Genomic DNA, 72089 nt, shown 5'->3' on the forward strand with positions numbered 1-72089 from the left:
GCATCCAGCTCAACCCAAGGACGAGGGAGCGCATCGGGTTCATTGGGGCGACTAAAGAATTACTCCGAGGATCATGTCAGCCAAGCTAACTTTTATGCTCTCGTCCAAGTTCCCCTTTATTTGGTTCCGGCCCGGACAGAGTTCCCAATGGGTGTAATGCACACAGCGGGCCTTGCTCCTTCTTGGAGGTTAGCGCCCCGATCAAGCCGTGTGGTGGGCTAATAAATCCAGAGTGTCTCTCGTGGTGCTTTCCGATTGGTCCTCCATGGTGGGACGATGGGGTGGGGTGGGGGTCAGTTGCTGGGGCTTGTGGGGTTCAGTGATTGGCTGGGTGATATATCTCTGCCTTTCATGGTTTCTGGCCAGGCTTGTGACCCACTTCCTTATCGGCTTTGGGCCTTCTGCCGAGGCATCTCTTTGAGCCTCATCTTTTCTGAGTCAGACTTTTGGGTCTGCCCGGAGGACTAGGGCGTTGCCCTAGCACAACGCTACCCCCTACGTAGACTGTGAGCCTCGCGTGGGGCAAGGATTGTGTTCAACCTGATCAACTTGTGTCTGCTTCAGTGCTCAGAACAGTGCCTGGTGCTTAGTAAGCATTTAAGTACCATAATTATTCTTGTTTGAGCTCCAGCCTCCCCCCCCCCCCGCAGGCTTTTTAATGTTAACTGTTTTCAAACAATCAATCGATCGTATTGATTGAGTACTTACTGTGCACTGAGCACTATTTTACAGAGCAAATACTGCTGCCCTCATTCAGAGCCATTAACTGCCCCACCCCTCCCTTTCTGGCTACAGCTGTCCCTTCCCTGGAATCAGTGAGCACTTGGAGCAACTGGAATGACAAAGCAAGATCGCTGCTAGATAAGGCCAATGGTCTTCCTATCTTGATGTTCTCTTCTAAAAGCGGTCGCCAGTTGGCTCCCAAAGCTGTTAGGGAGTAAAGCGGCCACCTCAGAGCACAATCAATCAATAAATGTTATGTTGCCGACTTGTACTTCCCAAGCGCTCAGTACAGTGCTCTGCACACAGTGAACACTCAATAAATACGATTGAATGAATGAATGAATAAATCAATTGTAGTTATTGAGCGCTTATGGCACTTATGAGCCTATCTCTAATTTATGCCCTAATTTATATTGATGTCTGTCTTCCAGCTCTAGACGGTAAGCTCCTTGATGGCAGCGAATGTGTCTAACCACTCTGTTGCACCGTACTCTCTGAAGGGCTTAGTATGGTGTTCTGCATGCAGAAAGCCCTCCATAAGTGCCATTGATTGTTGGAACAGACACATCACGAGTGTTGAAGCATGAAAACACAACACCAACAAATACACAAATCAAGGTCAAAGTATCAGCAGGGATGGGAGAATCCAAGATTGTGCAGTAGCATTCTGGGAGGGACGGTGCTTTCCTTGGTGGTGATTGACAAATCCAAGAGCAACCATCAATCATATTTATTGAGCAGTTAATGTGTGCGGAGCACTGTACTGGCGCTTGGGAGAGTACACTATAACAGAGTTGGTAGACCCATTCCCTGCCCACAACCCTTTACATACTTTCATATAAATAAATAAAGACATAAACATATTATGGATACGGAAATTAATGCTGGGGAGCTGAGGGGGGTGAATACAAGGGTCAAACCAGGGTGACACGGAAGGGAGTGCAAGAAGAGGAAAGGAGGGCTTAATATTAATAATTATGGTATTTGTTAAGCACTTAAGCACTGGGTTAGTTAGTTACAAGGTAATCAGATTGTCCTACGTGGGGCTCACAGTCTTACTCCTCATTCATTCATTCATTCATTCATATTTATTGAGCGCTTACTGTGTGCAGAGCACTGTACTCAGCGCTTGGAAAGTACCATTTGGCAAGAGATAGAGACAATCACTACCCAACAATGGGCTCACAGTTTAGAAGGGAAAATTTAGGTCCCACCGAAAATTGAACTCAGATCGCTGGATTCAGCGTCCAGAGTGCTAACCATTATACCATGGGGTCACTACTGCCTACTACCCATTTTACAGAAGAGGGAACTGAGGCACAGAGAAGGGAAATGGCTTGCTTGAGGTCACAGAGCAGATAAGTTGTGGAGCTAGGATTAGACCCCACACCCTCTGACTCCCAAGCCATGCTGCTTCTCAGGAAATGCAGGCTTAGTCAGGGAAGGCCATGAAGTGGGGAGAGTCATAATCTGTAGTATACGAAGAGAGAGGGCGTTCAAAGCCAGAGGCAGGATGTGAGTGATTGGTTGGCAGCGAGAATGATGGGATGGAGGTACAGCGAGAAGGTTGGCATTCGAGGAGTGAGGTGTGCAGGCTGGGTTGGAATAGGAGAGTAGCAAGGTGAAGTGGGAAGTGGGGGCAAGGGGATTGAGGGCTTTAAAGCTGATGGTGAGGAGTCTCTGTTTGTTGTGGAGGTGAGCATCACGTCTGAAGCTGCTACTGGGAACAAGTTCCTTAGAGGAACACTCACAGATTTCCCTCTGAGTAATCAGAGCAGATTAATTTTCAGCGATACTCTCATTTTTGAGCTTGTTGATTGCCGCCAAGGGAGAGTGGAGAAGAGGTTCCAGGCTGATCAAATGCTGGTTCAGTCCCCTTCACCAGTCCCGAAATTCTCACCCAACCGGAAGGTGCGATGATGTCAGGTGAGCAGGACAGAACCACCTCTCGCTTGGCCGTAGAGTTTCAGAGGATTCAGTGGGAGATAGGAGCCCGGGGTAGCGGCGGCGAGATCAACGGCAGTTGGGGTTTTACCGACGTTTAGATACGGACAATAGATGGGTGAAACGTATCGGAGCCTTTCGGTTGTGAGGTGTTAGGGCGATGGTAGATTTGGGGTAGGAACGCCCAAAGGTTCTGGGGCGGAGGGGAGGGGTCTAGGAGCCGTAGGGCCTTGTGGCTAGAGACCGAGCCTGGGAGTCAGAAGGACCTGGGTTCTAATGCCAGCTCCACCACTTCCCTGCTGTGTGACTTTGGGCATGTCGCTTCACTTCTCTGTCCTCAGTTCCCTCGTCTGTGGGATGAGGATTAAGGCTGTGAGCCCCATGTGGGGCATGGACTGTGTCCACTCTGACTAGGCTGTATCTGCTCCAGAGCTTAGTTCAGGGCCTGACACGTGGTAAGCGCTTAACAACTACCATGAAAAAGGTTGCCTCTCTGTGCCTGGGTTTTCACTAACTGGAAAAGCAGATGGTGTGAGAGGGAGAGAGTGCTGGTGAGGCTCTGCAGTCCTGGGGCTCTGCTAGCTTGGGCAGGAAGGGGCCTCTGTCCTTCCAGAAGGGGACAGGGCTCAGAGGCTTCCTACCCGAAAGCCTCCTCACTCTTATTCCCAACAACTCCCAAGTGCTTAGTACAGTGCTCTGCACACAGTAAGCGCTCAATAAATACCATCAACTCCCCAGCTCCCCCAGCCTCCCCCAGTACCTCCCATCCACTGACTCCAACACGGAAATATGCATTCCTGAGGGCACAGCCAGGCCACAGGGGCCAACCTGTCCTTTTAAGCGTGAGGGCAGTTGGGGCGGAAGCAGCGTGGCTTAGTGACCAGAGCACAGACCTGGGAGTCAGAAGGCTCTGGGTTCTATTCCCGGCACTGTCACTCTGCTCTGCTCTGCACACAGTAAGCGCTCAATAAATACGATTGAATGAATGAGTGAATCCTGCCTTGACTACTCTACTGTTTAAGTCTCCCTGCCTGTCTTCTCTCCAGGCTATATCTTTGCTCTGCTACTCAGATTGTCTCACTAAAATATTCTGTGTGCATCTCCTCACACCTCAAAAACCTCCCATTTTCATCTTCACAACCAACAGAATCTTCTGAACATTGGCTTTAAGGGTCTCCATCATCTCTCTCTCTCTCTCTCTCTCTCTCTCTCTCTCTCTCTCTCTCTCTTTCTCTCTGTCTTTCTGTCTTTCACAGTGATATCCCAGGATGTAGAACAGTGCTCGACACGTAATAAGTGCCCAACAGATGCCATAATTGTTCATTATTAATGTAGCTTTCTGGACTTGTGAGCTCATTTTGGACAGAGAATGTGTCTGATGTAATACTGTACTCTCATAAGTGCTTAGTACAGTGCTTTGCACACAGAAAGCACTCAATAATTATGATTATTCATGATAATAATATTAATGATATGCATCAAATACTGTCCTAAATACTGGCGTAGATGACATTTAATCAGGATGAACACGGTCCCTTTCTGACATGGGGTTCACGGCCTTAATCCCCATTTTACAGATGAGGTAACTTAGGCACTGAGAAGTGATGTGACTTGCCCAAAGTCATACAGTAGAGAAGCAGCAGAGCTAGGATTAGAACCCAGGTCATTCTGACTCCCAGGCCTAGGATCTCTCTCCGCTAGGTCATGCTGCTTCCTCACATCTTCCCTCTGGCCTGGAACTCCATCCCTTTTCATATCTGACAGACCACCACTCTCACCATCTTCAGTGCTCTTTAAAAATAATCTCTTTTCCTAGAACACTTTCCTTATTCATCTCTCATTTTCCCACCCTTTGTGCCCTCCCTTTTACATTGCCTAAGCTCTTGGGCTTGTGCCCCTAAATCCCTTTTATAGTCAACCCAGTCCCCACCCACTTATGTACATAATGATGGCATTTATTAAGCACTCACTATGTGCAAAGCACTGTTGCGCTGGGGAGGTTACAAGGTGATCAGGTTGTCCCACGGGGGGCTCACAGTCTTAATCCCCATTTTATAGATGAGCGAACTGAGGCACAGAGAAGTTAAGTGACTTGCCCAAAGCCACACAGCTGACTGATATATATCAGTACCTATCCTGATATCCTGCTACTTCTCTTATTCATAATTTAGTTTCATGTCTGTCTCCCCAACGTGATTGCAACCTCCTTTTTTCTTTTCTTATGGCATTTGTTAAGAGCTTATTATGTGTCAAGCACTGGGTTAAATAGAATGTAATAACTTGGGCACAGTCCCTGTCCCACATAGTGCTCACAGTCGAAGTCAGAGGGAGGAAGATTCAATTCCCATTTCACAGATGAGGTAACTGAGGCAGAGAGAATGTAAGTGACTTGCCCAAGGTCACACAGCTGACAGGTGGCAGATCTGGGATTAGAACCCATGTCCTCTGACTCCTAGGCCTGCGCTCTTTCCACTAGGCTATGCCGCTTCTCCAAGCCTCTTAATGGCAGGCATCTTGTTTACAAGGTCTGCTGTACCTGTTTACATTAAGGTCTACAGAAACTACTCACCAACAGTTTCAAAGCACTCCAACACCTTGAGCCCTCCTACCTCACCCCGCTACTCTCCCACTACAACCCAATCCAAAGACTTCATTCTTCTAATCCTGACCTTCTCACTGGTTCTCGATCTTGTCTACCTCATCGCTGACCACTGGCCTGGAATACCCTCCCTCCTCATCTCAGACAATTTCTCTCTCGCGCCTTTAAAGCCTTATTGAAAGCACACCTTCTCCAAGAAGCCTTCCCCAACTAAGACCGCCTCTTTTCTTTCCTCACTCCACTGTGCGTCGCCCTGACTTGTTCCCTTCATTCATCCCCCCTCCCACTCCCATGGCACACATGTATTTAGCTGTAATTCATTTATTTGTATTAATGCCTGTCTCCCCCTCTAGATTGTGAGCTCTTTATGGGAAGGGAAGTTGTCTGTTTATTATTATATTGTCCTCTCCCAAGTGTTTAGTAGAGTCTTCAATAAATAAGATTGAATGAACGATTTCTGTACTTCTCCAAGTACTTAGTCGAGCACAGGACTCAAAGAAGGTGTTCAATCTTATTGATTGATCGATGTTGACTTGGCCCCCTAACTACCTATTACATTATGGCTTCATGTTCTGCAGTACCACAAGAACACAAGCCCGAGGAGAAAAGGGTTCTGGGAGAGAGACCCTCATAGCCAAAAGCTTCTTACAATGGTCAGTAAATAGGATGTATTGATTTATTTTTTTTCATAGCTCTTTTTTTCTCTGTTTTGTTTTTACGGTATTTCTTAAGCGCTTACTATGTGTCTGGCACTATTTTAAGCGCTGGGGTAGGTACAAGTTAATTAGGTCAAACACAGTGCCTGTCTCTCATGGGGCTCACAGTTGAAGCAGGAAATGGTTTTTTTTTCAGGGCATTTGTTAAGCACTTGCTATATACTAGACATTGTAATATGTGCTGAGTAGATACAAGCTAAGCACGTTGGACACAGTCCACATCCCACATGGGGCTCATAGTCTTGATTCCCATTTTACAGATGAGGGAACTGAGGCCCAGAGAAGTGAAATGATTTGCCCAAGGACACACAGCAGACCAGTGGCTGAGCTGGGATTAGAACCCAAGTCCTTCTGACTCCCAAGCCCTTGCTATAGCCACTAAGCCATGCTTCTTCCTCCTTGTCGCACAGCAGACCAGTGGCTGAGCTGGCATTAGAACTCAGGTCCTTCTGACTCCAAAGACCTTGCTGTAGCCACTAGCTGTAGCTCTTTCCTCCTTTAGTGCTCCACCCCCATTTATCATCTCTGGCAGGCTCTTCCAGTACCTGAAGAGAATGAACATAGATGAGGTCTCCTTCACCATCCTGCTGATGGTGCAGGTAATCCTAGGGGCTTCTGGGAACACCGTCCTCCTGATATTTTCCATCCATTCCATCCTGAAGCCCATCGACCAGATCTTTGTTCACCTGGGCCTGGCCAAAACCGTGGTGCTGCTTAGCAAGGGAGTCCCAAAGACCATGGAGGCTGGGAAGATGGAAAATTTCCTGGAAACCTTTAGCTACAAAATCCTCCTTTACTGTTACTGTATGGCCCGGGGCCTTTCCATCTGCACCACGTGCGTCCTGAGCATGTTTCAGGCCGTCACCCTCAGACCCCGGACCCGGCGGTGAGCCCCGATCAAATACAGAGCCCCCAGATCAGTCGGCCTCTCATGCCTCTTCTTCTGGATCCTCAGTTTGCTCCGTGACGTTGCTGTGCTGAAGTCTGTGACCGGCCCTCAGATCCAGACCAGGATCCGGAGTGTATTTCATTTAAACTACTGTTCGTCAGCCAGTGTCAGCGCGGGTGTCACCCTGGTGAATTCCGTCGTTATCACCTTCCGCGATCTGCTCTTCATAGGGCTCATGAGCGGGGTCAGCGCCTAAATGAAGTTGTTACTGCACAAGCACCACAACGTAGTCTGGCACCTGCACGGACACCGACACCCCTCCAGGCCGACACGCGAGCTTCGAGCGTTTGAGCGGCCACATGTGTCATTTTCCTGGTCACTCTCTATGACCTCCTGTATGTAAGAAATTCGGTCTCCTTGATCATGTTGTTGAACACCCATTACGAGTTTTCCCTCGTACTGAACATCCACACGGTTCTGTCGTTCATTTTCTCCACCGCTGATCTGCTCCTGATTAGAAACAGTAACAGGGGACCTTCCCTGTGCAGACTTTTTGAGGAAAGAGAAAGCCCAGCTTTCTGCATCAACCTATTTAAGGAGGCAGCAGAACCCCCAAGTAGGCAGGAGAGAAGGAGGTGGGAAAGACTGTAAGCCCGTTACGGCCAAAGAACCTGTGTGCTAATTCTGTTGCATCATACTCTCCCAAGCACTCAGTGCTGTGGACCTAGTTGACAATCAATAAATACCATTTATAATTGATTGATCGAAAGACCTAGTGAAACAGTCTCTTCAACAGTGAAGTTCCCTACAGTACTTAGGTACATATCAATGACCTATATTTTATACATTCTTTATTTCAACTCATGTCTGTCTCCCCTTCTAGCCTATAAAAATATTGTGGGCAGGGAACGTATCTGCCAGCTCTGCTGTATAGGACTCTCTCTAGGTTAGCATTAGAGGAGCGTAATGTGTGGGCTAGGTTGCAATCGATGAGTTGAGGTAGGAGGGGACAAGGTGATTGAGTGCTTTACAGTTAACGGTGAGGAGTTTCTGTTTGATGCAGAGGTGGATGGGCAGCCAATGGAGTTTCTTGAGGTGTGCAGAAACATGGCCTGAAGGGTTAGGTAGAAAAATGATCCAGGTTGCAGAGAATGGACTGGAGTGGGGAGAGACAGGAGGCTGAGAGGTCAGCATGGAGGCTGTTAGAATACTCAAGGGAGGGTTAGGGGAATTGATTGGATTAATATGATAGCAGTTTGGGTGGAGAAGAAAGGGAGGATTTTAGCGACGTTGTGAAAAAGGTCGAACCGACAGGATTGAGTGATGGATTGGATATGTGGGATGAGTGAGAGGAGTCAAGGAGAAGGCCAAGGTTATGGTCTTGTGAGGCAGGAAGGATGGTGATGCCCTCTACAGTAATGGGAAATTCAGCGGAAGGACAGGGCTTCTGTTGAAAGACAAGATGTTCCATTTTAGACACGCTAAATTGGAGGCGAGGGGAGGTTATCCAAGTAGAGCTGTCTTGAAGGCAGGCAGAAATGCGAGACTGCTTAGAAGGCAAGAGATCAGGTCCAGACAGGGAGATTTGGGTATCATTTTCATAGAGGTGGTAGTTGAAGCCATGGGAACTAAAGAGTTCTCCAGGGCAGTGGGTGTAGATGGAGAATAGATGGGGACCCAGAACTGAGCTTTGAGGGGACACGCCCCCCCTCCCCCAGCAGAGTTAGAGGGTGGGAGGCAGAGAGGGAGTCCTTGAAAGAGCCCGAGAATGAGCGGCCAGAGAAATAGGAGGAGAACGAGGAGGGGGCAACATCAGTGACGCTGAGGTTGGCTAGCGTTTGCAGGAGAAGGAGGTAGTCAGCCATGTCAGAGGCAGCAGAAAGGTAGCGGAGGATTAGGTTGGAGTAGAGGCCTCTGGATTTGGTAAAAAGGAGATCATTGTTAATCTTTGAGAGGGCAGTTTCTGTGGAGTGAAGGGGATGGAACCAGATTGTGGGGGGGGGGGGCGGTCAAGGAGCGAATTGGAGAAGACGAACTGGAGACAGTGGGTGGGTGTAGAAAACTAGCTGGAGAAGTTTGGAAGAATAAAGGTAGGAGGGAGATGGGATGATAGCCGGAGGGGGCCGTGTGGTCAGGGGAGGTATTTTTAAACTAGCGGAAGCATGGGCGTTTGTGAAAGCAGTGGGGAAGAAGTCACTGTAGAGGTAACAGTTCATGATGGTGGTCAGGGAGGGAGGAAAGGAGGAGGCAAGTGTTTGGATGAGGTGCGAAGAAATGGGGTCGAAAGCGCAGGTGGTAGGGGGTGAATTTTGAGAGAAGGCAGGACATCTCCTCTAGAGATACTGCTGAGAAAGATGGGAGAGTTAAAGAAGGGTCAGGAGGTGGGGAGAGACTTGAGATGGGCAGATTTTAGGCAGATCACACCTGATAGTGTTAATTTTCTCAGTGAAGTATGGGGCCAGCTCATTAGGGGCAAGGCATAGCGGAGGCTGGGGCCGGGGGCTTGAGAAGGGAGTTAAATATCTGGAACAACTGGCGAGGGCAATGGGCATGGATGTCAAGAAGAATGGAGGAATACCTTAAATGACTAAAATGAATAGTTAATACTGAATAATAATTCATGATTAATATACAGCTAATGAAATCATTATTCCAGAAAAAAAGCAGTTTTCTGCTGTGTGACCTAGGGCATGTCACTTAACCTCTCTATTCCCCAGTTACTCAGTACACGTAGTAACCACTTAACAACTAATAATAATAATAATAATAATAATATTAATAATAACAATAAATAGATAGAGCCCGGGTCTGGGAGCCAGGGGACCGATGTTCTAATACCAGCTCTGCCGATTGTCTACATTTTGATCTTGTGTCAGACACTTCACTTCTCTGTGCCTCAGTTACCTCATCTAGGAAATGAGAAGTCAATACCTGTGCTCCCTCCCCTTCAGACTGTGAACTCCCTGTGGGATAAGGGCATATCCACCCTGATAAACTTGTATCTGCCTCAGCGTTTAGTGAAGTGCCTGGCACATAGGAAGCACTTAACAAATACCAACTGAAAAAAAATCACGGGGAATGCAAAACTCCCGGACGAACCGGGAGTGGTGAGATGGGATTGGAACCAAAAAGATGGACTCATAATAAATGAGGCGTGCTGAGGAAAGTTGAAGAGAGCAATGAAAATAGGAAACAGGCTCCTCCTCAGTCCTGTCTCAGGGTGTTGATACTGCAGGCCAAAAGGAACAAAGCAATGTGTCCTAGTGGGCAGAGCACAGGCCTGGGAGTCAGAGGACTTGCATTCTAATCCCCTCTCTGCCACATGTCTGCTGTGTGACCTAGGGAAAGTCACTTCACTTTCCATGCCACAGTTTTCTCATCTGTGAAATGGAGATTCAAAGAATGTTCTCTCTCCTAGGTAGACTGTAATCTCCATTTGGGACAGAGACTAGGTCTGACCTGTTTTACTTTCATCTACTTCATGCTTCGAACAGTCCTTGACACGTAGTAAGCACTGAACAAACTCTAACCGCAATCATAATAATAAAGTAGTATTGCCCAGCAGATGGAACACAGGCTTGGAAGCCCAAAGGACCTGGGTTCTAATCCCAGCTCTGCTGCTTATCTGCTGTGTGACTTTAGGAAGGCACTTAACTTCTCTGTGGCTCAATAATCTCATCTGGCAAATGGAGATTAAGACTACGAGTTTTATGCCAGACAAGAATTGTGTCCAACCCTTATTATCGTGTATCTACCCCAGCACTTCATACAGTGCCTTGCATAAAGTAAGCTTGAAACAAATACCATAAATTAAAAATAATGATGATGCGTTGCTCCCCGTGGTTTCGGGGGCAACGCTCGGGTTCTTACCCTCTCCGGGTCTTCGGACGTCTCCGGACGCGGCCCGCACGTTCATACCAGGAAGAGTCAGCCAGAGGTTCAAAGCTTGGTTGCCGTTTATTTGCTATCAGCGGTTACATGGTTGAAAGAGAGAGAGAGAGCGAGATAGAGAGAGGGAGAGAGCGCGCACATGCGTGTGTGTGTGAGCTTGCACCCCCCTTGTCTTGTTCGTCTCTTATACCCCCCGGTGCCCGGGGGCAGGATTTTCTCAGGCCATGTAGCACACTCACTCGCCACCCTCCAGCCACTAGCCTAGCAACAGCTCTGTCCATCACGAAGCGTTTGCTCTGGCTGGCCCCCAGCCACCCGTTGCCAACCATTGCTGGCTGTGGATATGGCCTTGAGGTTGCCTCCGAGCTTTGCAGGTGCAAGGTTGTTTTTCTTGCCCTGGTCCCTTTATCTCCTGTTGTTGAGTCTGTTTGGCTTTGAGCCGTTGGGTACGGTTTGTGTGCACATACTCCCTATCTTTCCCACGGTCCCCACGATGATGATGATGATAATAAGAATAATTACAATAATAATAATAGTAAAAATTATGGAGTAAAACCCTTATCTCTGTCCGGGACAGTTCATTCCTAAAGGGGTTCCCATTCAGTGGAATCACTACCTCTGTTCATCTGGAATGGGCATAGCCAACGTAACAACTATGTCCATCTAGGCTGGGGAAATCAAGAGGCTGGGGAAAAGAGCTCTGAGAAAAAGTCCTAAAATGGACACAGGATAATCAGGATAGTCCCTCTCCCACATGGAGCTCCCGATCTGAGGGAGAAGGAGAAAAGATATTTCAACCCCATTTTACAGAGGGGAAAACTGAGGCCCACAGAAGCGCAGCAATGTGCCCAAGGTCATACAACTGGCAAGCACCAGGGTCGATGTTGGAAGACGATGAGAAGCAGCATGGCCTAAAGTAAAGACCTGGGTTCTTATCCCAGCTCCACCACCAACCCCCTGGGTGACCTTGGACAAATCCCTTCACTTCTCTGTGCCTCAGTTTCCTCATCGGAATTGAATCCCCTATTCTGCCTCTTAAACTGTGAAACCCGTGAGGGACGGGGACTGTTTCCAACCTGATGATCTTGTATCTACCCCAGAGCTTGGCCCATAGTAAGTGCTGAGCCAATACCGCAATTATTATTCTTAGGTTCTCTGACTCGAAAGCTCGTGCTCTTTCCACGAGGCCAAACTGCTTATTCTGGAACACTGGAGATTCTCCAGAGACCACAAGGGCTTGTTGGAAAAGGGACACACAGCCCGAGGACACATTAGTGTTTTATGTTTGAAAAAGAATCAAATCTTTTTTGGAGACCTGATTCCACTGAGGTGCCGGTTTATTAGGCTCCCTCTGGACGTTCTACATATCATTCAGTCAACGGTATCTATCGAGCACTTACTGTGTGCAGAGCACTGTACTACGCTGTTGGGAGAGTCCAATCAAGCGCTTATTCCAGTGCTCTGCACACAGTAAGCGCTCAATAAATATGATTGAATGAATGAATGAATGAATGAATACAACAGTTCTCTGCCCACAATCACTCCATGGTATTGAACGAGCCCTTTTTGTGGGCAGAGCACTCTACTAAGCACTTGGGAAAGTACAATACAAGAACGTTGGCAGACATGTTTCCAACAGTATTTTGTCCAGGAATCATCGATACGCAGGTAGTGCTTATGAGGCGATTTTCCTCAGCGACTGTGATCTCAGCCTCTCTGGGGGTGGGGTCGGGGCCAGGAAAGAGAGGAGGAAAAGGAGTCTCAGGTTACTTATGCCACCAAAAGCAAAGATCATCAGGTGGAACCAGTAACTCTTGCACCAGGGTAAAGCATCCTTATAAATATGCTCCCTCATCCATTCCCTCTGCCGTCTTGGAGTGAGGACCATCTCCATCCGGGTGCTGCACCAGTGTATGGGATGAATCCTCGGGGGACCCGGAAATGCTGAACAGCTCTCTCACCTCAGCTGCTCAGCCTCTGGATCAGCCTGTCACTCCAGTGAGTACTTTTCTCTTTGTGTTTTAGGATTATGGCCATGAGGTTTAGTCTTCTTTGGACCATCCTATTCTCCAAGCTCCATGCTGTCCATTGCCTGATGCTCAACGGTACGATAAGAGAGTACACTATAACAATAAACATACACATTCCCTGCTCACGACGAGCTTGCAGTTTAGACGGGGAGACAGACATTAATATAAATATATAAATTGCCTCACTGATCTCCTACTACAGGCCAGAGCATACACTCCACTCCTCAAGTGTCAGCTTCTTCACCCAGCCTCCATCTCATCGAACTCACCACCCAATCCACTCCCATATCCTCCCTCTGGCCTTGACCTCTCTCCCTTTCCATATACACCAGACAACTATTTCCGCAACTTCAAAATCTTATAAAGGTAACTTTTCCTTCAAGAGGCTTTCCCCAATTAAGCCTTTCTTTCCCAGCACCTTCTTCTTTCTGCATTGTCTATGTGCTTGGATCTGTGCCCCGAGGACATTTAATATTCATCCCAAAGCACTTATGTACATAGCCACGCATTCTCTATGAAAAATTGATTTTTATATTAGTGCCTATCTCGCCCTCTAGACCATAAGATCACTGTGCACAGGGAATGTGTCCACCAACTCTGTTGCATTGTACTCTCCCAAGTACGTTGTGGGCAGGGAATGTGTCTATTTATTGTTATAAAGAACTCTCACATGCACATAAGATTGTGCTCTGCTCATAGTCAGTGCTCAATAAATTCATTCATTCATTCATTACTGTGTGCAGAGTATTGTACTAAGCGCTTGGAAAGTACAATACAGCTATAGAGACAATCCCTGCCCACAACAAGTTTACAGTCTAGAGAGGGGGAGACAAATATCAAAACAAGTTAAACAGGCATCAGTAGAAATAAATACAATTATAGATATAATTCTATAATTCATATAAACAAGTGACGTGGTGCAAAGAGAGGGGGAGAAGAGAAAAGGGAGTGAGTCAAGGTGACACGGAAGTAGGGGGGATGAGGAAAACGGGGCTTAGTCTCAGAAGGTCTCTTGGAGGAGGTGCACTTCAGTAGGGCTTTGAAGGGCTTTGAAGGGGAGAAGAGTGATTGTTTAGTGGATTTGAGAAGGAAGGGCGTTCCAGGCCAGAATAAGGACGTGGGCCTGGGGTCGGCAGCGAGACAGGCGAGATGGAGGCCCAGTGAAATAGCCCCAGAGGAGCTGAGCATGAGGGCTGGGGTATAGAGGGAGAGAAGGGAACTGAAGTAAGAAGGGAAAAGGTGATGGAGAGCTTTGAGCCAACAGTGAGGAATTTTTGTTTGATACAGAGATTGATAGGCAACCACTGGAAACTTTTGAGGAGGGGGGTGACATACCCCAAACGATTTTGTAGAAAGATAATCTGAGCAGCAGAGTGAAGTATTGACTGAAGTGGGGAGAGGCAGGAGGTTGGGAGGACAGAATGGAGACCGATGCAGTAATCCAATCTGGATAGCATGAGAGTTTGGATGGAGAGGAAAGGGCAGAACTTGGCGATGTTGTGAAGGTGAGACTGAAATGATTTGGTAACGGACTGGATATGTGGGGGGAATGAGAGATAGGAGTTAAGGATGACGCCATGTTAATGCACTTGTGAGACAGGAAGGATGGTTGTGCCATCTACAGTGTCAGGAAAGTTTGGGGGAGGACAGAATCAATAAGTGCCATTGATCAGTCAGTGAATCATTCTATTTGAGTGCATACTATGTGCCGAGAACTGTACTAAGTGCTGGGGAACCACAATCATAATAATAAAGCAGTATTGCCCAGCAGATGGAACACAGGCCTGGAAGCCCAAAGGACCTGGGTTCTAATCCCAGCTCTGCCGCTTATCTGCTGTGTGACCTTGGGAAGTCACTTAACTTCTCTGTGGCTCAATAATCTCCTCTGGATTGAACAGACACGACAAACATACAGCCTAGAGGAGGACACGACATTTTTATAAATAAATGAATTCCTGATGTGTACATGACTGCTGTGGGGCTGGAAGTGGGGATGGATTCAGAGGCCACTGACATTTTCCTCTTCCCTTTCTCGTGCAAACCCCCCACTCCATGTGTTGTGAGAGCTGCTGTCTGGGGTTCAGGAAAACAGCTTGGAAAGGAAAAGCCACCTGCTTGTATGACTGTGTGCTCTGTGTCGAAGGAGAGATCAGCAATCAGACCGGTAGGTGTCCGCCGAAGACCATGCTTCCCCATCTAGTAGAGGTGGGCCAGGCAGGACAAGCCGGGAGAGCTCTCGAGAAGTGATACGATATTTGATATATATCAGTGCTTTAAACAGTGGTTGGCCCATAGTAAGCGCTTAACAAATACCATCATCATCATATATCACATATGATATGACTGTGATATTTGTTAAGTGTTTATTAGGGGTCTAAAGAAGCAGTATGGCATAGAGGATAAAGCACAGGCCTGGAAATCTGATGGACGTGGGTTCTAATCCTGAACTCCTCCACTTGTCTGTTCTGTGACCTTGGGCAAGTCCCTTCAATTCTCTGCCCAGGTGGGACAGGGACTGCGTCCTACTCAATTAACTTGTATTTACCCCTGTGGTTAGTACAGTGCCTGGCACATAGCAAGAATTTAAGAAATGTCATTCAGAAAAAGAAAAAAAAGCACTGTTTTAAGCACTGTGGTAAACATGTTGGTGACAATCTCTGCCCCACTTGAGACTCACAGTCTAAGTAGGAGGGAGAACAGGAATTAAATCCCCAATTACAGTTGAGGAAACTGAGGCCCAGAGAAGTGAAGTGCCTTGCCCCGATAATAAATCAGGCAAGTGGCAGAGAAGGGACTTGAACCCAGGTCCTATGATCTGCAGAGTGCCATTCTTCCTCTACACAACATGGTAATAAACCTGTCGCAGCCAACGAGGCCTAATAATACTAATAAAGGCCTTTTAAGCACTTACTATGTGAAAAACACTGTACTAAGCTCTGGGGTAGATACAGGCAAACGAGGTTGGACATAGTCCCTGTCCCACGTGGGGCTCACAGTTTCAATCCACATTTTACAGATGAGGTAACTGAAGCACAGAGAAGTAAAGTGACTTGCCCAAGGACACACAGCATGGAAGTGGCGGAGCTGGGATTAGAACCCATGAGTTTCTGACTCCCAGTCCCGTGCTCACTCCACTATGCCACGTTGCTTCTCCTTCTGCCTAGTGGAAGGCCACCCGGGCCTGAGAGTCATAGGACCTGGGTTCAAATTTGCCCTCCGCCACTTGTCTGCTCTGTGACCTTGGACAAGTCATTTCACTTCTCTAGGAAGTGAACTGGGGTTCTTATGAAGGAACTGGGGTTCCTTCATTTGCCAAATGGGGATTCAATCCCTGTTCTTCCTCCTACCTCGGCTATGAGCCCCATTTGGTATCTAATGATTTTGTATCTACTCCAGCATTTAGTACATTCCTTGGAATATAGTAAGCACTTAATATTAACAAATGCCACAATAATTCTGATCTCAGCCTCAGTCTCTGACAGAAGTACCAAGATACTTGGAGGTTTATTATTATCATTATTGTAGTTTCTGTTAAGTGTCTACCTTGTGCCATGCACTGTACTATCTGCTAGAGTAGATATCAGCTAAGCAGGTTGGACACAGCCCCCTACAAAAATGGGGCTCACAATCTTAATCGCCATTTTGTAGATGAGGTAAACGAGGTAAAGAGAGGTGATTTGCCGAGATTCACCCAGAGAAAAGTGGCAGAGTCAGGAGTAGAACCCAGGTCTTCTGACTCCCAAGCCCAGGCTGTGTCCACTAGGCCAGGTGTGGGGCGTGGGGCACTTGGAGCCCCCAGCCTCCTCCTCGCCCTATTGTGTCATTGGGGTCCATTCATTCAATCATTCTATCGTTCTTACTGAGCACTTACTGTGTGCAGAGCACTGTATTAAGCACTTGAGAGGGTATAGTACAGTGGAGTTGGTAGACACGTTCCCTGGCTACAATCCTTCGACGGTATTAATGGAGTGCTTACTGTATGCAGAGTACTCTACTGAGTGCTTGGGAGAGTATGATATAACTGTTGGTAGGCATGTAACCTGCTCACAAGGATCTTACTGTATAGAGGTGGACAACAGACATTAAAATAATTATGAGCATGGGGGGGAAGGCTGTGGGGTTGAACGGGGTGGAGGTCAACGTGTAGGACAAATCCAGATGTAAGGGCATCTGGGCAGACTGAACCAAACCCATAGTTCCAATCGATGAATGGCATTTCCTGAGCACTTGCTGTGTGCAGAGCACTGCAAGAAGCACTTGGGAGAGTACTATGTAATGGAGTCACTCAACACGTTCCAGTCTCTCAGAAGCAGCTCCTCCATCCATCTGATTTTTCTCGTTGTTCTTTTCTGCACTTCCTTTGCACCTGTATCACCGATTTCCCTCTCCCAGGGACTGGAATTTCATAGCTCGCCCCAAAGGAGGTGGAAAATTCCAGTTATTCCTTTCAGATGTGGAGCAATGCATCAAATGCCCCAAAGATGAGTTTCCAAATCCTCAAAGAGATTAGTGTGTCCCGAAAGCGGTGGTCTTCCTTTCCTACAAGGAGCCTCTGGGAATGGTTCTGACATCCTTTGCCCTCTGTGTCTCTCTCCTCACCACTCTGGTTTTGGGTGGCTTCATCCATCACCGGGACACCCCCATAGTGAAAGCTAACAATGGCAGTCTCAGTTACACCCTTCTTGCGGCCCTCCTGCTCTGCTTCCTGTCCTCCTTGACCTTCATCTGCCGCCCTGGCCCAGCCACCTGCCTCCCGGAACAGACGGCCTTCAGAGTCGCCAAGGGCAAGGCCACGGTGGCCCTGGAGGTCCCCTCCATCCTGGCCTCAAGGTGCCGGGCTCCTCAGCTGCACCTTCGGCCCCAAGGTCTACATGATCCTGCAGAGGCCGGACAGGAATACCAGAAGGCGGCTCCTGGACCGGCAGGGGAATCCGTAAATTAGGCACGATCGGGCAAGTCCCCTGAGGCCGGGTTTGGGGAGGTGGGTCCTCAAAGGCGAGGGTTTGAATGTCAGTCCCTCCCCACCAATACACGACACCATGGGTGACTCTGAGAAGGCTCCATTTCACCTGAGGTGATTTCCCGTTTTGGTTCCCAAAACCTCCATGTTCCTTCCTTCCCTTCGGCCCCCAAACTCTGGTCAGTGGTCGGTCCTGAGGGCCTGAGCTCGGAAAAATGGAGTGCCAATATCCACCCCATGGAGGAGGTCGAGGGCAGTGCCTCCCGCAGGCGGTAGGCGAAAGAGGCTGATCCCTTCAGGTAATAATAATAATAATAATAACATTTGTTTTGTGCAGAGCACTGTTCTAAGCGCTGGGTCTGCCTTGGGTCTTCCGGAGAGCCCTATTTGAGTGGGATATGGCACATCAATCGTGAATCAGTCCCCGCTCTGGACCTCTGATCCTATCTCTCTGATCCTATCTCTCCCATCTTTCCCCTTTTCCCACCTCCCTCACCCCTCTCCTTTGCCTCCTCACACCAACTACTGCAGCCAGCAGCTCACTCCTCTCTACTTCTTCCCTGGGTTCCCCACTTTCTTCAGACCCTGTCCAGATCAGTCAATCGATTCATAGCATTTATTGAGTGCTTACTTTGTAGAGACCAACGCACTAAGCACCTGGGAGAGTACAATGTAACAGAGTTAGTTGACACCCTCCCTTCCCACAGCAAGGTTCCTGCCCTGGTCTTCCCTTTCTGACACCTCCCAGCCAGGACTCAAAGGCCCAAGGGCAGAGTTCAGTCGACATGGGCAGTGGACTCTGGACTTAGTACTCTGGGCCAGAAACTGGGGTCTTGGGTCCCCCCTCACTCCCCACTGTGGAACCCCAAGTAATGAGAAGTTGGGTGGCTTAAACAGAAGCAGGCTGGTCTAGTGGAAAGAGCATGGGCCTGGGAGTCAGAAGACCTGGGTTCTCATTCTGGCTCTGCCATTTGCCTGTGGAGTGAACTCGGGAAAGTCACTTCCCTTCTCTGGGTCTCAGTTTTCTCACCTGTAAAATGAGGATTAAGACTGTGAGCTCTATGTGGGTCCGGGACTGGGTCCCACCTGATGATCTTGTGTCAACCCCAGGCCTCAGAAAAGCACCTGACACATAGGAAACTCCTACCAGATTCCATGGCAAAATAAAAAAGAATGAGGGCAGTGAAATGCATAGTTCTCTCTGCCTCATAGGTGTCTCTCGGCATCAATCTCCCTGCTTCTCCCAGCCCCAGCCACTAAGGGCAAACTGCATCTCCTCCTCCCCCGTTCCTGACTACCTATCCCGCTGTTTCTGTGCATGTGAGGAGCCCGGGTTTGTCGTGGCCCTGGTTCCCACACCGTTCGTCCCTGAAACCCCCAGTCCACCACCCGGCTGCCTTCCCCGGGTGAGGAGAGTCCACTCCAGGCCCCCTCACCCAGGCACGGGGAAGTAAGAAGGGAGAAATGAGGAGGGTAAGAAAATGCTCAGACCACGGCTCTTCAGAGTTTAAAGAAAGGACGAAAAGAAGTCACATCGTTGGAGACTAATCTTCTCTTTTGGCGGAGAAATCGGGGAATGGTTGTCGTGGGAGTGTGGGGAAGTGGAGGTTCCTGTCAAGGAAATTTAAAATCAAGATCCTCTAGATAGTAAGCTCGTTGTGGGCAGGGAACATGTCTACCAACTCTGTTGTACTCTCTCAAGAGCTTAGTATAGCCCTCTGTACAAAGGAAATGCTCAGTGAATACCACTGATTGATGGACTGGTCGATTCTTCACCTACTTCCCCCCAGTGCTGGTGGTCTTGGGTTCTGGTTCAGAGCAGAAAAGGTTCTCACGGCAAGCAATATCCGCTGGGTGAGAAGCAGCACGGTCTAGTGGTTAGAGCACAGGCCTGGGAGTCAGAAGGACCTGGGTTCTCATCTAGGTTCCACCACTTGTCTGCTCCGTGACCTCGGGTAAGTCTCATCACTTCTCTGGGCCTCAGTTCCCTCATCTGTGAAATGGGGATTAAGACTAGGAGCCCCATGTGGGACACGGACTGTGTCCAAACCAATTATCCTGTATCGACCCCAGTATTTAGTAGAGTGCCTGGCACATAGTCAGTTCTTAACAGATGCCACAATCACTACCATTATCATTTAGACCAGGAAGATGCTCTGCCGGAGTAACCGCCCCCCCGCCCCCCCCCCCCCCCCCCCCCGCCACCACCACCTTCACGGATGGGCCAAACTGGAGACAAGGGTGAGTTCCGTAGGAAGATAATTCCCAGAGAGTGAAGGCAATGAATCAGGAGCTTTATTGATGAGCAGGGCGAAGAAGTCCTGCAGGAATGTGGGTCTTCTCCTAGGCTAAGGAGGTGAATTCTGAGACTTGAGAATCAGGAATCTGGAGAGCCCTCTCTCCCCAGAGGGAGGTTACATCAGGGAGGAGAGGATGACCGCTCTGAGTCTAGCCTGGGGTCCGGGCCGGTGTCTCCTCGGCGGGCAGCGGAACCCTCCTCGGTCCTCTCCTCCTCCACGCCCAGAGGCAGGACAGGAGCTTCCAGGATGGGGGAATGGGTCTGGGGTCCTCAGGACCAGCGGGGACCAGCTCTTTCCCCTTGAACACGACGTGAATGCAGTGCCCGGACGTCCGCCAGTACACCCCGAATGCGGTGCTCAGCTTCCCGTTCCGGCCGATGGTCAGCTTCACGGGGGCCTGGAAGGTGACCTCCTTCTTGAGCACCTGGACAGTCAGCTCCTTGCGGGGGGGGGGGTTGGTTACTGGGAGGGCCACCTGTACCTTGTTCTTGGTCGTGATGCTCTGGATCTTCCCGACCTCCACAGTCACGTTCAGCGAGGTCTCCACCTTGACCGTGAACCGGGTGCCCGCCGTGAGCTCCCCAGAGTCTTAGAAGTTGAAGGCATGCGTGGTGCAGACCTCCAGCTCTTTGCTGAAGGTGCTGGTGTACGTCTGTGCCACGTCAGTGAAGTTAGCTCCCACCAGGTGATCCACGACCTGACTCCTTTCCCTCTCCACCTTCTTCTTCTCCCACAGGATCTCGGCGGTGATCACAGGCCGGCCGGGCCTCAGGGGCCTCACGTACTGGAGCCACGGCTTCCAGAACAGCGTCGAGGCGTAGTCGGGGCACTTCTCCCACACGGGAGAGGGGGTCGGACACCTGTCTCCCGCCCGGGACACATAGTTGCCCCCTCCCCTCTCTTCCTTGAAGCACAGGAGCCAGACGCCTCTCTGGATGGAGTGGCCGGACACCTTCCCGAAGTCCTTGTGGGAGATGTGGGCTTCCTTCCTGATGGGCGGCAGAGGCACAAGGAGAGCGGTGTCTTCGGAGAGTGTGATCTGGGGGTCCTCCAAGTCTTCCCTCACCAGCTGGAGGGAGGAGATCTGATCGTCCAGGCCAACGCTGCTGTACTCCCCCTCCTCGAAAGCCAGGACCCTGCCCCTGAAGGCCACGTAGTCGAATGCCAGCCAGGACTGACCGACCACCTTCAGGGAGGAGATGACTTTGTCGAAGTACACGTCCCGCAGGTCCGGGATGTCGTGGGTGAACTCTTCTCTGAGCCCCCGGAAGCCGGGCTGGTCGAACACGATGATCTTATTCATCCCGGAGTCCAGGGTTGGGATCGCGACGGGGGCAGGATGGGGGACCGGGGTTCGGGGGAGAGACCCTCTCGGTACAGGACGGGCTGCCGGAAGCGGAAAGTGTATCAGTCCCTCAAGTCATGGTATTTATTGAGCGTTTACCCTGTGCCCTGATCACTCTGCTAAGCGATTGGGAGTGTGTCATAAAACGGAGTTGGTAGATGGGTTCCCTGCCCACCAGGAGCTCACAGTCCAGAGGGGGAGACAGACACTAATCAATCGATTAATCAACACCATTTTTATGGTATTTATCATTGGCTATGTGCAGGACACTGTACTAAGTGCTGGGGTAGATGTAGGCAGATTATTTAGGTTGGACACAATCCACGTCCCACATGGGGCTCGGGGTCTTAATCCTCATTTTACAGATGAGGTAACTGGAGCACAGAGAAGGGAAGTGACTTGCCCAAGGTCACACACCAGACAAGTGGAGGAGCCAGGGTTAGACCCCAGGTCTTTCTGACTCCCAGGCAAGTGTTCTGTCCACTGGACACACTGCTTCTCATCTACTAGCCCACACTGATGCTGAATGCTTACTGTGTGCAGAGCAACGTATTCAGCAATTTATCAACCAATAGCATTTATTGACTGCTTACTATGTGCAGAGAGGAACTTTTACTTTCCAGCAGGCACTTCTCATTTTTTTCCCCTTTTCTCTTCCTTGCGTTGGGAGTTCCGAAGCTCGGGGAAGAGCAGTTGGTCATTATGCTGATAAATTGTCCCATCCCAGACAGAATGAGCAGCGAGGCCTGGTGCATAGAGCACTGGCCTGGAAGTCAGAAGTAACGAGATTTTAATCCCGGCTCTGCCACTTGTCTCTTGTGTGACCTCGGGCCAGTCACTTCACCTCTCTGGGCCTCAGGTCCCTCGCCCGTAAAACGGGGATGAAGACTGTGAGCCCTTTGTGGAACATGGACTGGGTCTAACCCGATTACTTTGTATCCACCCCCAGCACTTAATGCAGTGCCTGGCACATAGTAAGTGCTTAACAAAAGCGCTTACCATTGAAAAGATGAGTGCTTCGAAAGACAGCTACACTGTTACTTACCTTCTCTGGGTTCACTCTAATGGTGAACTGGTCATGACTCGGGGGACCCAGTGGATGTCCCTGGCTCTAGACAGATCTTCTCCCAGCTCTGTTCCTTCCTGGACATCTGAATTTCAACCCCTCCTGGGGCTCATCCTTTATAGACCAGGAAACAGATAATGGAATCAGGGGGTCAAGGAACTGAGAACAAGAGGTCAACGCTTTCCAGGTCTTATGTTTTGATCTTGTCTCTATCAAGTCAGGAAGAACTCGAATCTCTCGACCTAAATTGGAGAGGGAAGCCCCATAGGCCTCTAAAAATGGAATCTAGTCAGCAAGGAGATGGGTTAAAATACAACCAATGTATTTAATGGTTTTGTTAAGGGCTAATTGTGTGCTAGGCACTGTACTAAGTACAGGGGTAGGTACAAGCTAATTGGATTGGACACAGTCCATGTACTACATGCAGCTCTCAGTTTTAATCTCCATTTTACAGAGGAGGGAACTGAGGCTAAAAGAAGTGAAGTGACTTGCCCCAAATCACACAGCAAAGCCAGAATTAGAACCCACATCATCCTGCCTTCCAGACCCGTGCTCTCTCCACTTTGCCATGCTTCTTTTCAGTAAGGGGTGAGAACATGAACAGTTAATCACTGGGCTGAGTGAAGAGGGCAGGGTTTGGGTGTGGGTGCTAAACTCCTGGTCCACTTGATAAATGAGTTTCGCTGGTAGGTTCTCCAGTCAAGGGAAAAGATGGGAGAGACAAAATCAAAGGGTAGAATGGACATAAACAACGGGAGGTAGCCAAACAGCTTCTGAAATTGCAACATTAAAACTAAGAAGGGCAGAGGAAAGCTTTATGGATACAGAAAAACAAAGCCTCAGACCATCCCAGGTGAACACTAGGAGGCAATGGCTGTCAATCAGTCAATCTATCTATCATATTTATTGAGCACTTACTGCAGAGAATAAACCAGCAAGGAATCTGATTGAGAAACAGTTTGGCCTAGTGAATAGTGACCGGCACATAGTAAGTGCTTAAGCCATGGTAAGCCATTATTATTATTATCATTATCATTATTATTGTTATTATTATTATTCTAGGGCACGGTCCTGAGGCCTGGCCCATCCACTTGTCTGCTGCATGACCTGGGGGAAGTCACTTCACTTCTCAGTGCCTCAGCTACCCCATCTGTAAAGTGGGGATTAAGACTGGTAAGACTGCAAGCCCCGTGTGGTACAGGAACTGTGTCCAATCTCGCAACCTTGTGTCTACTTCAGTATAGTGTCTGGCATATAGTAAGAGCTTAAAAAATACCATTAAAAAGTAAAAAAAAAAAGGAATCAAATCAGGCTGCCTAGTGCATCTTTCTGAGTCTCCAAGTGTCATGGTAACCTGATATCAAGATTCAGACAAAGCCCAGAATCTACAGGTCCACAGTAGTATCTGACTTTTCTTTATGGCAGAAAATCCATTAATCAGTCACTTGTATTTATTGAATGCTTATTGTGTTCAGAGCACTGTGTATAAGTGCTTTGGAGTGTACAGTATATTAGAGTTGGCAGAAATGTTTCCTGCCTACAGTGAGCTTAAAATATAGAGGGGGAGACAGACGTCAATATAAATAAATAATTTGTAGGTTATGGACACAAGAGCTGAAGGTGAGAGGCTGAAGGTGGGGTGAATGAAGGGTGCAAATCCAAGTGCCAGGGTGGTGCAGAAGGGAGTGAGAGGAGAGGTAATGAGGACTTTAACAGTAAAGGACTCTTGGAGAAGATGTGATTTTAATAAGGCTTTGTAGGTGGGGATATAGTGCCATCTGTTGGCTATGAAGTGGGGAGGGAGTTCCAGGCTCGAGGCTGGATGTGGGTGAGAGGTCAGCGGCGAGATAGACGAGATCAAGGTACCGTGAGGATGTTGGTGTTAGCGGAGTAAAGTGTGTGGATTGGTTCATAGTAGGAAATCAGCGAAGTAAGGTGGGAAGGTAAACTGAGTGTCAGAAGCAAAAACGGCATGACCTAATGGGTAGATCATGGGGCTGGGAGTCACAGGACCTGGGTTCTAATCCTGGCTCTGTCACTTGTCTGCTGGGTTACCTTAGGCATGTCACTGAACTTCTGTGGTCCTCAGTTACTTCATCTGTAAAGTGGAGATTATGACATGAGCCCTTTGTGGGACAAGGAGTGTGCCCAACCCGATTAGCTTGTATCTGCTGCAGCACTTGGTACACAGTAAGCATTCAATAAATGCAACTGAATGACTGATTGATTGATCAGTGTATATAAGTGCTGCAAGCCTCGGGGTGGGGTGAATATCAAAAGGTTAAAGGTTTCAGATCTAAGTGCATTCGGCTTGGGTCTTTTGACCATCTCTCCTGCCCTTGTGATTTTGCTCAGGTGGGAGTAAAGGATCCTGCAGAGTACTGCACAAAGTAAACAGTCAATAAATACCACTGATTGATTGATTGATTAGAGAAATCTCCGTACTGTTCCTGAGGCTGGGGTAACAGAGAACCAGATCAGAACAAATCCTTTGACTGATACTGCTACCTTCTAGCCACAGAAGGAGGCTACAGATGCCATTGGAAGTCATCATCATCATCATCTTTGTATTTGCTTTTTATAATAATAATAATAATCGTGGTATTCCTTAAGCGCTTACAATGTGCCAAACACTGTTCTGAGTGCTGAAGCACTGTTCTAAGCACTGAATGGCATTTGTTAAAATCCTTCTAAGTGCCAGCCAGGGTCTTACACGACGGGGGCAGATTCATTCGATTGTATTTATTGAGCACACACTGTGTTCAGAGCACTGTACTAAGCACTTGAAAAGTACAATTCGGGAACATATAGATACAATCCCTACCCAAAGAGAATCAAGTTGGAGGCAATCCATATCTCACATAGGGTCCATTTTACAGATAAGGTAACTGAGGCACAGAAGTGAAGTGATTTGCCCAAGTCCACACAGCATACAATTAGCAGAGCCAGGATTAGCACTCGGGTTCCCCTGACTCCCCAGCCTGTGCTCTATCCATCATCATTACCAGTGGTATTTCTTGAGCTCTTACTGTGTCCAGAGCAGTGTATTAGCGTGTGGGAGAGTACGATAGTAGACACAACTAGCTTACAGTCTGGAGGTGAGCCTGGTAGGGTGCTCTGCCCACAGTAAGCACTTAATAAATAGGAATTGAATGAATGAGCCATGTGTTTGAGCAGCTGCCCCTCTCTCTGCCACGCCCCTGCTGTGCTAGTCAAGAGGCCATCCCCAGCTAGGCCCTCATCTCCTCTTCTCCCGCTCCCTTCTGTGTCGCCCTTGCCCTTGGACTTTCCCCCTTTATTCCCCCCACCCTCAGTCCCTTGGCCCTTATTTCCATATTTGAAACTGATTTCTATTAATGACTGCCTCTTCTTCTAGAATACGAACGTGTCTATCGACTCGGTTATATTATCCTCGCCCAGGTGCTTAGCACAGTGCTCTGCATAGAGTAAGGGCTCAGAGAAGCAGCGCTGCTTAGTGGAAAGAGCACAGGCTTGGGAGTCAGAGGTTCTAATCTCAGCTCTGCCATTTGTCAGCTGTGTGGCCTTGGGAAAAGTCACTTAACTTTTCTGTTCCTCAGTTACCTCATCTATAAAATGGGGATTAAAAAGTGTGAGCCCCACGTGGGACAATCTGATTACCCTGTATCTACCCCAGCGCTTAGAACAGTGCTTGACATATAGTAAGCCCTTAAGAAGTACCACAGTTAGTATTATTATTATGTTCCCCACCCACATAAAGCTTACAGTCTAGAGGGGGAGGCAGACAGAAATCAATCCATCAATAATAATGATAATAAAGAGCACAGACCTGGAAGTCAGAGGTTGTGGGGTTCCAATCCCGGCTTTGCCACTTGTCAGCTGTGTGACTTTGGGCAAGTCACTTAAGTTTTCTGTGCCTCAGTTACCTCATCTGTAAAATGGGGATTAAGGCTGTGAGCCCCACCTGGGACAACCTTGTAAATGTATATATATATATATATATATCTCCCAGCGCTTAGGACAGTGCTCAGCACATAGTAAGAGCTAAAAAATGCCATCCATTCTTCTTCTTCTTCTTCTTCTTCTTATTAATATGCTGGAAGAGGCAGGACTTATTCCTGGGGCCACCACTCTAGACTGTAAACTCACTGTGGGCAGGGACTGTATCTGTCAGCTCCGGTGCATTGTACACACTCAAGCACTCAGTACAATGCTGTACACCCAGTGAGAGCTCAACAAATACTACCAATTGATTGTTGGAGACCAACTCTGTTGAACTGTACTCTCCCAAGCACTAGGTACAGTGCTCTGTACACGGTAAACACTCAACAAATATCACCGATTGATTATTTAAGACTGGCTCTGTGGACCCATACTCTCCCAAGCACTTAGTACAGTGCCCTGCATACCCTAAGCGCTCAACAAATACCACTGATCGATCCATTGATCCTAGGAGGGATTTTTGTCAGAACAAGGTGAATCCCATTTCCAGAAAGTCTTCATGCTGCGATTACTGTGAATAATCAGGAAGGTACTGATCGCTGAGAAGGCGAATGCCAACACCATGTTGATATTCACTAGAAGAGAGGACTTCTCTCTCTTGTTTAGAAAGACTCTCAGTATGATCGAATGTTGCCCATAGAGGAGGAAGTAGAGGGTGACAAGGGCGATCACCCTCTTGGATGCCCTGACTTCAGGCGAGGGTCCGGGAGCATGGAGGTGCCAGACCTGCTGGTGGTGCCTGTACAGGACAAACACCATGTAGCCACTGGCCATGCTCATGAGTCCCACGAAGACGAGGTCTCGCAGTGAAAAAAACCACCCCTACTATGAGCGTGACATCGGCACCGGGATTGATAATGGAACAAAAATGGAGAAGGGGCAGGAAGAGGAGGAGGAAGAGAAGGAAGAGGAAGAGGAGGAGGAGGAGGAGGACTAGGAGGAGGAGGACGAGGAGGAGGAGAAGGAGGAGTGAGAGGATGGAGAGGAGCTGGCTTTGACCGGGTTGGATTTATCTCCATCCCTGCGTGCCTCAGGAAACTGAAGTGACATTAAATGACCTGCCCAGGATTATGTAAACAGGCAAGTGGTGGAGTCGGGATTAGAACCGAGATCCTCTGACTCCCAGCTCCGTACTCTTTCCAGCAGGCACATCAGTGTCCCAGATAAAGCCGCGGGAGAAACACTGCCCGGCTAAAACTCAACTTTCCGAGACGCAGCTCAGTCCTTACTCACCAAACTCCTTCACTCGCACTGCAGTCGAGTCTAAGGCTGAGGCCACCGCTTATCAGCACTTTTTCTCATCTCTTTCCTTCCCCAAGAGGGTGTATAATTTACGAGTGTGTGGTTGTGCGTGCATGTGTGTGCAAGTGACTGAGCTTTGATTGCTTCTGACGCTCCAACTCGATCGTCTCTAGAAAGGCCCATTTTCCCCTCCCTGTTGACCTGGCAATTGGACAATTTGAACCCTGAGTTCTCCCCATGATGGTCCACTGCTAATTCACCAACCGAGATGACCTATCAGCCTCAGTGCCGTGTCTGGCTGATCCACGATGCCTCCCAGTTCCTTCTCCCACGCCTGTGCCGTGACCCCAACATGCGTGACTGATGTGTGTGTGAGTGTGTGTGTGTGTGTAAGAGAGAGACAGAGAGAGAGAGTCACTCCTATTGCAAGTGCCATTCAGAGTCATAGATGCTCCAATAACAAAATCTCTAGAAGCCCACTCAATGTCCGTTTGTACTTCATATATCTGTGCCTGTTATTAATAATAATAATTGTGTTATTTGTTAATTTGTTAGGCATTTAGTATGTGCCAGATACTGTACTAAGAGCTGGGGTGGATTAAGCAAATCGGGTTGGACACAGTCCCTGTCCCATATGGGGCTCACAGTCCCAATCTCCATTTTACAGATGACGGAACTGAGGTGCAGAGAAGTGAAGCTACTTGCCCAAGGTCACACAGCAGACAAGTGGCAGAGCTGGGATTAGCACCCATGACCTTCTGTCTCCCAGGCCCATGCTCTATCCACAATAACATGCTGCTTCCTGGTAATTATTATTATTATTACCAAGTGCCATCGATTCGTTTCCAATTCATAGAGACTCCACAGATACATTTTCTCCAGAACGCCCTGACCTCTGCCATAATCCGTAACCTTGTTAACAGTTCTTCTGTTATCGTTGTTATGGTCTTTATCCATCTAGCTGTCGGTCTGCCTCTTCCACGTTTTCCCTGGAGTCTTCCTAGCATTAGTGTCTTCTCCAGGGAATTAATCCTCATCACGATGTGTCCAAAAGATGCTAATCTAAATCGAGTCATTTGGTTTACCAAAGACCACTTTGGCTTAATTTGTTCCAAAATCCATTTGTTTGTTTTTCAGTCTCTCCATGGTGTTCACAAAAGGTGTCTCGTTTACCTTATCTGTAACATCGGGATTAAGACTGTGAGCCCCATGTGGGATAGGGACTGTGCCCAATCTGATTGTCCTGTAATAAAGATGTAAATGACATTTGTTAAGTGCTTGCTGTGTGCCAAGCACTGTTCTAAGCGCTGGGGTAGATGTAGAGTAATCAGGTCGTCCCATGTGGGGCTCACAGTTTTAATCCCCATTTTATAGATGAAGTAACCGAGGCCCCGAGAAGTGAAGTGGACTGCCCAAAGTCACACAGCAGACAAGTGGCAGAGCCGGGATTAGAACCCAGATCCTCGGACTCCCAAGCAGGGGCTCTTTCCACTAAGACACTCTGCTTGCCTGTTACATAGTAAGAACTTACATTCCACCAAAAAAGCACTGTACTAAGCATTAGGGTAGATACAAGATAATCAGGTCCCACACGGGGTTTGCAGTCTAAGTAGGAGGGAGAGCAGGTACTGAATTCCCATTTTGTTGATGAGGGAACTGAGGTACAGACAAGTGAAATGACTTGCCCGAGTACACACAGAAGCCACGTGGTGGAGCCGGGATCAGAAACCAGGTCCTCTAACTCCCAGGCCCGGGCTCTTTCCATGAGGGCATGCTGCTTTTCCGACCTTTCCTTTCCCTCTAGACTGTAAGCTCCTTGTGGGCAGGAAATGTGCTTACCAACTCTCTTGTATTGTACTCTCCCAAGCACTTGGTTCAGTGTTTTGCACACAGTAAGTACTCGGAAAATTTCATCAGTTGATTGGTTGATTGACTGACTTTAAACTGATGGTCAAGAATGACTACCCTATAGAGTGAAAACTCCTTATAGGCAGGGATCATGTCTACCTACTCTATTGCACTGTACTCTCCCAAGAGATTGGTACAGTGCTGTGCACAAAGTAAGTACTAAATAAATACCATAGATTGATAGATTGCCTGATTACTCCTAGGGCTTCAGATGGATGTTGTGCTCTGTGGGGAGGGCGAAAACTGGATTTTGGAGACAATTTCCCCACTGCGAATTCCCAACCTTGCCCACCACCAACATATTCTGACTCTCCATGGCTGCTGCTTTGGTGGAGGTTTCAGGCCTATCAACCCTCCCCAGGGAGAAGACAGTACAACAGAAGCCCATTTCACTCTTCCCTCTGTTCATCATTCATTCAGTTAGTCACTGGTATTGATTGAGCATTTCTTGTGCATAAAACACTAGACTAAGCTCTTGAAAGTATGATAGAGCTGGAAGACACGATTCTTATGAGGAGGAAAAGGGAACCATGAAGCTGATCGACTTTTTGGACAGAGTTTGATTTCCCAAAATTGAGCATTTTAGACACTGGTTTACAAAATGACTATTTCTCTTTCTTATTTAATGGTTTTTGGTAAGCCCTTACTATGTGACAGGCACTGTACTGAAGCGCTGGGGTAGATACAAGATAGTCAGGTTGAAAACAGTCCCTGTCCCACAAGGGGTTCTCAGTTTTAATCCCCATTTTACAGATGAGGGACCAGAGGCTCAGAGAGGCTAATGCCCTTCCTTGGCTAATCGCTGCTCTCCCACTTGTCTACCATATGGTCTTGGACAAGTCACTCACTTCTCTATGCCTTGATTCCCTCATCTGTAAAATGGGGATTCAGACTATGAGTCTAATGTCAGGGATTGGGTCCAACCTGGTCATGTTGTATCTCCCGCAGCATCCTAGTAAGTGTTTAATTTACCTTAAAAAAAAGCACTCAATTCTCCTCCTCCATTTCATGGGATCCTCCTCTACCTTACCATGAATGTCCTGCAAAGATCTGTTAATAATGACCGTGGTATTCATTAAGCACTTACTATGTGTCAGGCACTATACTAAGGTGCTGGGGAGGTTACAAAGCAATCTGGGCCCACGTGGGGCTCACAATCTAGTTTATCCACCAGGCCTTGTTGCTTGCAGTTTGATCCTCACCACACAGCACTTATGTACAGTCCTCTAGATTGTAAACTCGTTGCGGACAGAGAAGATTTCTCTGTTGCATTGCACTCTCCCAACTGTTTAGTTCAGTGCTCTGTACACAGTAATCACTCAACAAATACCACTGACTGATTGATTAATGTCTCTCTCTCGCTCTGGACTGTAAATTCGTTACGGGCAAGTAGCATGTCGGCTAATTCTGTTGTATTGTACTGTCCCTAGCGCTTAGTACAGTGTTCTGCTCATAGTAAGTGCTCAATAAGTACAATTGACTGATTGATTAATGTCCTTAACCCCTTTTAGACTATTAGCTTATTGTGGGCAGGGAATGTGTCTCCCAGCTCTGTTGTATTGTACTCTCCCAAGTTCTTAGTACAGTGTTCTGCACGCAGTAAGCGCTCAATAAATACCATTGATTGATTGATTAATGTCAGTCTCCCCCTCTACACTGGACCTCATTGTGGGTAGGGAATGTGGCTCTCGACTCTATTGTACTGTACTTTCCCAAGGACCTAGGGCAGTTGCTTGGCACGCAGTAAACACTCAATGAATAATATTGATTGATCGATGCGGAAATGACCAGACAGCATCAGTTTCCATGGTGACTCATCCCACAGGGAAGATCAGCACCACTGAATTTAAGCCAATCCTTTTCAACAAAATGGCTGCCACAATTCAGAGAGGCAGAATGAAAAGGGGATCTTGTTTTTTTCTGACTTCAGACTTGATTCCGAGTAATGCTACAAAGTTGAAGTAGTGCCAGTGTGATCATTTAATTTTCATTTCAACTTAATCCAAAGAGGAATTGACTCCTCTCATGAGAAATGAACTTCAAAACTCTACAAACGAGACCCTGGGAGAGTGATTAAAAATGGAAAGTACGTCCTTGCGTCCAGAAAGTAGAAAAGTTAATCCACATAGCAGCCCCCTCAGGTGCCTGAAGAGAGAGTTTTAACACATCCTCAGCCCTAAACCCTAATTAGTATTTACTGTTGGGTGGAAGAAGGGGAATAATTCTTAAAATGGGGGTTCCTATGCGTGGATCAAGCTATACTAAGCTAATCCTTGTCTAGTCATCTCTAAATCTTTTTTTTATTTTTACTCTAACGCTTATCAAGAGTGAGGCTGGGATCAAAGGTTTTGTGGCTCCTCCCCATACGGACACCGTCTCTCTGCTTTGCAATTTATTGCTAACTGTCAAAATGATTTAGGATTTGGATCATTAGTGTCTTCTCTGCTGTCTCCAGTTCCTCATAGGCCTGCAGTGGGCAAAACAGATAAAACCTGCCCAATTCCCGTGGCTGTGAAACACACAAAGAAACCTTTCTGCTGAGCCAACTCTGCCCACTTCGGGAGAGGGAACGTTACAAGAATTTGCTGCTCTCGAGAGCAGACTTTTCGTCTTTCTCTCTAATGCGCAGGAGAGCACGGTGAGCCAAAAGTTGGGATTCCACAGATTTGATGAACCGGTGGCCTTACAGGAATTTTTTAAGGGGTTAGTTAAGTGCTTACTATGTGCCAAGCAGTGTACTAAGCGCTGGTGTAGGTACGAGGTTGGACACAATCCCTGTCCCACATGAGGCTCACACGTAAGCCCACGTGAGTACGTTAAGAAGAGGAAAGATGGGGAGAAACGGGTTGTTTTAGCTGTTCTTTATAGTTGACCCCATTCTTGAAGGGAGGGGAGATGTTTTCTGATGAGGATGCTCCATTGATGAGTGCCGAGTAGAGCTTTGCACGGTGCTTGGCTTAATATAAACCACAATTATTAGTCTCATTATTTCTAGAAGACCAAGTCACAGGGCATATCAGGTATCGGAGGATTTTCCCAATCGTAACAAATCCAAGCATAGTGGACCTATGGAGCACCTCCTACAGTCTTGAAAACAATCTCTGAAAGAGTGTTGACCTATACACCTCTGTATGTTCTATTATACCTCACTAACTCACGTTGGCATTATCTCGGGCTTTTTTTGTGATGTTCAGTCGATGGCATGACCCTTTGATCCCATTAGACTGAAAACTCGTGGTGGGCAGGGAATATATGATATTGGTTAAGCGCTTACTATGTGCCAAGCACTCCTCTCTACCATGAAGTCCGTTGCATTGCTTTCTCCCGAGCGCTTTGCAACAGTGCTACTAATGTCTGTCTCCCCCTCTAAGCTCGTTATGGGCAGAGAAGGTGTCTGCTATACTGGTCTCTTGTCCCCTCCCAAGCGCTTAGTGCTCTGCACACAGTAAGTGCTAAATAAATACGATGGACTGACTGACTGAGGTTTGGGAGTTCTTGATGCCCCATCTGCCCGAGCATTAAGATCCCATCTACTGGATTCAATTTCTCCTCGCTTGCTGTGCCCACGTGGTCTCCCCTTGCAATCTAATAGGGGTCAAGTCGGCAATGAGGAATCGAACCACCGTGACGGAATTCATCCTCCTGGGTCTGACCGATGACCCCTCCTTGAAGGTTTGCCTTTTCTCTTTTTTACTCCTTGCCTACCTGCTGAGCGTCACCGGCAATCTGACCATCATCACCCTGACCCTTCTGGTCCCCCACCTTCGCACCCCCATGTATTTTTTCCTGCGTAATTTCTCCCTCCTGGAAGTCTCGTTCACTTCCGTCTGCATTCCCAACTTGCTGGTTAGCATTTCCACAGGGGACAAAACCATCTCCTACGGTGGCTGTATGACCCAGACCTTCTTCTACATCCTCCTGGGGGCGTCGGAGTTCTTCCTTCTGGCCTGCATGTCCTTCGACCGTTATGTGGCCATCTGCAGACCCCTACGCTACACGACCATCATGACCCCCAGGGTCTGCACTCTGCTCGTCCTCTGCTGCTATTTGGCAAGCTTCTTGTTCATCACTCCAGGCATCGCCTTTGGCCTCCAGCTGGAGTTCTGCATCTCGAATGTCATCAACCACTTCACCTGCGACACCATCCCCTTGCTGAAGATCGCCTGCTCAGACACGCGAATCCCAGAGATGCTATCATTTTATGCTGCCATTATCACGCTGCTGGTCACTTTGTCGTTGGTGATCCTGTCCTACGTATTCATCATTAAGACCATTCTGAGAATTCCCTCCACCCAGCAGAGGAAAAAGGCCTTTTCCACCTGTTCGTCCCACATGCTCGTCGTCTCTCTGTCCTACGGCAGTTGTATCTTCATGTATGTCAATCCTTCCATCAGGGAGTTGACGATGACCAAGACGGTGGCCGTTCTCAATACGTCTGTGGCTCCGATGCTCAATCCCTTCATCTACACGCTGAGGAACCAGCAGGTGAAACGAGCCTTCACATACCTGGCCCAGAAAGTCTGTTCGGCTCAGAAACCAGAGGCTTGATGGCCCTCTAGTGAAACCCAAGGGGCAAACCCAAAGAACTGATCCATCCATCGATTATCCATCAATCGCTGGTATTTACTGAGCTCTTCCCGGGTGCGGAGCACTACACTGAGGTGCTTGGGAGGGTACGTACAACAGAGCTGGTCGATACGCTCCCTGCCCACATGGAAGTTACCGTTGAAAGGAGGAGACAGACTTTGAGATGGATAAATACATTACGAATGTGTCCATAAGTGCTATGGGGCTGAGGGAGGGATGGATAAAAGGTGCAAATCCCAGGACAAGGGAGTGGAAGAAGAAGAAATGAGGGCGTAGACAGGGTAGGCTTCATGGAAGGCCTCTCAACAATCAGTGTTACTTTGCACTGGGGCTTTCTGCATTGAGCATTTGGTCCTGTGCTCTGCACCTAGTAAGTGCTCAATAAATACCACTGATTGATTGACTGATTGAATCAGAGCACTGTAGTAACAGCCTAGAAGAGTGTACCATAGAAAGTAGATAAAATACCTGCCATCATGGAGTTTACAATCAGCGGAGGGGAGGAGAGGCATGAAAATGAATTGCAGTTCAGGGAAGCACCAGCTTTGAGGATACTTGCATAAGTGCCGTGTGGGTGGATGGTAAATACCTAAGTTCTTACCGGACATCGGTGACACAGAGAGGGGGGAAAATATGTTGGGGAGATGAAGGATTCGCCAGGGAAGGCTTCCTGGTGGAAATACGATCTCAGTAGGATTTTGGCGAAGGGGACAGTAGCGGGTTGTTAGACTGTCCCTCCTAGTCTGTAAGATCGCTGCGAGCAGGGAACATGTCTACCAACTCTGCACAAAGTAAGCGCTACATAAATAACATCAATCGATTGACTGATTTTGAGGGAAGAAGGAGGGGGCTCTAGGCAGTGGGGAGGGAGTGAGCAAGCGGGGGACAATGGCGTGAGAAGTGAGATCAAGGCACGGTAAGGTGCTAGAGGAGCAGTGCACGTAGGTTTGGTTGTAGTGGGAGAGGAGTGACCTGAAGAGAGTGGACTGGGCACCTACACATATGTTCGTGATTTGCCCTGTACTGTGCTCTACCACCGTGCTTCCTTATTCTCTTCTCTCCAGTCAACACATTATATATTTTATCTCCAAATTATATATCTTGTAGACTTTAAATTATTTATTTATATCAATGCTTCTCTCTTCCTCCAAACTATCAGCTCACTGGGCGTAGGGAATGTGTCCGCCAACTCTGCCATGTTGTTCTCTGCCAAGCACTTAGTACAACGTTCTACACACAGTAAGCACCCGATAATATGACTGATAAAATTCCTTGCGTTCGACACTCCCTTTTCCTCCTTCACATTCCCGATTTGCTCGTATCCACCCCATCTCTCAGCACAGTGCCTGGCACATAGTAAACGCTTAACGAATGCCATACTTATTATTATTAGAGACAAGCTTACGTGAGATCAAAACCCACAATCGGCTTTAAGGCTCTCTGTCATCTGGTCTCGCCTTACGGAGAAGCACTGTGGCCTGGTGGATAGAGCCTGCTAATCAGAGGATCGGGGTTTCGAATCCCGGCTCTGCCACTTGTCTGAGCATAATTACCCTAGCCTAGCACCTTTGAATGGATGTTCTCCCAATCTGTTTTTATTTATGTCTCCTTGAGCCCTGCGTGGGACAGGTATTGAGTCTGATTTCGTTGCTCTTTATCTTCCCCGGCTCTTAGAACAGTGCCTGTCTCATAGTCAGAGCTTAACAAATATCATAATTATTATTATTCGTTATGTTCTTACCAAGTCTTGGGTAGATACAAAATTAATTTGTTTGGACACCATCCCTGTCCTGCAAGGAGCACACAGTCTAAATAGAAAGGAGAATTGAGGCACAGAGTTCACTCTGCTGCCTGGATTATCTTTCTACAGAAACTCGCTGGGAATGTCACCCCCCCTACTCAAAAATCTCCAGTGGTTGCCCATCAAACTTCGCATGAAGCAAAAACTCCTCACTATTGGCTTCAAAGCTTTCCATCCCCTTACCCCCTCCTACCTCACCTCCCTTCTCTCTTTCTACAGCTCAGCCCGCACACTCCACTTCTCTGCCACTAACCTTCTCACTGTGCCTCGTGAGAACGCCTCGTGCCTCGTGAGAATGTCCCGCCATCGACCCCTGGCCCACATCCTACCTCTGGCCTGGAAGGCCCTCCCTTCTCACATCTGCCAAACTAGCTCTCTATCTCCCTTCAAAGCCCTACTGAGAGCTCATCTCCTCCAAGAGGCCTTCCCAGACTGAGCCCCCTTTTTCCTCTGTTCCTCCTCCTCTACCCATCGTCCCTACTCCCCCCTCACTCTACCCCTTCCCCGCCCCACAGCACTTGTGCATATTTGCACATATGTATTAGGGAAGCAGCGTTCCTCAGTGGAAAGAGCCTGGGCTTTAATGTCAGAGGTCATCGGTTCAAATCCCGGCTCTGCCACTTGTCAGCTGTGTGACTTTGGGCAAGTCACTTCACTTCTCTGTGCCTCAGTTACCTCCTCTGTAAAATGGGGATTAAGACTGTGAGCCCCACGTGGGATAGCCTGATCACCTTGTAAATTTCCCAGCGCTTAGAACAGTGCTTTACACATAGTAAGGGCTTAATAAATGCCGTTATTATTATTATTATTACTCATTTTATTAATGATGTGTATATAGATATAATTCCATTTATCTATTTTGATGCTATCGATTTCTGTCTTCTTATTTCGTTTTGTTATCTGTCTCCTTCTTCTAGACTGAGAGTCCGTTGTTGGTTAGGGATTGTTTCCATCTGTTGCCAAATTGTACTTTCCAAGTGCTTAGTACAATGCTATGCACACAGTAAGCACTCAATACGATTGAATGAATGAACCTGCCCAGGGTCACACAGCAAGCAACTGACAGAGCTGAGATGAAAACCCAAGTCCTTTGACTACCAGGCCCTTGCTCTTTCCATTCATTCATTCATTCATTCATTCATTCATTCAATCAATCAATTGTATTTATTGAGCATTTACTGTGTGCAGAGCTCCGTACTAAGCGCTTGGGAGAGTACGGCATAACGACAAACAAACACGATCCCTTCCCACGATAAGCTTGCAGTCTAGAGACAATGAACTGACGCTAGGCCATGGTGCTTCTCATACTTGCATGCCTACTCCATGCGAAGGACTTTACTAAGCACAGTGTAAGCTCCTTGTGGGGAACATGTATACCCATTATTCTGCACATTTGCACAGCACTGCACAAAACGAGAACTTGATAAATGCTAGTACAACAACTACCATCACTTGGGCTCCGTTTTTTTTTCCTGTTTATTGTTTCTCCTTGGGCTCTATCCTTGCTGTGCCAGATTGTCTCAGGATAAGTCACTACTCCTGCACCTCAATTCCCTCCTCGGCAAAATGGGGATGCATTACCAGTTCTCCCTTCTTCATAGATTGAGCCCTATGTGGGTCAGGGACTAGATCCGACCTCATTAACGTGTACCTGCCCTCGTGCTTAGAACACTGCTTGACCCGTGCTGAGTGCTTAACCAATATCATATAAATATACCATATATATAGAGAGAGAGGGTGGAAGAGGTGCCCATTCTCACACGCCCTTAAGTAAGCTGCTGTTTGGGCTCAGATGATATTTTGTGCCACGCATCAGTGAACGGGTTGCGTTCCTAGAATATCTAGCAGCTGAAGGACCACCTCCGCGGCAGGGATGATAGGGTTGAACATGATGTGGGAAGAGAAGTTCCCATGCATGACGGCCATTCTCACAGCACCAGGGACCGGAGTCAGGGTAGAACGTGGATCGGGGAATTTTGTCAATTGATGGTAATTATTGAGTGCTTACTATGTGCAGAGCACCTGGAACAAGTGCTTGGGAGAGTACAGTACAACAGAATTGGTAGACAATATTCCTTGCCCACAATGAGCTTGCAGTCTAGAGGGGAAGACAGGCATTTACACTCACTCCCTTGGTGACGTCATTCGCTCCCACGGCTTCAACAATCATCTCTACGCTGATGACGCACAAATCTACATCTCTGCCCCTGCTCTCTCTCCCTCCTTCCAGGCTCGCATCTCCTCCTACCTTCAGGACATCTCCATCTGGATGTCTGCCCGCAACCTAAAACTCAACATGTCCAAGACTGAACTCCTTGTCTTCCCTCCTAAACCCTGCCCTCTCCCTGACTTTCCCATCACTGTTGACTTCACTACCATCCTTCCCGTCTCACAAGCCCGCAACCTTGGTGTCATCCTCGACTCCGCTCTCTCGTTCACCCCTCACATCCAAGCCGTCACCAAAACCGGCCAATCTCAGCTCCACAACATTGCCAAGATCCGCCCTTTCCTCTCCCCATCCAAACCGCTACCTTGCTCGTTCAAGCTCTCATCCTATCCAGTCTTGATTACTGTATCAGCCTCCTCTCCGATCTCCCATCCTCGTGTCTCTCCCCACTTCAATCCATACTTCACGCCTCTGCCCGGATTGTCTTTGCCCAGAAACGCCCTGGGCATGTTACTCTTTTCCTCAAAAATCTCCGGTGGATACCAATCAACCTATGCATCAGTCAAAAACTCCTCACTCTAGGCTTCAAGGCTCTCCATCACCTCGCTCCCGCCTACCTCACCTCCCTTCTCTCCTTCTACAGCCCAGCCCGCACCCTCCTCTCCTCTGCGGCTAATCTCCTCACCGTGCCACGTTCTCGCCTGTCCCGTCGTCGACCACGGGCCCACGTCAACCCCCTGGCCTGGAATGCCCTCCCTCCCCAAATGCGCTAAACTAGCTCTCTTCCTCCCTTCAAGGCCCTACTGAGAGCTCACCTCCTCCAGGAGGCCTTCCCAGACTGAGCCCCCTCCTTCCTCTCCCCCTCCTCCTCCTCTAAATACCCCCCACCTTACCGCCTTCCCTTCCCCACAGCACCTGTATATATATATATATATATATATGTATATATGTATATATATATGTTTGTATGTATTTATTACTCTATTTATTTAGTTTACTTGTACATATTTATTCTATTTATTTTGTTCTGTTAATATGTTTTGTTTTGTTCTCTGTCTCCCCCTTCTAGACTGTTGAGTAGGGACCGTCTCTATATGTTCCCAACTTGTACTTCCAAAGCGCTTAGTCCAGTGCTCTGCACACAGTAAGTGCTCAATAAATACGATTGAATGAATGAATGAATGAACCAATTAGTGGTATTGAGTGCTTTCTATGTGCAGAGCACTGGACTAAGCGCTTAGAAGAATACAACAGAGTTGGTAGACACATTCTCTGAGCTCAAAGAGCCCATAATCTATCGGAGGAGACAGGCCTTAATACTGTTAAATTACGTACATGTACATAAGTGCTGGTTGGTAGAGGGTGGGGTAAATATCAAGGGCCCAAGTTGAAGAAGTCCTGAAGGCTTTCCTACATACAGCTGAAATGATTTTTTTTTTTAAATTGTGTGGAGAGGGTGAGGAGGGGGTATGCCTGTTGTGAACTCTTGTCCTCTCCCAAGCTCTTAGTTCAGCACTCTGCCCAGACACAGCGCTCATTAAATACCATTGATAGAGCGTGGCAACAGTGGAAAGAGTCCGGGCTTGGGAGTCAGAGGTAGTGGGTTCTCATCCCGACTCCGCCACTGATCAGCTGCGTGACTTTGCGCAAGTCACTTGACTTCTCTGTGCCTCAGTTCCCCCATCTGCATAATGGGGATGAAGATTGTGAGCCCCACGTGGGACGACCTGATGACCTTGTATCTTCCCCAGCGCGTAGAACAGTACTCGGCACATAGTAAGCGCTTAACAAATACCATCATGATTGCTATTATTATTATTATTGATTAAATGATTAATGCGCTTAGTACAGCGCTCTGCGCACGGTTAGCGCTCAGTAAAGCCGATTGAATGAATGATGGATGGGAAGTACTTCCGCCCCCCACCTTTCCCCCCCATCCTAGACCCCAACGGGCCCCGCCCAATCCCAGGATGGGCCCCGCCCCCTCTGCAGCGCGCCTGCGCCAGAGCCTCACGCGGACGGGCGGAGGCTCGCCCCCAGCTCCTCGTGGCCCCGCCCCCCAAGAACGCGGCTGCGCCATGGCTTCACATAAACAGGAGGAGGCGAGCGAGGAGCGATTCATTTCTTCATTCTTTCAATCAGTCGTATTTATTAAGCGCTTACCGTGTGCAGAGCACTGTACTAAGCGCTTGGAAAGCACACTACAACAACAAACAGTGACATTCCCTGCCCACATTGAGCTCCTACAGTCTAAAGGGGGGAAGGCGGGAGAAAAATGGATAACATTACGTGTTCTACTCGTTCATTCATTGATTGATTCATTCAATGAATCCTATTTATTAAACGCTTACTGTGTGCAGCATACTGCACTGAGCGCTTGGGAGACTCCAATAGAATAATCAACTGAAGCATTCCCTGCCCACAGCGGGCTTATTCCGACCCCTTCCCTCCCGCCTGCCAATTTGGCGGGGAAAAGGCGAGGAGGGAGCGATTGGGACGGCGGCTTCGGGGTCCTGAGGGTCCGGGCCTGGCCGCGACCGGGGGGAAGCCGTCATGTAGGGCAGTAGTCCATCCGCCCGTCCGTCCGCCCTGATCTTCCCCACCTCCCCCACCCCCCGAGCCCTGATTGCCCGTCTATGAGAGAAGTCCCTCCTCCACGGCCCCCCGCCCCCCGGCCGGATCCCCGGGACCCCTCTGACGCCCCTCCCCCACCAAAATCTCTGATAAGGGGCGCGCCTGCGCGGTGGCTTCCCGTGGCCAGGAGGAAGCGCGAGAGAAACCGTTATCCGACTCTGACAGCTTCCCTCCACCCCGCTCGCGCGCGCGCGCACACACACACACACACACACACGCACACGCGCACGCACACACACACCCTCAGGCGTTGGCGGGAGGGAACAAGGCGAGGAGGGGACTATTGGGACCGAGAGCGGAGGGGCGCCGGGGGTCCGGGCCGCCTCCCTCCGTCCGTCCGTCCATCCGTCCGTCCGTCCGCCTGTGCGTCCGTCAGCCATGTCCACAGACCCCCGGCCCGTGAGTGGACCAGAAAGGGGACGGCAAGAAGCCGCGGGCTAGGGGGTCCTGGGGTCGGAGCGGCTGAGCCCTGCCGGGCCTCGCCAGGGCTTCCCTGGGGCTCCCGTCCTTGGCTCTCGGGCCGGGCCCTCTTCCCTCGTGGCGGGCCTCCCGAGCCCCTGACATGCTGATACGCCCCTCTCCATCCACCCCCGCCCTGGCACGCCCAACTCTACCCACTCCCTAGCTCGCCCCACCCCGCCCCGCCCATCCTTAACCACGCCTATTCATCCCGCCTCGATACGCCCATCCCTAGCCACGGCCTTGCTCTCTCGCCTGTGACTCCTATCGCTTGACGCGCCCCCGCCCGCCCCCGCTCGTCCCCGCCTCGCCACGCCCATCTCGAGCCACGCCCCTCCCATCACTAGCCTCGCCCCTCCCATCACTAGCCTCGCCCCTCCATCGTGCCTCGTCCACTCCATTTTGCCCCTCCCATCCATCACTAGCCACGCCCCTCCATTGCGCCTCGCCACACCCATCTCTAGGCACGCCCCTTCGTCTCGCCCAGCACCGCCCATCTCTAGAAACGCCCATCCATCCCGCCCTGAGGACTTTTTCCTTGATTCGAAGGTTGACAGGCAATCACTGGGGATTTTTGAGGACGCCCACTCCCACGCCCACTCCGTCCCCACACCCAATAAGCGCCATCGACAGATTGATTGATTCATTGATTGATTGAAGAGTGATTCGTTCCCAAGACCTGAGAACTTCCCTGCACCTCCCTATGGAATGCTTTCCCTGACTTGGCAGAGTAACTACAAGTTGCCAGTGATGAAATTACAACGGGCGATCAAACGGTGTTATTTACTGAGCGCTTGCTGTGTGCGGAGCGATATACTCAGCTCTTGGGAGAGGACAGTACAATAAAGTAGACAGGCACAACCCCTACCCGCTTAACGGTGCTCTTTCAATGGATCGAGAAAGCTATTTCGCATGGCAGATTTGATCATCTTCATCAGCAGCAATGAATAGCATGTCTTGAGCGCCTACAGTGTGCATAGCACTCTAATAAGCGCTTGGGAGAGTAAAAATGCAGCAGAGTTGGTAAATATGTTCCCTGCCCACAACGAGCTCACAGTCTACTGATGGTGTAAGTTTCCATGTTTCCGGTTAGAATAAATAGGATCCACCGTTGCAAACCGCATTATCTATCAATCAATCAATCAATCAATCAATCAGTGCTATGTATTGAGTGCTTCCTGTGTGCACAGCACTGAACTAAGCATTTGGGAGAGTACAGTACAACAGAGTTAGTAGACCTGTTCCCTGCCTACAACGAGCTTAAACTTTAAAGATGAGGTTACGGTCCAGAGGAAGAGACAGACACTAATATATCAATCAATCAGTGCTTCCTGTTTCCCGAGCGAGCCCCCTCCTTCTTTTCCCCCTCCTCCCCATCCCCATCCCCCCCACCTTACCGCCTTCCCCTCCCCACAGCACCTGTATATATATATATATATATATATATATATATATATATATATATATATATATGTATATATGTATATATGTTTGTACATATTTATTACTCTATTTATTTTACTTGTACATATTCATTCTATTTATTTTATTTTGTTAATATGTTTTGTTTTGTTGCCTGTCTCCCCCTTCTAGACTGTGAGCCCGCTGTTGGGTAGGGACCGTCTCTATATGTTGCCAACGTGTACTTCCCAAGCGCTTAGTACAGTGCTCTGCACAGGGTAAGCGCTCAATAAATACGATTGAATGATTGAATGAATGAATGAATACTGTGTCTCGAGCGCAAGCAGAGTGCAAGAAATTTGGTAGGCTTGCTCTCTGCCCACAGTGAGCTTACAGTCTACAGGGGGAGACAGATATAATCAATCAATCAATCAATCAATGGTATTTATTGAGTCTTTACTGTGTGCAGAGCACTGTACTAAGCTCCCGGGAGAGGACAGTGTGGCAGAGCTGGCAGACGTCTTCCCCGGCCTCGAGGAACGATTACTGATTGAGCACCTGAGGGTGAATGATAACCCGTGCTGTAACCCTGGGGAGGGAAAGGGGTTCACCACCTCCCACCTCCCCACTGTCTCTCTCCGCCTCTCTCTGTCTCTGTTTCTCTCCCTAACCCACTTAGGCTCCCGGAGTCCCCCTCGCCCCGATTGATGGATGGATGGCTGCCCATGAAGCCTTCAGCTGCCGAGTCCCGTTCGGTGGTCGCCGCCGGGGTAGCGAGTTAAACACCGTCCCCAGACAAGGCGGAACGTGCCACGGTCGAAGAGGCAGGGGACTGACGGGATTGGGTGGGGACCCCCTAAAGGCCCCGACCCCTCTTTTTCCCCCAGGTTGCCTGGCGACCCCGCTGGTCAATATCTGTCCTCTAGACCGGTGGACGGGGCCAGGGGGAGACGGCTATTTGCCTGCCTGTCCTGCCGAACCATGCTGCCTTCAGTCCCCAGTAAGGCCGTCGGTACCGGGGGATTCCGACCCGGTGGGCCCAGGGGAGGGGAAGTGGAATCACGGGGATGGGGGTGGGAGGCAGCCCGAGGGGATTGGGAGGGGTGGGGAAAGGGGACGGACCGCAGGGAGGGAAGGATGGGACCTAGATCACCATCATCATCATCATCACATTCATCAATCAATGATATTTATTGAGCGCTTACTGTGGCAGAGCACTGTACTAAGAGATGGGGAGAAGACAATATAACAGAGTTGGTAGACATGTTGCCTCCCCACAACGAGTTTACAGTCTAGAGGAGGAGGCAGGCATCAGTATATAGAAATGCACTAATCACTTTTCATTCCAGGAGAAGCAGCGTGGCGTAGTGGAAAGAGCTGAGGCCTGGGGCTCAAAAGACCCGGCTTCTAATCCCACCTCTGCCACTTGCCTGCTGAGTCACCTTTGACAAGTCGCATCACATCTCTGTGCCTCAGTTCCTTACGTCTGTGAAATGGGGATTCAATACCTCCTAGTTAGGTTGTGAGCGCCATCGGGGACAGGGACTAGGTCCGATCTGCTTACCGTGTATCAACCCCACGACTCAGTACAGCGTAATGCACACAGTAAGCACTTAACCAAATGCCACCATCATCAGGGTTCTTCAGTTTGCCTACGGCCCCCATTCCCAACTCTTCCCGCGTTGGAACTCCCAAACCCTCTGCCTTTCAGGAAAAACCCCTTGCCCTCGGCCCCACCTCTTCCAAGAGGCCTTCCCCAACTAAGTGCTCATTTCCTCCTTTCTCTCTACATTCTGCATCACCCTTCAACTTGGATTTGCATCCTTTCACCCCTCCCTCTGCCCCACAGCATTTATGTCCATATCCATAATTGATTTACTTCTATTAATGTCTGTCTGTCCCTCTAGACTGTAAGCTCTTCGTGGGCAGGAAATGTGTCTACCTACTCTGTTCATCCATTCAATCGTATTTATTGAGCACTCACTGTGTGCAGAGCACTGTACTAAGTACTCTGTAATACTCTCCCGAGTGCTTAATATAGAGCCCTGCACACAGTAAGTGTTCCATAAATACCATTGATTGACTGATTAATATCTGTCTCCCACTCTAGACTGTAAGCTCTTTGTGGGCAGGGAACGTGTCGACCAACTATCATGTTGGACCTCTCCCAAGTGCTTAGTCCAGTGCTGTGCACACCATAAGCGTTCAAAATATACTATTGATTGACTGAATTGACTACAAGCTCGTAGTGGGCAGGGCAGTGGTCTCCCAATTCTGTTGTCTTGGACTCTTGATCACTATGCACACAGTAAGAGCTCAGTCAATATCACTGATTGATCGATTGATTTCCTCGGCTCCATCATCCACTGCTCCCTCTGTGTCCGGCACAGGAACCCCCACCTTGCCGAGCTCGGTCTCCTCGTGTTCCTCGGTGCCCAAAGACAGAAAGAGACCGCCCCCGGGGCACGGCCCGCAGGGAGGCCAGAAACGGAGGCTGCTGAGCAGAGACCTGGAGGATCCGGCCTCTCCCCCAGATCCTGACCCGCAGGACCCTGACCCGCACGGGGAATCCCAGGACCTGCTGGACTTTGTCAACAGGTTTGCTCAGTCTCTGGCCGAGGACGAGCATTGGACAGGCCCGGGTAAGAGCCGTGGCGGTCCCGATCCAATCCAAGTGGTATGCCCAACCTCACAAACTTCACCCACCTTCGCTCCTCCAACTCAACCTCACCCCTCACGTCAGTTCAGATCCGGCAGACTTCCCCCACCGCCCCTCGCCAAACTCTATCGAAGGCACATCTCCTCCAAGGTGCCTTCCCAGATTAATTCCTCATTTCCCCTCTGTGTCACCTACCCACATACCCGTGAAACCCCTTAAGCACTTTAATACTCACCCCATCTCCCCAGCAGTTTTTTTTTCATTTCTTCATTCTCCACTATTTCTTCTCTCAGTAATTTATTGTAACGTCTGTCTCTTCCTCTAGGCCATAAGCCCCTTGTGGGCAGGGATAGTGAGAAGGAATGTGGCCTAGTGGCCAGAACATGGGCTTGGGAGTCAGAGGATGTGGGTTCTAATCCTGGCTCTGCCACTGGTCTGTTGTGTGACCTTGGGCAAGCCACTTAACTTCTCTATGCCTCAGTTACTTCATCTGTCAAATGGGGATTAAGATTGAGAGCCCCAAGTGGGACAACCTGATTACCTTGTATCTATCCCAGCGTTTACAACAGTGCTTGACACATAGTAAGCGCTTATCAAATACCATTATTATTTTATTATTAATATTATTATTATTACCAACTCTGTTGAATCGTACTCTCCTAAACGCTCAATGCAGTGCACTGCACACAGAAATTGCTCAGTAAATACCGTTGATTGATTAATGGGCTGGGAAAGGCTTTGAGGCCCCCATGCCCTATCCTGGGAGAGGGCTTCACAGATGTTTCTGAGATATCCACTGCCCACCCACTCCTGCCTTCCCATGGAGTTTAGTCAGTCAATGGTATTTATTCAGGATGTACTGTGTACAAGGAAGTGTACTAAGCACTGTGGACAGTACAATGTAACACTGTAACAGACTCAAACCCTATCCATAACAAGTTTACAATCTAGAGAGGGGGCTTACAGTTTAGAGGTCTTGGAGATCTTGATAGTGCCTTCTGGTCACTCTCTGACGATGATGACGATGGCATTGAATGCGATTAAATGCGATTGAATGAATGAATTTGTTGAGTGCTTACTATGTGCCAGGCACTGTACTAAGCTTTGGGGCGAATATAAGCAAATCGGGTTGGACACAGTTCCTGTCCCACGTGAGACTCACAGTCTCACTCCCCATTTTACAGATGAGGGAACTAGTCAGCCCAGAGAAGTGAAATGACTTGCCTAGGGTCACAACAGCAGACGCCCTTCCCATCATCCCCGACTGGTTTCGACTTTGCCCCTTTCTTGCAGTCCGAGGAGCTGGCCCACTAGCTCCAGCCTCGCCCTTGCACAAGCCTCGGTTGTGGGCAGGGCCTGCCTGTGTGGTATATAGTACTCTACCAAACGCTTAGTACAATGCTCTGCACACAGTAAATGCTCAATCAATACAAAGGATTAATCAATTGATTGGCTGGGATTCCCGTTTCCTCCACTCTGTAGCCTCCCCCGGGTGTTCGTCCCCTGCTGTGGGGGAGAGGGAGGGTCCCCCGTGGTCAGGGGCAGCCCACGAGGAGCTGGAGCGTGTCATCTGCCAGTTGCGGGCCAAGGGCCCGGCCTCCTGTGACCTCCCAGACGACCTGCTGGATTACCTCAACGGAGACACCGAGCCTCCCAGACCGGCGACCCCAGCACCCCCAGGTGAGCCCGGCGAGGAGGAGTGAGGCTTGGAGGGAGGAGGCTTTAATCCCCATTTTCGGATTGTATGGGCTGGGCGAGGGACGGTAGGGTGGGGCAAGGTGATGGACGGCTTTAAACCCCAAGGAAACGTGTTTCTGTTTGATGGGGAGTTGGGTGGGCAACCGCTGGAAGTTCTTGAGGAGTAGGGAAACACGGACAGAACGTAGAAAAAATGATCCGGGTAGCAGAGCATAGTACCATGTAAAATTAAAAAAAATTAGGAGGAACGTTCCTCACCCAGTCCGCCAATCGATCGGTCAATCGCTTTTATTGAGCGTTTACTGTGTGCAGAGCACCGTACTAAGCGCTTCGGAGAGGACAATATGATAATAATAATGACATTTATTTGAAAGCGCTTACTAATGTGCCACTACTCTTCTAAGCGCTAGGGGCAGAATACAAGGTAATCAGGTTGTCCCACATGGGGCTCACCGTCTTGACCCCCATTTTACAGATGAGGTAACTGAGGCACACAGAAGTTAAGTGACTTGCCCAAAGTCACACAGCTGACAAGTGGCGGAGTTGGGATTAGAACCCATGACCTGTGACTCCCAAGCCTGTGCTCTTTCCACTGAACCACTCTGCTTCTCTCTCTCTCTCTCTCTCTCTTTCTCTCTCTCTCTCTCTCGATAGATAGATAGATAGATAGATAGATAGATAAATATTAAGCTATATCTATATTGATAACATATCTAACACTATAGCAATATAGTACTATAATATATATTCCCTGTCCACGAATATCTTATCTTGCCTCCGAAGGTTTGTCTTCTAGACTGTGAGCCCGTTGTGGGCAGGGATTGTCTCTATTTGTTGTGGAATTGTACTTTCCAACCACTTAGTACAATGCTCTGCACACAGTGAGTTCTCAATAAATACGATTGAATGAATGAATGAATGAATTTGGAGGGTGAGCGGAGGGGACTCAGGAGGGCGGGAAATACGAAGTAGCAGTGCTGGCCACCGCTATACACGCCAGGTCTGGTGGGGCCTCCTCTTCTGCAAGATTGTCGCTGTCCTGAGATCAGGTGGGTGACTGAATACCAACCGATCCCTTCCGCAGCCTCCCACGGGTCCTCGTCCCCTGCTGCGGGGGAGAGGGAGGGTCCCCCGGGGTCGGGGGCGGCCCTCAAGGAGTTGGAGCGAGTCATCCGCCAGCTGCGGGCCAGGGGCCCGGCCTCCTGGGTCCTCCCGGACGACGTGCTGGATTACCTCAACGGAGACCCCGATCCTCCCAGCCCGGCGACTCCAGCCCCCTTAGGTGAGTCCGGCAAGGACTCGACCCCTTCTCTTCTGCGTGACCTTGAACAAGTCACTTCACTTCTCTGTGCCTCAGTTCCCTCATCTCTAAAGAATGGGGATCAAGAGTCGAGTCCCATGTGGGACAGGGACTGTGTCCAACCTGCTTAATTTGTATCCACCCCAGCACTTAGAACAGTGGTTGGCACAGAGTAAGAGCTTAAAAAGTACCAACATTATTAGTACTGGTGTTAGAAGCCGCGGGGAGGAGGTTGGGATGACGGGATGATGGCGCTGGGTGGCCATCTCTCCCGGGTCCCGTTTCAGCTTCGCCCCCATCCAATCTGCTCCTGAATCCCGGGGACCACCCCCTCCGGACCCCCTCCGGACTCCCTCTGGGCCCCGAGATCCCGAAGGAGGAGAGCCGTCCCGGAGAGCCGGCCACCAGCCTCTCCCAGAGCCGCAGGAACCCGGAGTACTCTCTTTGCAGCTGGAGAAGCCTCGAGTCCAGGTAGGACTCATTCATTCTTTCAGTCGTGTTTACTGAGCGCTTACTGTGTGCACTGTACTATGCACTTGGAAAGTAGTACAATTTGACAACAAAAAGAGACAGTCCCTATCCAACAACGGGCTCACAGTCTCCGCCTCTCTCCCCTCGGTCCCATATACACTAGCCGTCCCTTTCCTCTCCCCAACCCCCTGTACTTCCAGGTACGCCCCCTGAAGTTGGATGCTTCCTCCTCCCCCTGCTTCTCAGCTATTTTTTCTTCCTACCCAATCACTGGTATTTATTGAGCAGTTACCGAGTGCAGAACACTGCACTGAGCACGTGGGAGACAGCAGTACAGCAGTTGGTAGACGTTTCCTGCCCACGGGGAGCTTATAGTCTAGACGGGGAGACAGACATAAAGAAATAAATTTCGGATATGAACAGAACTGCCCCTAGTTCCGAGCAGGACGGAGGGGGGGGGGGGAGAGGGGGAAGGAGCAAAGCTGAAGAAGAACGGAGGGCTTAGTTGGGGAAGACTTCTTCGAGGAGATAAAGTTTCGAGGTGGGGAGAGTGAGTGTCTGTCGATTATGAAGAGGGAGAACTTGGCAGGTCAGAGGCAGGACAAGGGCGAGAGGTCAGAGGCGAGATTGAGATCGAGGTACAGGAGAAGGTTGGAATTAGGGGAGTAAAGTGTGCGAGCTGGGTTGTTTTAGGAAAGCAGAGAGGTGAGGTAGGAAGGGGCAAGGTGATTGAGTGCTTTAAAGTCAATGATGAGGAGTTTCTATTGGAGGTGGTGGTAGCTGAGCAATCACTGGAGATTCCCAAGAGTGGGGAAACATGGACTGAATAGTTCTGTAGGAAAACAATCTGTATCTGGGGTCCTCTCCATCACCCCTCCCGCTTCCTTTTCCACCCAATCTTGTAGGTGAGAGACACCGGTTCCAGAGCCCGAGTACCAGGTGCGGATGAGCCCTAGAATCCATTGGCCCCAAAATCTCTCCAGACACACGCTGATAACACGGGCCGGGCCAAGGAAGAACCACTGTGGCCTAGTGAGTGGATAGAGAATGGGCCATCTAATCCCGGCTCTGCCACTTGTCTGTTGTGTGACCTTGGGGAAGTCAATTGCCTTCTCAGCATCTCATTTCCCTCCCCTGTAAAATGGGGATTAAGACTTTGAGCCCCATGTGGGGCTAATATCCACCCCAGCGCTTAGTGAAGTCCCTCGCAAAGAGTAAGCGTTAACCAAATACCACGATTATTTAAACCCGGTGTCCATCTGCATCTGCCGGGTCCTCCGGGATCCACGGCCCTGCTGCTTTCCTCTTGGTTTGCCCCCGAGTGTTTCCGGGTTTCGTCCTTCCCTGAGGACAACCAACTCCCTCAATGCCACTTTTTGACAATTGGTATTTGTGAAGGGCTTACAACGTGCCAAGCACCGTACTAAACTCTGGAGTAGGTGCAAACTAATCTGGTCAGACACAGTCCCCCTCCCACCTGGGGCTCACAGTCTTAATCCCCGATTTGCAGTTAAGGTAACTGAGGCACAGAGAAGTGAAATGACTCGCCCAAAGTCACAGAGCAGACAAATGGAGGAGCTGGGATTAGAACCCAGGTCCTCTGATGCACTTGGGAGAGTATAATACAACAGAGTTAGGAGATATGGTCCCTGCCCACAAGGATCTTACAGTCTACAGGGGGAGACAGACATTAATAGAAATGAATAAACTACAGATTCGGACATAAGTGCTGTGGGGCTGAGGGTGGGGTGGATTAATAATAATAATAATAATAATAATAATAATAATAATAATAATAATAATAATGGCATTTGTTAAGCACTTACTATCCGACAAGCACTGTTCGTAGATACAAGGTAATCAGGTTGCCCCACGTGGGGTTCACAGTCTTAATCCCCATTTTATAGATGAGGTAACTGAGGGACAGAGAAGTTAAGTGACTTGCCCAAAGTCACACAGCTGACAAGTGACGGAGCCAGGATTAGAACCCACAACCTCTGACTCCCAAGCCTGGGCTCTTTCCACTGAGCCACGCTGCTTCTACAAAGGATACAGGATGCAAATCTAAGTGCAAGGGGAAGCAAAAGGGAGCGGGAGACGAGGAAATTTTGGCTTTTGTCAGGGAAGGTTTCTTGAAGTCAGAGGGAGGCAGACATTAGTATAAATACATCATTTATAATATATCATTTAAAGATACATACATAACTTACACTTGAATAAATGCCTTAACTACATGAACAGCGAGTCAACACCCTATAACCCTTCTTCCCCTTTCTGTGCAGGGCGGAGATGGTACCATTTGGAAATCTTGGAATACCAAACCAGGCACAGGATGGAAGCGGGAAGACTTCCAATGGCTCTGAAGAGGTTGCCCCTCCTCACCGGCTGCTTCCTCCTCCCTCCTTCTAGTTAGGACCCCATCTCACAGCCCCTCGAGAACCCATCCTCAGCCCACGCCAGACTGCCCATCCAAAGTCTGGACATTTCTGGCCAATCACAATAAAGCCATCCTGAGTTCGTTTTCCAGGAATGCCCGCTTCTTGTTTCCCATTTCCTTCGAAAGCCCGTCTCTTCCCGAAGCTGTGAGATACGCCTCTTCAAGCAAATGGCTTCGAGGGCAAAGGACTGTTGGGTGTTTCACCCTCAGACTTAATAGTACCAATCAATCGTATTTTTCGACCGATCATATTTATTGAGCACTTACTATGTGCACAACACTGTACTAAGCGCTTGGGAAAGTACAACAGAATTAGTGGGTACGTTTCCGGCCCATAAGAAGGGTGATGGTTGCATCATCACAAGTGGGGGAGGTGTGACCTTAGCCAAGTCATTTCGCTTCTCCATGCCTCAGTTTCCTTAACTGTCAAATGGGAGTAAATACCTGATCTCCCTCCTACTTAGACTGTGAGCCTCATGTGGGACAGTATCTGTGTCCAACCTGAATGTCCCAGTGCTTAGAACAGTGCTGGATAACTAATAAGCACTTAACAAATACCAGAATTAATTAATTGATTAAACATATTCCAAGGTTTTGACTTAGAAAAAGAGGGAAAAGAGAAGAGATTGGGGAAAGTAAAAGACGGAAGGTGACTGTAGAAAAATATCTGAATTTGTCCTCAGAACAAGGAACAAAGAGCTGAGTGAAGCTTCAAGTGGCAAGAAGCAGATGTGCAGAGCACTACACTAAGCATTTGGGAAAGGACAATAGAGTAAGAAGACAGAGTTGCTACTGGCAACATCCCTCAAAGGTAGAAAGGGGAACTAGGTAGACCCGAAATGCCACTCTACCTCTTGAATTCACTGGATCACGGCCTGCTCTGAGCTTTTGACTCAAACCAGATCGCAGAGGCCATTAATAAGTATCAATCAATCGTATTTATTGAGCGCTTACTGTGTGCAGAGCACTGTACTAAGCGCTTGGGAAGTACAAGTTGGCAACATATAGAGACAGTCCCTACCCAACAGTGGGCTAACAGTCTAAAAGACAGTGGGCTCACAGTCTAAAAGACAAGTATGATAATATTACTATTATTTTAAGAGAATAAGCTTAAACAGACATGACAAAAGGGAAGAAATGGCTATTGAGAATGCGACTAATGGCCCTCCACTTTGTTAAAGCAGAAGGGGAGAGAGCTTTCACCATTTGAGATATGGTGATATTCTCTGCAGCGGAAACACAATTTGTGACAGGCTGTTGGTTTCTCCAGTATCATCCTACAAGAGAGAGATAGAAATTACAGAATCACCTTAGCCTATTAGAATGACCATGGGCCTATGAGTCAAAGGACCTGTGTTCTATACCCCGCTCTTCCACTTATCTGCTCTGTGATGGACAGAGCTCTGTGCCTCAGTTTTCTTATCTGTGAAATGGGGATTCAATAGCTGTTTTCCCTCCAATTTAGACTAAGAGCCACATCTGGGAGAGGGACCCCCTGATTTTCTTATATCAGTCCTAGTGCTTGGCACCTAGTAAGTGCTTAATAAATACCATAATAATTATTATAAATAAGAGGAAGTAAATTTTCTGGGAAGCTATAAAAGGTTTTTAAACAACCACTTCTTTTGTCCCCCATTGTTGGGTAGGGACCGTCTCTATATGTCGCTGTTTTGTACTTCCCAAGCGCTTAGAACAGTGCTCTGCACGCAGTAAGCACTCAATAGATACGATTGAATGAATTAATTAATTCAGCACTCACTGTGTGCAGAGCACTGCACTAATAGCTTGGTAAAGTAAAATGCAGCAATAGAGAGAATTCCTTCCCACAGGAGCTCACAGTCTAGATGGGGGAGACAGATTTCAGGACAAGTAAACAGGTATCAAGACATCAATACATATAAAGAGGCATCGATATAAATAAATAAAATTATGGATATATACATAAGTGCTGTGGGGCTGGGAGAGGGGGGAAGAGCAAAGGGAGCAAGACAAGGTGGCAAAGAAGGGAGTGGGGGTTGAGAAAAAGTGGGGCTTAGTCTGGGAAGGCTTCTTATTTAAGTGTTTACTATGTGCCAGGTGTTTTACTAAGTGCTGGATGATGCAAATATTGCTGTAATTTTATTTATTCTGACGGTTTTGACACCTGTCTATGTGTTTTGTTTTTTTGTCTGTCTCCTCTTCTAGACTGTGAGCCCGTTGTTGGGTAGGGTCCGTTTCTATATGTTGCCTACTTGTACTTCCAAAGCGCTTAAAACAGTGCTCTGCACACAGTAAGCACTGAATAAATATTATTGAATACAAGATAATTGAGTTAGATACAGCCGCTGTCCCACTAAGAGCTCACAGTCTTAATCCCCATTTTACAGATGATGCGACTGAGGCACAGAGAAGTTAAGTGAATTGTCCAAGGTCACACAGCAAACCAGTGGCGGAGTTAGGATTAGAACCCAGATCCTTCTGACTCCCAAGCCAATGCTGAAGAGTCTTCCCACCCCTTCCCAGCCTGGCACTACAACCTTTTTCTTGCTCATCCTTAAACCACTTCCAAACTGGATACATACAATTATCCTCACAGAGAAGCAGCATGGCTCAGTTTAAAGAGCCTGGGCTTGGGAGTCAGAGGTCATAGGTTCTCATCCCGGCTCCACTACTTGTTAGCTGTGTGACCTTGGACAAATCACTTAACTTCTCTGTGCCTCAGTTACCTCATCTGGAAAATGGGGATTAAGACTGTGAGCCCCATGTGGGACAACCTAATTACTTTGCATCTTCCCCAGCGCTTAGTACAGTGCTTGGCACATAGTAAGCTCTTAACAAATACCATCATTATTATCCTCACAACCTTTGGGACCCAAGTGAGCCCAATGATGGAGAATGAATGTGTCTAATTCATTACCCATTTACCCCACATAATAGCACTTAGTCAGCACTTGACAAATGCCACTATTATTATTATTACTATTAAAAGCTAAGAAAATTACGACTGTGGTGTAGAAAAAGAGATCACTCGATGATATTGATTACAACAGATTCCAGGAAAAGGACTGTGCCTTCAAACTAGCCAGATATGGAGTTGATATCATAAGCACTGAGTGAAATCAAATTACTTATTACATGGTCAGCTCCTCAAAGATAAGGACCATGTCTTTTACTACTGTTGTCCTCTCTCTAGGACTTGGTACAGTGAACTACACACAGTAGGAGCTCAGTAAATACTACTGAATTAACAGTCAGCTCAAGGAATCTGGAGCTAGCTACACCTTCTCCTAGGGAGCTCTCTTTTCAATGCACTTAGTACAGTGCTCTTCACATAGTAAATTCTCATTAAATAGACTGATTGATAACTGGGCATCTTTCACATGTGAACTTGACAAGCTTAGGACCACATCCCAAAATGTCTAGCAACCAAAGCATAACCCTACATTTGCCAAGAGTTTGGCATCCATTTTTAGCACCCATGTCCCAACACTGACACATCCAGATGAAAGGAAAGAAAAATTCCACAAGGACTTGGAAATATTCATAGCAGTAGTACAAAATCTAGGAAGTTGATCACCTTGGGGTGTTTCAATGCCCAGGTGGTTAGTGATGCTATAGTGAGTGATAATTAAACTATGTGAGAGTGGAAAACTAAAAAAATAAAAAATGAATGAATCACATCTCAACTTATCATTACCAAAAATGTCTTTTACCTTCCAAATAAAATAAAGACACCATGGTTGACCCCACTACCTAAGCAATTACGTCATACAGCCCTTATTTTGTGCATGGCTCAGCACCAATCACTAAGAAGGGTGCACATGATATCCCCAGGACAGTCTTTGAAGGAATAATTTGGAGGGGAGGTGAGTAGCTGTGTTGATCAGTACCAGATGTTCAAATTCTGAAAGTTAAATTAATTAATTAATTAATTCAATCATATTTATTGAGCGTTAACTGTGTGCAGAGTTCTTTGTATTCTAAGAATATCCCTTTGAGTAGAATTCTGCAGTGATGTGCCTGAAAATCCTAATGCACAGTCCCACCTTCATTGTTTGAAGGCAAAGATTATCTTTTGTTGTGCTGTTGTGGTTGTTATCTTTAGCATCTGGGGTTGTCTTGTTTTTGCTTCTGTCTCATGATCCTCTGAGCGTTCTGCCTCGAAAAGAACTGCTTCTTTCTCAATTCCAGTGCATCCTGTTTACCCGTCTGCCATAGTTGTCTCCCATTAGCTGAGATACATTGTATGTTGTGACTTTTTCTGCGGTATCCTTAAAAAACTTTCTCTCATCCCTTTGTTAACATCTGCCCATTTTCGGCTCACCTTTCAGCAACTTTTTGGGTAACCTACTTTCATCCATTCATTTTACTTATCTTATTTGAGTTACTGAAAGGTGATCATAGCTTCAATGGTAGGAGACTTTGTTCCCTGATTTCACTATTTGTACCCTTGTATTGCCACTGAATATTGAGCAAAACCCAAAAATGCCAGTGATATAATTACTGTCATTGCATTTTTTTTTACCTAGGCAATACACTGTTCAATGATGCAACTAGAGACAAAAGGTAGAGACTTGAACCCAGAATGCCAGCATGTTGCTTGGTAGACTGTCAGAGTATGGTTCCAACATGGCATTAAATTAATACCAAACTGAATTTCTATAGAGTAGTTGTAATATCTCTGCTTCTCAATAAATACGACTGATGATGCTTCTGCAAGACTTCTAAAGCACTTTAGAGTGGCTCAGGGGAAAGAGCACGGGCTTGGGAGTCACAGGTCATGTGTTCTCATCCCGGCTCTACCACGTGTCAGCTGTGTGACCTTGAGCAAGTCACTGAACTTCTCTGTGCATCAGTGCCCTTATCTGTGAAAGGGGGATTAAGACTGTGAGCTCCACGTGGGACAATCTGATCGTCCTCTATCCTCCCCAGTGCTTAGAACAGTGCTTTGTACATAGTAAGCACTTAACAAATGCCATCATTATTATTATGATTATTGACGAGTGCCAGCAGGAGACTCAGACAACTGCTATATGGAGAGCTGAAATCAGGAAACCAAAAGCAATGAGAACAGAGAAATGTTTTAATATTTGGTAAAAACAAAAACTCAGACAATTCGGCATCTCAGCTGAAAACTTGGGAAGCAGTTGTTTAGGATACACCAGCCTGGACAACTGCTATCAAGAAAGGAGTAGTAGTCCAAACATTAAGCTTAACAATATGGCCAGACTGTGGGCTCCATATTAACATTTTCAGTCACCTATGCACTTATCGGTGAATTTCACCATCAGTGGTGACTTCAAATCTGAAGGGCAACTAAATAACCTCATTAGTAATGACGATGATGATGATGGTGATGATATTGATAATGGCATTCGTTAAGCACTTATGATGTGCCAGGCACTGGGGTAGATACAAGATAATCATGTTGGGTACAATCCCAGTCCCTGTTCCACGTGAAGCTCACAGTCTAAGGGGAGGGAAAACAGATATTTTCTCCCCATTTAATAAATGAGGAACCTGAAGCCCAAATAAGTTAAGTGGCTTGCCCAGGGTCACACAGCAGGCAAATGGAAGAGCCAGGATTAGAATCCAGGTCTCCTGATGACCAGCCCCATGCTCTTTCCCCAGGCTATGCTACATCTCCTTAACATCAAATGACAATATACAGTCACAAACGATGAGATCTTTTGTGACGTGATGGAAGGCTGTCAGTGTTTCAGCATGGAAGCAATACTTGTTATGCTACATTTTAGGTGAGTAGGACTAATGGGCAGGATAGTAAACAACTACTCGATGGTGACCTCATGGGTCATGGCTACAAGGACCCCATGTAGTTCGTGCCCCTGATTATAATACACTTATCTGAATTCCACATTGTCCATTTTAAGGTCATATTCACCTGACAAATATAAATGTTTTTATCGTTTTACATCATCAGGTGTTGCACATGATATTTTAATTTGCAAATGCCTAATTAAAGGGTAACAAAAATGAATATTTCAAAATGGCAAGTGAATAAAATCACAAGAAGATCTTTGTATAGTAGACAATGGATTTTCCTAGATCTAAACATTAAATTCTTCTGGACAGGTTTTTTTGCAGGAAAAATAGATTATTATTTAGCTGTATAAATAAATATAATACAGATGTTTGTATGTATAGTTTATTTATGTAGTTGTCCTTCCTAGTTGAAGAAGATACCTCTGAGGTGAAGTTCACCTATTAGTTCATGTGTGGCTCAAAGGGTCAGTGGAGGACAGCAATCTCGGTCACATTGGGCTCACAGAAAGGTCTTACCTTGTTGTTCTGTGCTTAATGTTTAGTACATCTGATGCTACAGGTATGTAATAATAATACTGATAATGATAATAATGGTATTTGTTAAGCGTTTACTATACGCCACGGACTGTTCTGAGTGCTGGGGTAGTTTCAAGGTAATTAGGTTGTCCCACGTGAGGTAACTGAGGCACAGAGAAGTGAAGTGACTTGCTCAAGGTCACCAAGCAGACAAATGCTGGAGTTCGGATTAGAACCCACGTCCTCTGACTCCCAAGCCCATGCTCAATATATGTTGACACCAAGGACCAGCTTGGTTGTACTTCAATGTATTTATTTCTATTTTCATATTTTGTGCATTAATATTTGGTCTGTACTATTATCTGGCCAGCTTGTTTTAGGGTTATAAATTCTTGTTTCTATCTCATGAGATGCTAAAAAGTTATTTTAGATGATAATAATAATAATAATGGAATTTGTTAAGCGCTTACTATGTACAAAGCACTGATCTAAACACTGGGGGGATACAAGGTGATCAGGTTGTCCCACGTGGGACTCACAGTCTTAATCACCATTTTACAGATGAGGGAACTGAGGCTCAGAGAAGTTCAGTGAATTGCCCCAGGTCACACAGCAGGCATGCGGTACTATCAGGATTAGAACCCATGACCTCTGACTCCCAAGCCTGGGCTCTTTTCACTGAGCCACGCTGCTTCTATGTAATGTAATGTAAAGTAAGATATAATTCTTGAGGGCAACAGTGCTGCTAACGTCAGAATGCTTTACTTTAATGATCTGTTAATCTCAATATTCTCACTTCCACTGTGACAATGTAGTATTTTCAGGTCTTCAGGCATACATTTGCCAAGTAACATCAGCCTGTGACAATATAGTAATTGATACACACCGTACAGCTATATAACTCTATGTATTCATGGCTCAGTGGAAAGAGCACGGGCTTGGGAGTCAGAGGTCATAGATTCTAATACTAGCTCCATGCTTGTCATCTGTGTGATTTTGGGCAAGTCATTTAACTTCTTTGTGCCTCAGTTACCTCATCTGTAAAACGGGGATTAAGACTGTGAGCCCCCCCCGTGGGACAACCTGATAACCTTGTAACCCCCCAGCACTTAGAACAGTGCGTTGCACATAGCAAGTGCTTAAAAAAATACCATTATTATTATTATTATACAAAGGAGGAGAAGCATTGTTGGAAACCGATAGCTATTTTAGTTATTATTATTAGTATATTTATAATTATTAAGCACTTACTATGTGCCAAGCACTGTGCTCACTGCTGGTGTTGGCATAAGATAATCAGTTTGGACACAGTCCCTGTCCCACATAGGGCTCACGATTCAAGTAGGAGACGGTGGGACTTAACTTCCATTTTACAGATGAGGTATTAACTATATTTATATGATAATAATAATAATAATAATAACGGCATGATGATGATATTTGTTAAGCGCTTACTATGTGCCAAGCACTGTTCTAAGAGCTGGGGGGGGCGGATACAAGATCATCAGGTTGTCCCACATGGGGTTCACAGTCTTAATCCCCATTTTACAGATGAGGTCATTGAAGCTCAGAGAAGTTAAGTGACTTGCCCAAGGTCACACAGAAGACATGTGGCGGGGGCCGTGATTAAAGCCCATGACCTCTGACTCCCAAGCCTGTGTTCTTTCCGCTGAACCATGCTGATTCTCCCATATTTGTTTATGTTATGCTAATTGAGGTCTGGTACCATTCCTTTTGGGAGAAGGGTAAGGAAGAGGGAAAGGGGGATGGAGCCTATTTTTTGAGGGGCAGTGGTTGTTTTTTCTTTCTTCAATCAATTTCTCCCAAACCATAGCCGAGGCCTTCAGTTGAGCCAGTGATACTCTTAGGGGCAGAAGAGATGTGATAAAGGACCAGACGAGAGCAGTTTGAGTTTGTTGTTGATTCCTATCTCTGTAAACTCCTGTGGCTACTCTGTGGCAAGACCTTATAGAGTTGTATTTCAAGTCAGGGGCTTATGTCAGCTAGTCAGTCATGAGGAATCTAATTAGTACCCTCGGGGAGGCAGAAGAGTCCTGTCAGAATGGAATCAGGAGGGGAACGAAAATTCTGGAAGGCTTGAGAATATTTGCAACCAGTGAGGCCAAATTGTAAATGTTAATAAGCTTTGTTTATGCCAGACTGCATTGCTTATAAGATCCTCAGCTAGGGAGGAAATGCATTGTTATGAGTATTTATAATGTAAGAGTCTCGTAACTGCTCCAGATAGGGGATAGTGAAATAGGAGAGGGGAGAGAGCATCCTAAGGAAAATAACTTGAAAATCAAACAGACTGTCTTCCCAGGAACGTAGCCTCTGCCTATAAGAAGTCTCTGATCACCCCCACAGTTTATGACAAAAATCCAAGTTAATCTCTCGCGCAGAGCCTGAAGACACAGGGCCTAATTTCAGTGGCTGTTTTCATGCTCTTGGCTACCATTCAGTTCCTAACAAGACCCAGTGGACCCAATTTCCTGACTCTCTTAAACTTACTTTAAAAGTTCAGTAATTGCACCTCACAGTCACTTAACTTTTTAATCATGCCCAGTGGACAAGGTTATTATAATCATTCCATTGGCAGTTGCATCTTTACAGTTGCCTAGGAGATGAATAAATTCTGAAGTTGAACATTTCTCAGCCTGACAGCAAACCTGTAAATATAACCTCCCGGGATTTCTGTTGGTCCTTTTTAACTAAGGATGGTGATGATTATCTTGAAAACACACACACACACACACACACACACACACACACACACACACACACTGTTTTTTGCTTCTTGATGTGTTCAGAAATCACCTCCAGTGAATTCCCAAAGCATCATTTGGTAAAGAGATAGATGATCACCAAATGATATAGATCTGTGACTGGAAACTCACAGAGAAAGAGTATAAAATAATAATAATAAAGGTATTAGTTAAGCGATTACTAAGTGCTAAACAGTGTTCTAAGCACTGGGAAAGACACAAGGTTATCAGGTTGTCCCACGTGGGGCTCACATTCTTTTACAGATGAGGGAACTGAGGTACAGAGAAGTTCCCAAGGTCACACATTCAAGCGGCAAAACAGGGATTAGAACCCATGACATCTGACATCCTAAGCTGTGCTCTGGAGATAGGAAACAACTCCAAGGAATAGAACAAATGAATGCAACCAGAATATTTGTGTCTCCAGTTTCCTCTTTTTACACCAAATTTCTTTGGTTCCCCTACTCCCTCTCCCTTCTGTGTCACCAGGATCTCATCCTTTTAAGCACTCGATATTCACCCAACCCTTAGCCCCACAGAACTTACATACAGATCCATAATTCATTTTAATGTCTTTCTCCCTCTCCGGACTGTAAGTTCTAGACTATAAGCTCCTGGTGGGCAAAGATCATGTCTACCAACTCAGTGGTTTTGTATTTTCTCAAGTGCTTAGTATAGCACTGGGTGCACAATAAGCGCTCAGTACATTTCAGTGATTGATTGACTGACTTCCCCTATGATGATTTCCTGGGTGGAAATATAAAACAGTCATTGCTAGCCAATCACTGCAAACAGGCCCTAGTTTCCACCCTACAGGAAATAGGCCTACCGAGACACCAAAAAGCATCATTTCCACAATTTCATTTTTTTAATGCTATTTGTTAAGCTCTTACTGTGTGTCAAGCACTGTTCTAAGAGCTGGGGTAGATGTCAAATTTATCAGGTTGAACCCAATCCTTGTCCCACATGGGGATCACGGTCTAATTTGAAAGGAGGAGGACTGGAGGATTTAATCCCCATTTTACAGATGAGATAACTGAGGCACAGAGAAGTTAAGGGATTTACCCTAGGTCCTTAGACAAACTAAAACAAGGTGACAGAAGAGTTTTTTTTCATTCATTCATTCAATTGTATTTATTGAGCGCTTACTGTGTGCAGAGCACTGTACTAACAGCTTGGGAAGTACAAGTCGGCAACATATAGAGACTGTCCCTACCAAACAAGATGTTCACAGTCTAGATGGGGGAGACAGACAACAAAACAAAACATATAGACAGGTGTCAAAATCATTAACAAAATAAATAGAATAGTAAATATGTACAAGTAAATTAAATAGAATAATAAATCTGTACAAATATATGCAAGTGCTGTGGGGAGGGGAAGGAGGTAGGGCGGGGGTGGTGGGGAGGAGAGGAAAAAGGGAGCTCAGCCTGGGAAAAGGGGGCTCAGTCTGGGAAAGGGGGACTCAATCTAGGGTTTTTATTCTGTTCTTCATGACATTCCAACAACCAATTTTTTAGCTGTTCAGATTCTGTCTGGAATCTTCAAAGGTTATAGATTTTTGAAGGTTTGATTTAGTGTTCATTAATTCAGTTGTATTTATTGCCACTGACTGTGCAGAGCACTGTACTAAGCGCTTGGGAAGTGCAAGTCGGCAACTAGACCACCAACAGTCAAGCCATGAGTAACGCAGGCAGTCACCCAACAAGGTTCCCTGTGGAACCCTCAAAGCTGGTCAACCCTAGTTCGCTGGCAGTCTCTAACACTGTTTTCTCTTCTGTTGCAACAGAGCAAATTCTTTCCAGATTGCAGAATGCCATGCTGGACTATCTACAGCAACTGGCTCCCAGAATTTAGAAAACCTCATCATCAACACAAGCAGTGCATCCTAGTGGATAGAGCAGGGACCAGAAGGACCTGGGTTCTAAACCCAACTTCATTATTTCTCTGCTGCGTGACCTTGGACAAGTCACTTCTCTGAGCCTTAGTTACCTCATCTGGAAAATGGGGATTAAGACTGTGAGTCCCATGCAGGATATCGACTACGTCCAACCTGATCAGTTTGTGTCTACCCCAGCACTTAGAACAGTGTCAGACACATAGTAAGCTCTTGTCAAATACCAAAATAGATAAGTGCATTAAAAGCAGCTCCAAAGAGAATCTCTGAGAAGCCACAGGGGGAGGGTGACATGCTCAGTTGTAACACCGCTGGGCCAAGTCTACAAAACACAGACTGTTGACAATCAGACTGATCATTTGGATAGAGTCACCTAGATATTCTAATACAAGAGCGGTGAAGATATTTTTAATCAATTTATCTTACATCACTCTGAGCTAGCCAAATTATGCTGGATATCAACTCACCAAGGCCTTGGGTTTTTCACATTTCATTTCCTTTTTTTATGACTCTTGTAAATCGCTTACTATGTGTCAAGCACTGTACGAGGCACAGGGCTACATACAAGATAAGCAGGTTGGATACAGTCTCTGCTGTCCAAGGTGGGATTCACATTCTAAGGATGAGAGTGTAAGATTGACTCCCCATTTTACAGATGAGGAAACAGATTTAACAGAGAAGTTAACTTACTTGCCCAACATCACACGGCAGATAAGCAGCAGATCCAGAATTAGAACCCAGGTCCTCTTACTTTTAGTTCTGTCTTCTTTTCACTAGGCCATAATGCTTCCGATTTTATTCTTATAATGTACCAAGAAGGGAATGGGGATTGTCATATTCATTAGCCCAAGGAAACCCAGAGAGTTTAAAGGTATTGCCAGAAGACAAAAGGCAGGTCAGTAGCAGGGGTTGGAAATAGAACAAAGGTCTCCTGACTCTCAGGCCTATTTTCTGCCATTAGAGCCTACTTTATTTTTATTCTGCATTATCCCGAGGAGAATCAGCTGGGCTTTACACATTTTGATTGGCATACATAGAATTATTAGCAATTTTGAAAATGACAGCAGGCAGTGTTTATTTGAATGTATCTTCAATGCAGCTGGCTCAGCAACAGATAGGAACAGATAGGTGAAAATGTCACTGCACCTCCAACACCCCCCCTTCAGTATCCACTCCCCAAAAAGTCTTGAAAAGGGATTAGAGACCTGCAGATGACCAAACCATCTTCTCCTCGATGTTGTTAGTAAGGTACATATTGTTGCGATATTTTTTCATCATAGCAGATGTGCTTTTAGGCATTCCCTTCTGGGAATTGCGTTAAAGATTTACTCCTGGCCTTTCTTTATTAATAAGATTAGGCATAAAATTGAATAGAGATCCATGGATGGGGAAATTGTGACTGATGTTGAAACATTCACTCTTTCAGGATATGAAAAACAATCTGAACTGCAAGTCATCCTCCTTAGAATGCTTCTATTCATCCATCTATATATAATTTGGAGGAGTCATGGAGTGATCATCCAAATCAGAACTAATTCACATCCTCACAGATTTATGCACTTTTTCCTCAGTTGCGTTAGGAAACGAGTAGGAGGAGGTAGAGAAGGAGGAGAGGAAAAGCAGGATGAAGAGGAGGAGGAAAAGAGGAAAAGCAGGATGAGAAGAAGGAGAAGGAGGAGGTGTATGAGGAGAAGGAGAAAAAAGAGGAGGAGGACTGGTAGTAATAATAAATCTTGTATTTGTTAATTTCTCACTATGTGCCAAGCAGTGTTCTAAGTGCTGGGCTAGATGCAAGGTAATCAGATTGTCCCAGTTGAGGCTCACAGTCTTAATTCCATTTTACATATGAGGTAACTAAGGCACAGGCACAGAGAAGTTAAGTGACTTACCCATAACCACACAGCTGACAAGTGGTGGAACTGGGATTAGAACACACAACTTCTGACTCCCAAGCCCATGCTCTTTCCACTAAGCCACGCTGCTTCAGTAGTAGCATTTATTGAGGGCCTACATGGCGAGGTGCACTGCATGACGCTCTTGGGAAATACAGAATAAAGAAGTGACCCGTTCTCTGGTTACAAAGCGCTTATGCTCAGCAACTTGGTATTCATCGATATCCTTTATTCCTCTACCATTGTCCAGACCCTAATCAATTTCTTATTCAAATAGAAAACCATTCCCTACATTGAGTTTTTTGGCCACACATACCTAACTCTTGGCTTAGTCTGTAATAAGTGCTTCCTCCTGGACTTGATGTGCTCTGATTGTTGTGTAGCCATCTACTGTTGTCTTATGTTGTCTAGTCATGTCCGACCCATAATGATGCCATGGACCCAACTGTCCCAGAATGCCCTACCTCCATCTGCAATCATTCTGGTAGTGTATCCATAGAGTTTTCTTGGTAAAAATACGGAAGCAGTTTACCACTGCCACTTTCCATGCAGTAAACCTGTCTCCATTCTCGACTCTCCCATGCCACTCCTGCCCAGCACAGGTGAGTTTTGACTTGTAGCAGATTGTCTTCCACTAACTAGCCACTGCCTAAGCAAGGAATGGAATGGAAATGCCTCCGCTTGACTCTCCCATCCATAGTCGAGACTGGTGGAGTCCTGGAAACTCTCCAGGTGTGACCCTGAGAGGCGAGCCATCCATAGTCCACTGCTTTTTCCAGGGTTTGTGTCCCAAATGGTCTGCAAATAACTGAACCCCATATCACTGAATAGGATTCACCAACTCCTCAATCTCAGGGGGCTAATATTCTCTCACTTTGCTACTCATCATTTTTGCTAGGAAATCATCACACTTTTGACACAACCCTACTTCAGAACCTACAAAGAGCCTAAAATCCTCCCAGACTAAGCCCTTCTTTTCCTCTGCTTCTCCTTCCCTTCCCATCACCCTGACTTACTCCCCCTGCTCTACCTCCATCCAGGCCTCACAGAACTTGTGTATATATGTACATATTCAATATTCTATTCATTTTATTAATGATGTGTATATATCTATAATTCTGTTTATTGATACTGATGCTATTGATGCCTGTTACTTGGTTTGATGTCATTCTTCCCCCTTCTAGAGTGTGAGCCCGTTGTTGGGAAGGCATTGCCTCTATTTGCTGTCAAATTTACTTTCCAAGCACTTAGTACAGTGCTGCCCGCAGTAAGCACTCAATAAATACAATTGAATGAATGAATGAATACAAAGGAAAAATAGGGCTTAACTGGCATCTTCACCAACTCTTATAACTCAACTGTCTCTGCCTTCCCAACAATATCGTCTACTGATGCCCAATATAAAGCCTTTTCACTTTCGCCTCCCACTCATGGGGGTGACACTAATGTAAAGGATCTTGTTTCTTCACTTACCTACAACTGGATAATATCACTTCCCCGCCAGAATGATTAAGGTGCTTCTGTGTTTTATATTGAAGTCATTCCCATCCTGAATCTTTCGCTCTACAGCCTGAAGAAGAAAGAAAATAAAAATGCTCTTCTGAGAGCCATGAAGTGAAAAATCTTTTCTATAGGGACACATCTCAGAATGCTAAACAAATATTGAATTGAACCAACCTCTTGTAATTATTAAATTCCTCCGCTTAAAAACTCTCCCCTATTTTGGAGAGCCCGCTACTTCTCTATCCATTGTTTGTTTTAACTGTGGACTATTTGGCCACTTATGATTCCACTACAGTATAGGAACTTGGAGTGTGGGATGTGTTTTTGTCAGTCTTTGATGGTAATTTGCCTCAATCAATGCAAATGGAATTGATGAAGTTGCTGTTCATACTATCCGTGTGGTGTCCCCTCTTCATGGTTATATTGATTCAATCATTCATCTGTATTTATTGAGCCCATACTGTGTGCACAGCACTGTACTAAGTGCTTGGGGGGCGCAATATAACAACAGACACATTCCCTGCCCACAGTGAGCTTACAGTCTAGAGGAGCTTACAGTTTAACAATATTGTGTTGACAATAACAACTCAGATATCACATCTTTGTCAACAGGCTGACATCCCTTTCTTTCCAGAGGCAATGTTCCAATCAATCAATCAATCAATAGTATTTACTGAGCACTTACTGCATGCAAAGCACTATACTAAGTGCTTCGGTGACTACGAGATAACAGAGTTAGTAAGATATGTTCCCTGCTCTCAGTGAGCTGACATTCTAGAGGAAGAGACAGACATTAATATAAACAAATTACAGATATGCATATAAGTGCTGCGGGGCTCAGAATAGGTGAGTAAAGTTTGCAAATCTAATGGCAACTCTCCAAATGCTGAACATGTCTTAGTGCAGTCCTTGGCCCAAAGTAAGTGCTTAACAAATGCACAACTATCATTATTGATAGTAAAGCCAAGCACTGTAGTAAGCACTGGGGTAACAATAATAATAATAATGATGGTATTTGTTAAGCGCTTACAATGTGACAAGATAATAATAATGATAATAATAATAACAAATACCATTATAATAATTATTATTAAGCACTGTACTAAGTGCTGGGGTTGATACAAGGTATTTAGGTCAAACACAGTCCCAGTCCCATGTGGAACTCACATTCTAAGTGGGAGGGAGAATAGTTATTGAATCTCCATTTTACAAATGAGGAAACAGGCACAAACAAGTTAATCAATGACATTTATTAAGTGCTTACTGTGTGTAAAGCACTCTACTGTCTAGTTGACAGACAAGATCCTCTCCCTCAAGGAGTTTACAATGTAAGGTAATAATGATAATAATTTCAGTATGTGCTTGTCTTCTCTTATGCTGTTGACTCATCTCTGACCCATAGCAATGCCACAGACCCCTCTCTCCCACGACCCACTTCCATCTGTAATCTTTCTGGTAGTGTAACCATAGAGTTTTCTTTGTAAAAATCCAGAAGTGGTTTACCACTGCCTCCTTCCGTGCAGTAAACTCGATTCTCTGCCCTCTTCTCTCTCCCACGCCGCTGCTGCCCAGTACAGTGAGATAAGACTTGTAGCAGATTTCATTCCACTCGCTAGCCACTGCCCAAGCTAGGAATGGAATGGATATGCCTCTGCTTGACTCTCCCTCCCATAGTTGAGACTGGTAGAGCATTGGAAACTCTCCAGATGCGACCTTGAGAAGGAGTGGTATGTGTTAAGATCTTATTGTGTGCTAGGTACAGTACTAAGTGCTGAGGTGGATACAAGCTAGTCGGGATTGGACACCATCTCTGTCCCACTTGGGGCTCACAGTCTCATTCCCTGTTTTACAGATGTAGTAACTGAGGCCCAGAGAAGTGAAGTGACTTGCCCAAGGTCGCACTGCAGACAAGTCGCACAACAGGCAAGTGGCAAAACTGCTATTAGAACTCTGTCTGATTCTCAGCCTCTTTATGTTCTTTTCACTTGGCCACTCTGAACAGCATTTGGTCCCTGCACCTCAGGGAGCAGAATTAAGCTACCCATCATCAGTGGATAGCATTTCGAGCAGGAGTTAGGAATTTGGACCTTAACTGAAGTACGATGTTAGTCTTTTTCAGGCTGTCAGCCCAGAGCATTCAGGAGCTCATTAAAGGGAGTCTTTGCAACCACTGTCTTGGCATAAAGTCCCTGCAAATTCAAAAATCTAGGACATTCTGTATGTAGCTGCCAAATTCCACACTTCGTAAGTGTCAGTCAGCAACACTGTGAACGTTATGGTGAAAAGCATTGGTGCAATGATTAACACCATTTGTGACAACAAAGGGTGTCCTTAAACACCTTTTATCCAGAACTCTGATAGCAGTTCCAACAGAGCATGACCTTCTGTTGATAATAAATTCGGGAAAGCCAAACCTGAGCATGATGACTCCCAGGTCTTCATGATTTACAAAAATCCTTTCGGGGTCAATGAAGACCATGTACAGGGCCTATTTTGAAAGATAAGTATCAAGGTCAATCATGCAAACCATGAGAAGAAGCATAGTCTAGTGGACAGAATGCAGTCCTGGGAGTCAGAAGGACATGGGTCCTAATCCCGGCTCTGCCACTTGTCTGCTATGTGACTTTAGGCAGGTCATTTTACTTCTCTGTGCTTCAGTAACCTCATCTGTAAAATGGTGATGAAAACTGTGAGCACCAAATGGGACAGGGACTGTGTCCAACCTAATTAGCTTGAAGCTTATATCCACCTCTGCACTCAGTACAGTGCCTGGAAGAGAGTAAATTCGTAACAAATAGCATGAAAAAAATTAAACCCCTTATTTCTACTGTATGAAGAAATTACAAGCTTATAGAACTTTTCAACAAAGAACACACACATGATAGTTTATGTCACAAGCCTGTTGCCGCACCTGGGGTTTATCTGTTTCATCCAACACATCACGTTTTCTCTAAATTGATGAATGTATCTGAAGAACATCCCCAAATTTGCCAATAGTGTCCTATCCAAAACACTGAGGGAAATCACACATTATGAAGAAACAGAGTGCACTTGGGATTATCTTGCTCTGAACATTTGTCTTTAAAAACTTTCTCATAATCTTACTTTGAAAATGACCCATGTGAGCAATTTAATCCCTGCCTCCCTACGGAGAAACAAGGCTTGTTTAGTTATTAACTATCTGTTGGAGAGATGCTCTGAGGCCATCAGCACTGTGTTGAACAAATCAGAATCTGACACTGCCCAGAATCCCTATAAATAATGCTGGCACGATCTTTTCTTGGAAATGGCTAGTGCTGCTCTAGATTTGATCTGAATATTTTATTTGCCCAGGGATAGAGGATAAGAAAGCACATGAAAAATGTATGACCAAAATTAAATCAAATGAGAAAAGATTTAAGTCACATGGCTCTGACAGTTCTTGGGAACTAAATCCATTTTGTCACCAAGGAAAATCTGCAATGGCAAACTAGTAGAGAGAAGTTTCTTTGGGAAAGTTATCACTTTACTCTGAATAACCCTATTCTTGGAGGGATGCATTTTCTTTAACCACACAATGATAATTCAGTGCTCACAAATGGGCGACAATTTGATATTATATTATATTAGTAGACAAAGAATTTTCTGATGGCATCCTTCTCTTTTTAAAGAACATCAGCATTTCTTTTAATGTATGGCATTTTTCTACTCATTCTCCTTTTGGAATGATCCCATTGAGTAAGGAGAGTTCGGATTTCAAGTAGACCATTTCCTTAACTCTGTCATATTGCCTAATGAGAATTGGCAGCTACTATAAAGGGTAAGAGATTATGTCTCTGCTCAGTTACAATTTTGTAGCAAATGTTCTATGATTGTGTATTGGTACCCTGGAAAGTTTCCATAATAACTAGGCTCTTGGAGTTTTGTAAAACGTCTTGAAATGGCAGCCAAAATCTAAATTAAAGTGAAACCCCTCCAAGTTTCTTTATGATGTATCCTCTCTGATTCATTTAAACAGGAGAACAAATTTGACTTCAGTAAATTGCAAATTTGAGGAAGGAGGATAAACAAATAAGCTTCACTGAAGAGATTTTTGCAAGTTAAAGCAATGTGTGTGATTTCTCAATAAAGTCATTTTTTTTAAAGTCTCAACTGAAATTTCCAGTGAGCTTCAGAGTTTACAATAATACAACTTGTATGATCATCATCATTAAAAGTGGTATTTATTGAGAGCTTACTATGTATAGAGCAATATACTAAGTCTTGGGAGAGTACAATTCAACAGCGTTGGTGGACATATTCCCTGCCCACAGTGAGCCTACAGTCTAGATGGGGAGACAGATATTCTTATAAATAAATGATTCATTATATATAATTTAAAGATACATATATATCTACAGGAGGTAGATCCCTTCGGCTCTGCTGTCATAATGGAAATTGTTTTGAGACTTGAGAAGGGAGAATAGGGATGCAATATCACCGCCAGCCCACGTTCATCCAAGATGGAGATTGCATTTAGCACTTGTGTGGAACTCCCGTAACCAGGCCTCAAAATAGCAAGGAATCAGTAACAAGATGGGGTCAGGGATGTATAGATGGCCTTCCCACGATTCTCTGGGGCGTACTCTCTACTCCCCTAATCTCATGCTTGAGGTGTTTCCTACATACCCGAGGCTAGCCATCTAGAGATAACAGAACTGGACCGTCTGTCAGTAGACAGATGTTCCATTCCTTGCTTCATTGTGAACTTGGAAGAGTTAATTAACTTCTCTGTGCCTGAATTTTCCTATCTGTAAAATGGGAATAAGATACCTGTCTTGCTCCAGCTTGGACTGTGAGCCTCATGTGGGACATGGATTAGGTCCCATCCGATGGCCTTGCATCTACTCCAGCACTTGGAACATAGCAAATGCTTAATAAATAATTATCAGTCTTTTAACCTAGGCTGAAACCTGTTGAAAGATGAGAAACCAGAAAAAGTAAATCAGAGGAGGAAATGGAGGGAAGAATCACATTCTAATACCTTTTTTAAGAGTAGGAGTTCACAGGGTGGGTAATAATATTATTTATTTAATAATAATACTAATAATATTTATAATGGTATTTGTTAAGCGCTTCCTTCGGCTGCCATCCCCCTGGACCCAGTAGCCTGAGTGGTCTATCTGTCTGTCTATCGCTCTCTGTCATTAATTAATTAATTCATTCATTCATTCAATTGCATTTACTGAGTGCTAACTGTGTGTACTAAGCACAATTACTATGTGTCAAGCATTGTTCTAAGTGATGGAGTAGACACAAGTTCATCAGGTTGGACACAGTTCCTGTCCCGCATGGGGCTCACAGTCTTAATCCCCATTTTACAGATGAGGTAAATGAAGTACAGAGAAGTTAAGTGACTTACGTAAAGTCACACAGCAGACAAGTGGTGGAGCCAATATTAGAACTCAGGTCCTTCTGACTCCCAGGCCTGAGCTCAATCCACTAGGCCATGCTCACTCCCATGGCCATCTTTTGTTCCCCATACACACACACACACACACACACACACACACACACACACACACACACACACACGCGCGCGCGCGCGTACAAACCCCGTTGTAAGTGCTGAACTCCTTATATTATCAGAACTTTGGGAACAGGTGAGAGAAAACTGAGTTATTGCAACATCGTTTTAATTCTATGTAGTTGCTCAATGACTCTGCAGTGCCGAAAGCTTTCTTCATTCAAAGTGAACATAAACGTCTCCCATCGCTGTTGCCTGAGAAGGGAAAACTTGGGCTTCTGTGAATTCCCTCTTCCCTTCAAGCACCGATATCAAACTAAATGTGATCAAATAGCAGTTTCCATCCCTAAGTATGTTTCTCTATTAATTCTCCGAATATCCCCCAAACTGTAGGAACATTTTTCCCCCTGAATTTCAATATGCATTTCTCACTAGAGGAGAGATGCTGGAGCCACTGGCTGCAGGAAATGACACCGGAATGGCCAACTTCATCCTCATGGGCCTGACAGATTCTCCAAGAGCTCAACTGGTCCTTTTCACAGTATTTCTCTTGATCTATATGATTTCTGCGGTTGGGAACCTAGGGCTGATCCTGATAATCCAGAAAGACTCTCAGCTTCACAGCCTCATGTATTTTTTTCTGTGTGGTTTGTCTTTTGTCGATCTGAGCTACTCCACAGCCATTACTCACAGAACCTTGGAGAATTTATTAACATCCAGAAAGAAATTCTCATTCATTGCCTGCTTTTTCCAAATGTATTTTTTCATTTCTTTAGCAGGAACAGAAAGCTATCTCCACTCTGCAATGGCACACGATCATTATGTAGCTATCTGTAACCCACTGCTTTATTCCTCTGTTATGTCCTCAAGATTATGCATGTGGCTTATGGTTGGGTCATTTGGAGTTGCTTTTACAAACTCCCTCAACTCAAATGTAATTTACCATTTTTTCTGTGATACCTCACCAATCTTGGTTTTGTCCTTCACTGACACACACACCACGGAAATCATGACGTTTATCTTACCTGGCTCCACCCTTGCAATGTCTCTGATAATGATT

The 72089-nt window shown here is 46.7% G+C and overlaps 2 protein-coding genes, 1 non-coding gene and 1 pseudogene across 3 annotated transcripts; 3 read left to right on the top strand and 1 right to left on the bottom strand.

Moving 5' to 3' along the window:
* The first annotated feature begins 33200 nt into the window (after positions 1–33200).
* Positions 33201–34142, top strand: LOC119942176 (olfactory receptor 6C76-like). Its single transcript, XM_038762823.1, has one exon. The coding sequence runs from the start codon at positions 33201–33203 to the stop codon at positions 34140–34142; it is 942 nt and encodes a 313-aa protein (XP_038618751.1).
* A 5977-nt stretch (positions 34143–40119) lies between these two features.
* Positions 40120–51285, top strand: LOC119942177 (basic proline-rich protein-like). The gene is made up of 8 exons (XM_038762824.1): positions 40120–40251; positions 41031–41182; positions 43531–43643; positions 45034–45285; positions 46785–46982; positions 48085–48282; positions 48588–48771; positions 51054–51285. Exons 1-8 carry the CDS (start codon positions 40120–40122, stop codon positions 51178–51180), a joined length of 1356 nt encoding a protein of 451 aa, XP_038618752.1. The 3' UTR covers positions 51181–51285.
* Positions 51286–67130: 15845 nt separating this feature from the next.
* LOC119943012 lies at positions 67131–67268 on the bottom strand. The gene has a single exon (XR_005455499.1). It is a non-coding gene; the product is annotated as a small nucleolar RNA SNORA7 (small nucleolar RNA).
* Positions 67269–69317: 2049 nt separating this feature from the next.
* Positions 69318–72089, top strand: part of LOC119942179 — a 3343-nt pseudogene continuing 571 nt past the window's right edge.

Source organism: Tachyglossus aculeatus, chromosome 21, assembly GCF_015852505.1.
Source record: "Tachyglossus aculeatus isolate mTacAcu1 chromosome 21, mTacAcu1.pri, whole genome shotgun sequence".
NCBI classification, from domain to species: domain Eukaryota; kingdom Metazoa; phylum Chordata; class Mammalia; order Monotremata; family Tachyglossidae; genus Tachyglossus; species Tachyglossus aculeatus.

Excerpts from the sequence above, each read along its gene's own strand:
- LOC119942176 (XM_038762823.1), top strand. The coding sequence starts at position 33,201 with ATGAGGAATCGAACCACCGTGACGGAATTCATCCTCCTGGGTCTGACC.
- LOC119942177 (XM_038762824.1), top strand. The coding sequence starts at position 40,120 with ATGGGCCCCGCCCCCTCTGCAGCGCGCCTGCGCCAGAGCCTCACGCGG. Across the intron at positions 45,286-46,784 it reads CGAGCATTGGACAGGCCCGG|CCTCCCCCGGGTGTTCGTCC; the intron begins GTAAGAGCCGTG and ends TCCACTCTGTAG. Across the intron at positions 46,983-48,084 it reads GGCGACCCCAGCACCCCCAG|CCTCCCACGGGTCCTCGTCC; the intron begins GTGAGCCCGGCG and ends TCCCTTCCGCAG.